Source organism: Typha latifolia, chromosome 14 (assembly GCF_019914945.1).
Source record: "Typha latifolia isolate L0001 chromosome 14, TyphaL0001v2, whole genome shotgun sequence".
In the NCBI taxonomy this organism is placed as follows: Eukaryota; Viridiplantae; Streptophyta; class Magnoliopsida; order Poales; family Typhaceae; genus Typha; species Typha latifolia.
The window spans coordinates 7578063-7650151 of NC_133099.1; the positions used below are offsets into that span (position 1 = coordinate 7578063).

At 36.1% G+C, this 72089-nt stretch overlaps 3 protein-coding genes across 7 annotated transcripts; all 3 read right to left on the minus strand.

The window, feature by feature from the left end:
* Positions 1 to 5771: 5771 nt before the first annotated feature.
* Positions 5772 to 23035, minus strand: LOC140800859 (uncharacterized). The gene is made up of 4 exons (XM_073155753.1): positions 22809 to 23035; positions 22585 to 22697; positions 21511 to 21680; positions 5772 to 6422 (listed from the first exon to the last, which is right to left on the minus strand). The coding sequence occupies exons 1-4, from the start codon at positions 22843 to 22845 to the stop codon at positions 5957 to 5959; spliced, it is 786 nt and encodes a 261-aa protein (XP_073011854.1). The 5' UTR covers positions 22846 to 23035; the 3' UTR covers positions 5772 to 5956.
* A 2380-nt stretch (positions 23036 to 25415) lies between these two features.
* LOC140800861 (protein ENHANCED DISEASE RESISTANCE 2-like) lies at positions 25416 to 35802 on the minus strand. 4 transcript variants are annotated; one of them, XR_012111323.1, is made up of 5 exons: positions 35533 to 35741; positions 27482 to 28447; positions 26719 to 26799; positions 25831 to 25884; positions 25416 to 25707 (listed from the first exon to the last, which is right to left on the minus strand). XR_012111323.1 is itself a non-coding variant. In XM_073155755.1 (4 exons), coding segments are annotated over exons 3-4 (939 nt in total). In that variant the 5' UTR covers positions 28420 to 28447; positions 35210 to 35403; positions 35533 to 35741; the 3' UTR covers positions 26555 to 26798. The 4 variants fall into 4 exon arrangements, 2 of the variants coding, with proteins under 2 accessions (XP_073011856.1, XP_073011855.1); XR_012111322.1 differs by having other exon boundaries at positions 25416 to 25884; positions 35533 to 35736; XM_073155755.1 differs by lacking the exons at positions 25416 to 25707; positions 25831 to 25884 and adding an exon at positions 35210 to 35403 and having other exon boundaries at positions 26555 to 26799.
* A 3569-nt stretch (positions 35803 to 39371) lies between these two features.
* Positions 39372 to 46514, minus strand: LOC140801194 (uncharacterized). 2 transcript variants are annotated; one of them, XM_073156192.1, is made up of 10 exons: positions 46149 to 46514; positions 46006 to 46084; positions 45840 to 45934; positions 45557 to 45661; positions 45377 to 45456; positions 43334 to 43424; positions 43157 to 43264; positions 40232 to 40318; positions 39853 to 39921; positions 39372 to 39729 (listed from the first exon to the last, which is right to left on the minus strand). In XM_073156192.1, the coding sequence occupies exons 1-10, from the start codon at positions 46374 to 46376 to the stop codon at positions 39541 to 39543; spliced, it is 1131 nt and encodes a 376-aa protein (XP_073012293.1). In that variant the 5' UTR covers positions 46377 to 46514; the 3' UTR covers positions 39372 to 39540. The 2 variants fall into 2 exon arrangements, with proteins under 2 accessions (XP_073012293.1, XP_073012292.1); XM_073156191.1 differs by having other exon boundaries at positions 43157 to 43424; positions 46149 to 46490.
* Between the last annotated feature and the right edge of the window lie 25575 nt (positions 46515 to 72089).

Here is a 72089-nt window from a genome sequence, read left to right on the forward strand (position 1 = left end):
AAGAAGGAAGAGTTTTAAAGGGTGTATATGTAAAATATAGAATGCACAAGCGCTGTACAGGCTAAAGAGAAACTTGAGAGGGGTATTTATGTAAAAAAAAAAAGAAGGGCAATTTTGATGGATGGCGACGTAGGTGAAATATTAATGCGAGGAGGAGTAGTTCACATGGAAGCCTCAGTTTGCCATTTATAATGACTTAATTGCTTTAAATTTTTGCAGATGCTTAGCATCTCACCAGTCAACGCAGAAGGTCGTTTTCTTTTTAAAAATAAAATAGGTAAATTGTATTACCCTAAAAATGGGAAATAGAAAAGCTATCTATTGGGTAATTTACAGCAAAAATTCTTTTTAGTTTTTTAATTGACAGAAATAAGCCTCTTATTTATCAAATTATAAGACATTTTTTTACTAATTTAGCCCTAACAAATTTCCAAATGACCGTCGTATTCTAAAAATGTCATATATCACCTATGTAATTTATATACATTGATTATATAAAATATACGCTCTAATTTTTTTTTAAATGCGTATAAGATTAAAAAAATCACGCATCACTTATGTAATTTATACGCATCGCTTATACAAAAGGTACGCTCTAATTTAAAAAAAATATTACGTATCACTTATGTAATATATATGCATCGCTTATATAAAATGTACGTTATAATTTTTAACGATGTACGCATTGAGATTTCAAAAAAAATATCACGCATCATCATCTATATAATTTATAGCATTACTAATGCAAAAAGGTGCACTGTAATTTTTATAATGTCCGCATCAAGATTAAAAGGGTAAATTAGTTTAAATCAAAAAATGACTGCATTTGCAATTCAATAAATGGGGGAGGAGGCCTATATATACTAATTAGAAAATTAAAAGACTTTTTGCTGCAAATTACCCCTTGCCTTATGCAAAAGTCCTAGGTGATCTATGTTAAAAACTATCCTAGATGGCTTAACTAATCTACTGGTTGGTTAGCTTCTCTGAAATAATGAGTAAAAAAAGTTTATGTCTAGGACAATGTGTCAAATTCTCCGAGGCAGGTTCTTTTTTCTTTACGCTTGAAAATCTAAGTTCCAACTGAAGTAGGTTTAGCTCTTGCTCTCTCTTATCGTCTAAGGTCCCTCAATATTGGTGATTGAGAAAGAGGCCAAGAAGTATGAATCCCATGAAGAGTAGTAATAAGGATAAATTTTTCTCAAAACTTACCGTATATAAACTAAAGGTGTAGGTTCCTCAAAACGGTCAGTCAACGCCAGACAAAAGGGCACCTAGGAACTATGGGATTTCTATTTGGAGCAGCTCCTTGAGAAGATCAAGAAGCTTTCCTATTCCTCAAATCTAGAGAGACAGAAGAGTGGCACCGAAGAGGAGGTTGATATCTCATCCCTCCCCATCCATGGCGGAAGAAGAGAGAACACAAATTAAAATGACACTAATACCAGTCTCTTCTAAGAGTTGATAGATGAGATGTTTTTTTAATTGTAAACCTAATCGAAATTCCATCTTAATTTAAGCCTCGTTGGTCGACGATAACAATGGAAATATTATGCATGTGTAAAAAAATAATACTTTTATCTTAATTATTATGGTTTAAAAGTTTAATAATAATAATATCGAGACATAATAATAGGTCATATATATCAGGAAGCTATGTACTAAGCACTATTTTTTCTTTTTTGTTCAACTGCAACAATCTTAATATCTGAAATATTTGAAGAGGAAAACAAGTGAAGAAAGAAACTTTTGTGCCTTAAGTTTTAACATAATGAAAGCTTTTGTTTTCTTTTTCAAAGAAAAAGAAAGACCATGTCATATTAAGTTTCTGAAAAGAATTGATGACGTATTAGTTTGGGAATTGGATACTAGAAAATTTGATTCCTTCCTGACACCCATACCAACTCTTTCAACCTTATCTATGTGAATCATGCCCAATGAGAAGAGCAATAAATGACTTTGATGGACCTCTCTTTTGAATGCTGAAAATTGATACCAAACACTTATTAGATCTGAACAACTCGATGTAAGTCTAAAAGTCGTAAGCAAAAGGCATGCATGCATGCGTCCCTACCACTCTTCATTTCGTGAGGTGGAAGACACTACGAATATACAAAATGCCCTAATGCTAACTTGGTCCTTAAGAAGAGAAAAAAATACTACTTTGCTTTGAATCAACTACTAAGTTGAATCTAATTGAGTGTAGTTATTCAAGTTTAGTCTGCTAAAAACTTTGGTCAACTCGGACGAACTGGAATAAGTACTCCAAGATCTGAAATACACGTTAAAGAAAGACTTGGTCTTGTAGGAAATTGTAAAGACTTTGTATGTTTCTTTGGTTATTACTACAATGGCACAAATATATATGTGTGTTTGTGTGTATGAGTTCGATTTAAACTAGAATTTTGGAAGAAAGTTTTTGGTTTAAATTTGAGGTGTACTCGGTGAGTAAGAAAGTATTAATTATTTATCTTTTTGTTATTTAAATTTGTATATGTTTGATTTTTTTTTTCTAAGAACACTTTAATGCGGCTGGCTTGTATTAATTAAATAAGCACTTTGGAAAGAGAAGTGAGAATTTAATTATGAATAGATTGATTTAACTTAATTTATAATTTTTGGACACTACTATAGAGTGTAATGATTTGAAATAAGTTGGCCAATGAGACTGTGTTTAAGATGGTAAAAATAAGCTTGTAGATTTGTTGTTTTTATTTTAAAATTTATCTCCAAGGCTTATGATATTACCATAGAAAAAAAAAATGATAGAATCTTATTCATTATAATAACAAAATGTAAGATACTACCACTCACATCAACAACCCATCTAATAGTGATGTGATAGTAAACAAGTTGTTAATATTAATTAGTCAAAATAAGACCAGATTTATATTAAGATCTTGGTGTACATCACTATCCATATAAGATATATTTTGAGAGGTTTGATGCTACATGAGAAACTAATTAGGATATGGATGGAAGGAGATATTGCCAAAGAGTTGTTGGATAGGAGATGTCACGCTTGCTCACATCAATCACGAGTATAATGATTGATTAAAAAAGGGGAAAGAGATTGAAGTCTTGTCCTAAGATTGTTTAAGTGAACAGTTGGAGTCTAATAGAAGTTGACATTCCAACCTACGTAGAGCATGCATGCCGTCGTTTAGTCTTTTCTCTTTGACCAAACCTGTCTCAAACTTTTCTTTTTTAATTAAAATTATAGTTGTCAATAAAATACTGATAAAAAAATATTAGGGTTAAATATATTTTACCGTCGTATATTTATGCCTAAAATTATTTTACTCTTTGTACTTAAAAAAATCTCAAACTAGTTTTATGATTAAAGTAAGATCGTTAATTTTTTTCTGTTAATTAAATTTTAACAGAACGACGTCAAAATGATCAAAATACACTATCGTGTTTGTTAGACAAAATATGCAGGTTTATGCAATAATATAGCTAAATGACTAAAATAGTCGTGATGTTTAGTTAAATTTAATTAGAAAATAAACAGCTTCACTTTAGTCATAAGTATAGGGATTGAGACTTTTTGAAGTACGAGAGGTAAAATAATTTGGGGCTTAAGTACACGATGGTAAAATGTATTTAACCCAAAATACTAATATTAGAAACCCCAACAAGTTACGTGTTTATATATGTAAATTTAAGAGAAACAAATGCTAATCTCACTAGCAATTTATACATGTAAATTGCTGAACTTATTAACGATTTATTTAAAAATTTTAACACGAAATATTGATAGAATAAAAAAAGTCTTGCCTTAGGTTTTATTTTTTTATTTTTTATTGTCACACATAAAAAGCATTAATTAGATCAACATCTTATATAGAAGAATAAACGTTGAACTTATTGGCGCGCTCTCTTCTTACATAAAATGCTGATAAGTTTAACATGATAATTATAGTGAAATAGACTCTTTTTAATATTAAGTCTAATGAGTGATTAAACTTAATATTAAAAAGAGTCTATTTCACTATAATTATCATGTTAAACTTATCAGTATTTTAGAGTGATTAAACAAATTTGGAAGAGGGTTAGTTTGTTCATTTCTTACGAGGAGACCATTTTCTAAAACCAAGTGACAATGTTTGAAGACTAATCACTTTTAGAATTAGCCATCTAATACTTTTCAAGATCTCTAGGCTTACATTTGCATTCAACACCCTACTCTTTTTAGGGTTAAATACATTTTACCCCTATATATTTATGCCTAGAATCATTTTATCTACTTCAAAAAGTCTCAAATCAGTTCCTGTACTTATAACTAAAGTGAAACCATTTATTTTTTCTATTAAAGTTATTGAAGGCACACCCAATGACCAAAATACCCCTTCTTGTTTATTAGGAAAAATAGATGGGTTTTTTAATCTATATTTATCTTATTCTTAGATGTGATATAACTATTAAATTTCATAGAAACTCATGTTTAATAAAATTTACTATATATTTGGCACAATCTAAAAAATAAGAGAAGAAATATGTAGATTTTTTAATAAAAAGAAATGCTTATATATGAGGAGAAAGATATTTTTGTCCATAAAAAAATGAAAAATAAAGGGAATTCAGCCCTCCATTCAATTTTTGAAATTTTTTAGGTGCTATCCGTTAATTTAGATGGAAAAACTAACGGTAAGAGACTGGTTCGAGACATTTTGAAATACATGGAAGTAAATTAATTTTGAGGGGGCAAAATATATTTAACCTTCTTTTATTTGTAATTTAGATTTTAAATTTCTAATATTTATAAATTACTCCCTATTTTATGCAAAACAGAGAATGGAGGGACGAATAATTTAAAGTCTTGAATAAGTGTATAATTTTTCTGAAATTTTTAACTTAATTTTCGATATTTTCTTTTGAAACAAAATGCTAATTTTTTTTTTTTGGAGAAAAAAACAAAGCGTTAAAGTTTGAAATCTCATTTAATGTTCGCAAGTAATTGCTCATCTAGATTAAAAATTCTGGAATCAATAATCCACACACAAACAAAAATGAAAGAAGAAAGTTCCAGATCACTGCACTCAGCACTAAATTCTCTACGCCATCCATAATAAATTCCTGCACCCGAATAGTACAACCATACAGAACTCATTCCTACTTCTCCATCGCTAAGATCCCCTGTACCTAATAAATTCATCTCATCCCATTTCGAGTTTCTGGCTATTTTAAGTCTTCCTCTAATTTTATCTACACCTATAATTTATTTTCATATGAGTCAGTTACTTATATGAAAATTTTAAATCTTCTAAAAAATTTATTAAGCCTCATAGAAAACTTTTTATATAACGACCTATTAAAAAGAAATTCCCTACTACTTATATTTTATTTAAGGATTTAAAATTTCTATATAATTCATTGATTTGGGAGGACTAATTTAGTCAAAAGCTCTCCCCTTTCCTCGTAGGACCATTCCTTTCCTTATCCCTCCAGACTACCATTTCTGGAGGATAGATTCTGTGATCTTGGTATCTAATTTACAGCCATCTACTTACTGCAAAAGAGAAGAAAAAAGAAGAACTACTGACACAAGACAAAAAGTTTGATCATTTCGTCACCCTCTGTTGCTGATTCCTTTTAGTAGTTGTTGGATTCAGAATGTTGGAATTGGTTTGATACTGTGTAATAATTTGTTCTTTTGTTCATTATTTGATGGCCGCAAAGTTCGAGGCATCCTATTTTGCATCAATTATCTGAAGAATAGACAGATAAAAAAATTCGTGATTCTTCAGAATGGCCATCCAGAACAAAGCTGAGTTGGAAGATCCGATGCCATCCAGAATACTAAAGCAATCTTTGGAACTTTCTGTGACAATTACATAAAGTTTTCCCATCAAGAGAGTAAAAATGATCATATAGTCAAACTTGCTTATAATATACAAAAATTTCTTTTCACTATATAACGAAATCCATAATAGAGTTTATCCTCCGGTCGCTCTTATTTTGTATGATCTTGAGAATCTTGAAACCAATCTTGCAGTTTGAGTTCCTGTTCTGATTTAAATTTATCATAATTCCCTATCATGGACAACATATCAGGACTGTAAAAAATTTCAGCAACTGTGGCAGATTCCTCAAGATGACCATCCAATAAATGGCTTGATAGAGGCAGCTCATCACCTTCGGCATCTGTGGGAGTTGAAATAGTGCATGAACCCATCACTGATGTTTGTGGAGAAATACAAGGCATTAACTGCTTGCTTTTATCGCCTTTCGGTACTTCGTCAGGTCGAGACCATCTGACGCCAGCTGCTCTTTGCTTAGTTGAGTTAAGCACAGATGATAAATAACCACGGCTGCTTCCTCCACCCTGCCGACTATTTCCAGTGCTAGAATTGAAAGCATCCTGGGTACTGGAGCTGCTTCTACCTACTTGAAAGCCCCAACTGGGGTTCCTGATCAACCTGAACCAATTAGCCAATAGTAAAATATGAAACTTTCCAGCAGGAGCCAGTTAACAGATCAAAAGTGACCATTATTGATGATATGAGCTTGCAGTGCAGTATTTGCTACGGCAAAAACATAGTGCGATAGTGCCAATTCAGATTTCAAAAATTGACACCCCATTTCTGCCGACAAAAAATTTGCAAGAAAATCATGCAACTCAAGTTAAGCTAAGCTTTCTTTTTCTTTTTTATGAAGACTTTTGTGTTGTTGATGCATGTCTGTTCTTAAGCATTCTATTAATGTTTATTTGTGAAGTTCCCTATATTATAAAGAAAAGTAAAGCTTGTCAAGATAAAAACACAGAAGCTGCATTACAATGAGGTCACACTCATCTTCAACTTCAATTTCGAGGTCATAAAATCAAGATCTAGATACTTAACAAGCAACCTAACTGGTCAAACAAAAAAACACTAAGGTTATCTGCAATTGAGTGTATCTGTAACTCAATTATCGAATCAATTTACCTAAATTAAGTCTTAATACACTTACACATGGAAAAGGGCTCCACTTTTAGAATTGTAATTGCATATAGTGTGAGCCCAACAATATGGTTCCTGTCTTATTGAATATAGGACCTTGTCGGTCACATCTAATTGGCTATAATCTATATTTTTCTTTTACTGCTTCCAACCTTCCACTAAAGAAGGGTGTAAGCTAAATTAATACTGCTTGTTATATTGCTTATATAGGACAAAAACAAAGTACTTATTAGGTGAAAAATTGCCTCACCTTAGCACCTAAGCAAGCATCAAGAGTATCCACTTTGACAGTACTGGTGCAACCCAAACAGAAATAAAGCTTAAGATGCAAAACAACTAACAGATAAAGTTTACAACAAAGATAGGAAGTCAAATCTTTACCTACTTATGGGCCTGCGAAAACCAATGTAAGCTCACCTTTTCTTAACCTAAACAGGAAATATGACCACAAAACAAGTGTGAATAATACATAGAAACAATTAGGAAGTTTAAATGAAACTTCCTCTGCAATAAGTTGGGTTCCAGCGCAATGATACGGAGCTAGCATGCATTCTTATTAGATAATTGAATTATATTTTGATGGCAAGAAAAACAATATTCAATTATAGACCCAAAAATTCTTAGATGGAAGAATCAAGTCTTACCACGAAGTGATACACTAATACTTATCTAAGTGCCTAGCCTATCTCTCTCAGTACCAACATCAGAATTATCTTGTATTTATTTCTAGCCAAAAGCTCATAAAAGGAAGTCACTAAACAAATAACCTATTGCCTTCTAGCCTCCTATAGTTTTTCTTTTCTCTAGGTTGTCCATAGTTCAGCAATACTTTTTGGTTTTCCACTGAAGAGAAGTCAGATTGTTCCAACATTTTCCAGTCTTTTAGCAACTTTTGCAGATGGGAGAAAGATGGCTCACCCTCTCATTATCACAAAATACACATTCGACACTGGTCCCAAAATTCGTTTTTTTAAGGTTGTTTTTTTGTCAACACATTATTATAAACCAACCATAACAAAACTCTAATTTCAAGGAATTATGAGCTTCCAAAGAAAAGGATAAAATAGAGAAAGTGAACTTCCAAAGAAAAGGATTCTTGCAGAACATTTTAGTCTGAAGCAAGTGGCCTTCATTTTCATAAATTACATGAGGAAAACTTTTCCCATGTCTCATTTGGAGTCTTTCAAAGCCTTCACCATCATTTGGTTAACAAAGGATGTATTCATGCCAGTTAAATCTATTATTCCCATTCTCCCAAACTCTTTTCCTTTACAAACTTATTACGAGCTACTTAAGGCATAACGTCTTCTATCATTTCTTTGCCTTTCCAAAACCCTCGCTTCTCATCTAATCAAATCTCTTGCATACCCACTTTGGCATATGGAAGGACAAATAATATAGAGGTATAGCTGTAAGCATAGTGTTGACAATTATAATCCTTCTTCCAAACGATAATAACTTGTGTTCGTTCTTTTTCCAACTTTTCAATAAATGGACGCAGTCCTTCCTCAAATATACCACCACTTAAAGGCAAATCAAGATATTTATTAACAGGTAAATATTCCTTCAAACTTCTGCCCTTTTCTGCCACCTTCCAAATAAACCAATGTAATTTTCTTAGTACTCAACCCAAAGGCTCCCTTAAGGCAATGTGAAAGCCACTTCAAAATGAATGCCTCTTTAGAATCATCATTACAAAATAATAAGGTGTCATTTGCATATTGTAAGTTTAACACCTCATTATTCACCAATCAGATCATCAAACCAGTTATCATTTCCTATATTTCATTCATTCCATCTATTGCCAGAAACCAGAACAAATGGAAGAGCTGGAGGATGATCCTCTAGTATTTAATCTTATTCAGCATGTGAAACCTTCCCTATTTTTCCATAAACTATTCCTATAATCTGACCTGTAGTCATCCCCATCCTCATTCACTCCCTCCATTTGGGACAAAAATTTATAATTTAGTAATGTCCTCCATATAGTCCCATTTAACATGCTTTGGAATCTAGTTTTATCTTTTAACAACACTCCCCTCTCCTTTATTTAGCATTACATACCCACTTCATGAAAGCTTACTACACTATCCAAGATGAATTTGTTTTTTTATAGAAGCAGACTAACACCCATTAATTAACATATCCATCACCTCAACATATTAACCAACAATTCCTATTTACTTTATGAATGCAAATTCAACAGATTAAATAGGCCTGAACTCCACCGCTCTCTCAGCTACTTTATTATATGGAATCTAACATATCATAGCATAATCCACATATATGTGTCCTACTTCCTTTACATATCCATTCTTTCACAATAAAAGATAAAAAATAATTGAGTACTTCTAGAATACTTCTTGGATACTTTTGGGAGTTCAAAGATAAGTCAAATTAGGGATTCTTGTTAGGTCGGGAAGGTTCACTTTGTAATAAAACTTCGCCTTAATTTCATTCTATTGGGCATGATCTGAATTTGAAAGAGACTTATAATAGGATTTTAGGCTGCACTCAACTTATGATTAATAGATCAGCTTACTCCAGTTTGCTGTTGATACTAGTGCCTAGCAATTTCTTATGTTAGATATGTGCTTAGGCATATAATATCACACATTATGACAAAAGTAAAATATAATACAAGCATACATGAATCTACTTTTATTTGCAGAGCATTGTACATAAATGTGTCTGAAAATATGTATATATAGTAGACATATGATACCTTGTTTTTCATGATATACTCTAATGGCGTATCCAAACCTTGTGTAATCCATATCCTATATAGTATTCATCAAGGATTTCCTTGCAGTTGGCATAGTGTTTGTCAAGGTTCGAAAATTTGGATTGGGATCAGCCTTCCAAAAAACGATACGTATCGGCCGTGTTGATCGCTTGAATCAGATCAATCTTTTTTTTAATTATGATACTATTTAAAAATATAGAAAAATTTATAAAACTTAGAAAATATGATAAAAAAAAGAAAATAAAGAATGAAAAACTATGGTGCAGTGAAAATTAAAAAGAAGAAGAGATTAGAGAAAAAACGAATAGAAGAAAATCAAACAAAAGAAAGAAAAACTTTGGTATAGTAAAAATTGAAAGAAGAATAGATTAAAGGGCGTACAGAAGAAAATCAAACAAAAGAAAGAAAAGCTTTGGTGTAGTGAAAAAGAAGAAAAGAGAAAGAAAAAGAGAGAGTAAAAGAAATAAAAAAACTGAGAGAGAAATAAAGAAATAAAATTAAAAAAATTATATATTAGAGTTTGCCAGAGTTCATCGAAGCTAGATCTCTCCGTAAGAGAAATAATGGCTATTTGGTAAAGAGAAAGAGAGAAAGAAAAAGTGAAAGAGAGAAAAAGAGAGTGAAAAAAAAGAAATAGAAAGAGAGAGTTTGGACTGGGCCTAGATTGGCTGATCCTACTAACCATAGTGTGTGCCACCCAACAACTCATCTAACACATGTTATGGCACATGCCATGCCAACTTGCCATGTTGGCACTACTAAAATGCCCAAAGGTAGGGGGCAAGTGGAATATAGAGAGCAAGATAGAGAGTGAGAGAAAGGATGACGGAGAGAGTGGGATGGAGAGAGAATTTACTGATAGAGAAGAGACAAATAAGCAAATTTAACTTAGATCTTTATGGATCTAACTTGATAAGAGTGATTTACTAGGATGCTTATCCTAGGCATATTACATCTTTATGGATATAATATCTTTATAGATAATTGGATATAATATGCCTAGGATACGTATATATAGAACATATTAGAATTAGTGAACTTTTGTACTTTCATTTTCTTAACTGAGGAATTCTATATTAGCTTTTTGTATGATAGTTTATATAAGGAGATCTTTAGTAAATTTATTTAAAGAACTACCGTTCATAATAAAGAACTAGTATTACTGATGCGGACACCACTGATAGGATGCGATGGCGTGTGTACCAGCGCAGGAGGCGCCGACAGTTGATCCCTCCTATAGGGATTTGGGTCTGATTTTGATTTATTTAGGGTGTCTTTTGTTTATTTTCTATGTAGGGTGTTTTTTGCTTAATTCCATTGTAATTCTATATATAGACCCATTATATTTTTTTTGGAACTTAATGAAAGTTTATGTGATTTTATTCTCTGAAGAATTTTGGTGTGAAACAATTTTCTTAGGGTGGAGGAGTGAAACCCCATTCCTTTCCTTCCTATTTTCTCTTTATCTTTCTCCACCATGTTTTGCATCATTTTGGTATCAGAGCGAAGGATCCTAGTTTATGGACGTCCCTCCTCCTGGGTTCTACGCCGCTCCACATTTATTCTTTGCACAACCAATCGCTCCACGAACACCGGAACGTCAAGAAATCCGGCATATGACGAGCAAGGAAATTACCGTCGATGAGGAACAAAAAGAATCTGTTGTCATAGCGGAATCACCACCGCGTAAGATCCCAAATCCTTCAAAAAGTAATTATTGTTGCATTATTTAGTGATTTACTGTTTCATCTTTATTTTTATTTTTTTAAATTGAAAAAAAGAGAAAAAAAATCAGTGTTTCAAATTTTCGAAAATTTTCATTTTTGGCTCTTAATTTCTATTAAATCCCAACCAATTCCTTCTTTTCCTAAACTTCCTACCAAATTTCTTATTTCTTCTCAACATCCCAACAAATCCTATCTTTCCTAAAGTTCCTACCAAATTTCCTATTTCTTCTCAACATCCCAACAAATCCTATCTTTCCTAATTTTTCTCCGTTCAATATTTCTAATTTTCGAATTCCCTCCCTAACTTGAAACCAACCCCTTCAAATCAGCTCCAAATCCTTGAGTCCAAAACCCAAACCCTGTTAGACTAAACCTGCAACCCGTTAATCATAACCACTCAACCCGTTACCCAACTTCATCCCCAACCTCTCCCTCACCTCACACCAAGCCCTAGCCCTTTCCCGTCGCTGCTGCCCCAATGCCACCCCGATTCTGCCCTGCCTCGACGCCGACGCCCATGCCATGATTTTCCATGCTTTGTTCCTTGCCGTAGCTCTGACTGCGACCATCACTGCTAGACCGTCCGATCTCTCCACTGCCTTGGACTTTGCTGTCGACGTCGCCAATATTGCTGCTGACCACTCCCTAGTGCTGACGGGAAGGACATGTACAACAACACATTGTGGACGAAGAGGGGAGGAAGAAGAAGGGTGAAAACAAATTAATTAATTTCAATTCTTTTTTTCCTCAGATGGTCAGGTACATGCTCTTTTCAATGTATTAAATATTTTTGGGCTATTCTTTTCTAGTATCATCTCTAAACTTTTATCAATTCCTGCTGTCCACATATAGTGAGGGAGAGATTACATAGAAACTTTATATGCTTTAGTCCTGATATTAAGAGATGTGTGGTTCATCTCTTAATATCAGGACTAAAGCATATAAGGTTTCTATGTAATCTCTCCCTCACTATATTAGTATTATGTTAATTTTTGGAAAGAAATTTAATGGGTTGGGCATTTATGAAATGTGACTTTTGTTTAAAAACCATTAAATCTTGACATTAGTCTTTAATCTAATACAAATGTCTTGATCTAAATTCAATTAAGTATTCATTTTTAAGATTTTCTTGACTGCATAGCATATCATCTCATATCATTTAGATCAAGACATTTGTATTAGATTAAATTTAGGAGACGTCTGCATTGCATTAGGTTAGAACACTATTTAATTTTGTTTAAATTAGCAAGCATAAAATTAAAAAGATAATATATATATATATATAATAAATATAAAAAAAATTTGAAAAATAAAAATAAAGCAATACCTAACTCACTCATTGTATATTAGTGTATGCCAACACGTAGAGGTAAGGCTTTTCTCCTCAGTTATTCTAGTGAGTCCAGCAGTAGCAGTATAGATCCCGAACTTATTAAGAAGCTCGACGATATTATGGGACAACTAGGTACCTTAGCTCAACAAGTCAGGGATACTCAAGATACTTTGCTTGGGTATCAACGGGTGACCGATGAACGACTATATAGGGTAGAAAGACCCCGTGAGCACACCGCTCCTCAAAATAATTACCGCCTTGACCTTGAACGTGGTGAATCTCCTACTCCTTTACCTCGTCAACACTTTCAAGGGAATGAGCGAGATCCTGATGAGCGGTACCTTTAAAGCATTAAAATTGATGCTCCGATGTTTGATGGTCATCTAGACCCGCAGCACTTCTTGGACTGGATCAAAGACATGGACCGTTACTTTAAATGGTATGATATGTCGGAAGTTCGTAAAGTCAGATTTGCTGCCATGAAATTGACTAGGAAAGCAAATCAATACTGGACCAACGTTGAGACTCTTCGTGAGATTAGAGGTGAGCTTCCAATTGAAATTTGGGTTGACATGAAAAATGAACTAAAACGTAAATATCTCTCACCTTCTTATTACCCTAAACATCTAGACAGATGGAACCGACTTACCCAAGGGAGTAAGTCAGTTAAGGATTACGTTGCGGCCTTTGATGAATTGCTTGTTCGGTGTAGCGTGATCGAATCAGAAACCCTTATGCAAATCTTGTCCAGATTTAGGGTTGGCCTACGTGAAGAATTGAGAAGCAAACTTTTTGCCCGTAATATTGATACTTTGGAAAAGGCCTACAGCTTAGTTCAAGACTTAGAGGAGTCTAGACCTAACTAGATCTCAAGAAATTTTGAAACAAGATCACAAATCCATAAATCCTCCACAGGTCCTCATCAATCCAAAACTACCTGATGCAAAACGTGGTGGAGAAAGATGAAGAAGAGAAAATAAGAAGGAAATGAATGGGGTTTCACACCTCCACCCTAAGAAAATGGTTTCACACCAAAATTCTTTAGAGAATAAAATCACATAAACTTTCATTAAGTTCCAAAGAAAATATAACGGGTCTATATATAGATCTAAAATGGAATTAAGCAAAAAACACCCTACATAGAAAATAAACAAAAGACACCCTAAATAAATCAAAATCAGAACCAGATCCTTATAGGAGGGATCATCAACTGTCGGCGCCTTCTATGCTGGTACATACGCCATCACGTTCTATCAGTGATGTCTGCATCATTACCAATCAATCTTTTAACTGATCTACCCCTAGCCCTTCACAATCCAGGGTAGAATACAAGGGTAAGAGCGTCGAGAAAGACTTTTCTAAGGTTAATCCTCGGGTCAAATGCTATAAGTGTCAAGGCTATGGACATGTGGCTACAAATTATGCGAGCCCGTATAAAATAAGTTTAATTGAGGAACCCTTCGAAGAAGACTCCGAATAAGATTTTGATGGATATGTTCACCATGTAGATGGTGAAGAAGGAGATTTTGAGGATGAAGAGGAAGAAAATACCCTAGGATGCCCAAGGCACATAGACTCCACCATGTTACATGTTGTTAGATGTGCCCTCTCTCAACCTAAAGTCAATGATGATTGGAGGCGCAGCTCCATTTTCCACACGTTCATGAAAATTGGAGGTAAAAATTGTAAAGTAATTGTGGATAGTGGCAGTTGTATAAATGCAGTGTCTTCCACCATTATTTCAAAACTAAACCTGAGAACGGTTTTCCATCCTAATCCTTACAAGGTTTCGTGGATCAATTCAACCACGCTGGAAATAAAAGAGCGTTGTTTGGTTCCAATTGAATTCACGACTTATAAGGATAAAATCTGGTGCGATGTATTGACCATGGATGTGGGCCAAATTATCCTTGGAAGGCCTTGGCTATTTGATAATGATGTGCATATTTATGGCCGTTCAAATACGAGGGTAAGAAAATCAAAATTCTTCCCTCGCAGCCTAGAGGTGGTAAGATGGAAAAGAAGACTGATCCCATCCACTCGGACAGTAAAGTCAGCTTGATTAGTGCGAGAAGCATTGAACACGAGATGAGTAAAGGAACTCCTATTCTGATTTTTGTTGCTCGAGAAATTCTAAACGAGCCTAGTGAATCGATTCCTTTTGAAGCCACTGCTGTGATTGAGGAATTTTCGGATGTCTTTCCAGAGGATCTACCAAATGAATTGCCACCAATGAGAGATATTCAACATGTTATCGATTTCGTCCCAAGTGCATCTCTTCCTAACTTGCCTCATTACAGACTTAATCCAACTGAACATGCTGAACGCAAACGGCAAGTTGACGAGTTATTGAGAAAAGGCTTTTTGAAGGAAAGCCTAAGTCCTTGCGCAGTTCCCACATTGTTAACGCCAAAGAAAGATGGAACCTGGTGCATGTGCGTTGACAGCCACACTATTAATCGAATAATGGTAAAATACCTTTTTTCCATTCCTCGTTTGGATGACATGCTGGACATGATGGCAGGGGCCACGATCTTTTCAAAGATAGATTTAAAAAGTGGCTATCACCAAATTCGTATACGCCCTGGCGATGAATGGAAGACGGCGTTTAAAACAAAAGATGGGTTATATGAATGGACGGTTATGCCTTTTGGCTTGACTAATGCTCTGAGTACTTTCATGAGAGTAATGACTCAAATATTACGACCTTTTATGGGACAATTTTTAGTCGTATACTTTGATGACATCCTTATCTATAATCGATCTCGGGAGCAACATATAGATCATCTTCGGCAAGTCTGCGCTGTCTTGAGGAGAGAGTAATTGTATGCAAACCCTAAGAAATGTACGTTTCTGACAAGCAAAATTATTTTCTTGGGTTTCATTATTTCATCTAAAGGAGTGTCTGCAGACCTTGCTAAGGTCAAAGTTATTAAAGAATGGCCGAGACGTGAGAAGTTTTCATGGGCTCGCTACCTTCTATCGTCGGTTCATCAAAGGGTTTAGTACCATTATGGCTCCAATAACAAAATGCCTCAAGAAAGGTGAATTTAAGTGGTCAGCAAGTTCTACTAAAGCTTTCACTGAAATAAAAAAGACGGCTAATGCACTGAGTCGTCGCATGATTCTTCTTTCAAGGATGAATGCAGAAGTAATAGGGTTTGATAAAATCAAAACTGAATATGAATCATGTCCGGATTTTCAGGAAGTTTACAAATTTATTAAGCGATGGAGCGACTCAAGAAGTAGATGGTTTCATCTTGCAAGATGGCTATCTATTTAAGTCTCGAAAGTTATGTATTCCCAACACCTCGTTAAGGGAATTTTTAATTTGGGAATTGCATGCTGGGGGTTTAGCTGGACATTTTGGGCACGCGAAAACTATTGAAGCTACGGAACATCGATTTTTCTGGCCAAGCTAAAAGAGAGATGTTATGAGACTTGTTAGTCGATGTCATGCATGTCAACTCGCTAAGCAGTGAAAGCAAAATACAGGATTGTACACGCCTTTACTTGTTTCTAGTTGTCCTTGGCAAGATGTTAGTATGGACTTCGTACTTGGACTTCCAAAGACCACCCGAAAGCATGATTCCGTTCTTGTGGTGGTGGATTGATTTTCAAAGATGGCCCACTTTATACCCTGTTCCCGAAATTTTGATGCCTTTCGAGTTGCTAAAATCTATTTTGACGAAATTGTTAAGTTGCACGGGCTACCAAAAACTATTGTATCATATAGGGATGTAAAATTCACTAGCTATTTTTGGAAAACTCTATGGCATAAGATGGGAACTAAGCTTCAGTATTTAACTGCTTTCCACCCACAAATTGACGGGCAAACTGAAATAGTCAATAGGAGCTTAGGTAACCTACTGAGAACTCTTGTCGGCGAGAATCTAAGAGACTAGGATCAAAAACCTCCAACTGCTGAATTTGCATATAATAATTCTATTAATAGATCCATAGGTCTGAGTCCAATTGAGGTAGTATATGGTTACAAACCTAAGCAACCAATAGATCTCATTCCTATGTCCCATTATCATAGGTTGTCTGAGTCTACATCTGCATTCGCATCACATATTCATGATTTAAATAAAGAAATCAGTAACATAATTTCTCAAAATAATACTAATTATAAAATTCGAGCTGATGTAAGAAGGAGATTCAAAGAATTTAATGTTGGAGACTTTGTGATGGTCCGGATACATCCGGAACGGTTCCCACCTGGAACTGTCAAAAAGTTGCATGCACAAAGTGCCGGACCTTTTAAAATTCTCAAGAAAATTAATGATAATGCTTATGTTCTAGATCTCCCTAGTGATTTCGACATTAGTTCTACTTTTAATATTGAGGATCTAGTAACTTATAAAGGTCCAGATTTTACCCCAGATAATCAACTAGACACTGAGCCTACCCATGAGCCTGTTTATGAGAGACCCTTTTTACCTCCACTTCCTAATATTCCACCTAACACAGCAGATGAAATTGATAAAATTTTAGATGATGAAATTATTTCAACTAGAGAAGGTGGATCCCAACGGTATCTAGTACGTTGGAAAGGACGACCTACATCACGATTTGGAGGTGCATCACCATAATACCTTAGAGCAGTATGAGAGCATCACACTCTTCTCTCCCACCCGGGGAGAATGATGCGGACATCACTGATAGGACGCGATGGCGTGTGTACCAACGCATGGGGCACCGACAGTTGATGATCCCTCCTATAGGGATGTGGTTCTGATTTTGATTTATTTAGGGTGTCTTTTGTTTATTTCCTATGTAAGGTGTTTTTGCTTAATTCCATTGTAGGCCTATCTATAGACCCATTATATTTTCTTTGGAACTTAATGAAAGTTTATGTGATTTTATTTTCTGAAGAATTTTGGTGTGAAACCATTTTCTTAGGGTGGAGGTGTGAAACCCCATTCCTTTCCTTCCTATTTTCTCTTCATCTTTCTCCACCATGTTTTGCATCAATTACGTAGTATATTACTAATCAAGATGTAAGATAAACAAGCAATTCAATCCATCAATCAAAAGAAATTGCCTATTGTAGCATGATTTTTTAGAAACCTTCTAGTTCCGATAAGAAAAAGTAGTCTCCTTCAATTTGGCTTCTGTTGATAGGAATCTCGGAAGTACCTAAGAAGTATCTAAGAAGTATACCAGAAGTATCCACAATATTAAATTTAATTTTAAAAATTTGGAATATTTTAAGGAAGTATCCAATGAGTATCGTATCTGATACACTATCAGATGCAGATACGGCAAGAGTATTCCTAGATGGCTATGGTCCTACATACAATGGTGTAGATGAGTTGAGCTTGATCGAACCTATTTTGACCAAGCTCGGTTTGAAACTAAGTTCAAGTGCTAAAATTCTGTTCAGGCTTGACTTGAAAAGCATTCAAGTTGACCCCAATTTGAGCTCAATTCAAGCTCGAGCTTTAAATGAGCCTAATTCAAGCTCAGGCACTAAAAAAACTCAATTTAGTCCAATTCGACCCTAATTCAATCTTTAATCAAGCCGGTTGGCTCAAGCTTGATTTAAGCTTGAATTGAATAAGGTTTGATTACGATGGGTAGAAACTAATTTATATCAATCCTAAAAGGATAAGAGATGATATGAACCAATAGACTAAGATCTAATGGTCCCAAACTATATATGATATATATTAATATAATATAAAAATCAATTAGAGCATGACTGAGCTGATCCTAAGTGAGTTAGCTTGGGCTCAAGCTAGGCTTGAAATTAATTTCAATCCTATTTTACCATTAATGCTCAGTCCATTTAATTGCAAACCGAGCTTGAGATGAGCTAAGCTCGAGCTACTCGATTATTTTGACAGCCCTACGTATAAAGCCTTGAGCAATTAAAACTTTCTGCTGATGTTTACCCGTCCCATCCTAGTGATAGCTTTGAGACTTCTTGTTGGAGCTCCTCCTAATCTAGCTGTCTTCTTCATCGCTTTATTACTGCTCTATTTTGCAGAGGTTGGATATCTAGGACCATTCTAATAATTACAAATTTACAATAGGAGGTTGTTCTTCACCTGAATCAATCTCTTATTTCTTGCAAGTTGCACTATAACAATTGATGCCCAATGTTGCCATACTTGAAAGAGATGATGCTAGTGTGAAATGAAGCTTCCCAAACCTTCTTTGATGCAACCAAAAACAGGTTTTTACCTAGTGTTTGACAAATTCCTTCAAAAATTCAACTTATAAACCTTTCCCTTCCTCCAATTCCAAGGGTTTGCACCTGTTTAAAGGCCCTTTGAAACATCATTCTATGATAAACCATAAAAAAGTAGGCAATAGATCATCTAATAGAGTATAGAGCTGGAATTAGATTAGGTTTATGGTTAGAGAGTTAGAGATAGGGTAAAGGTTAGGATTTGGGAAAGGCTCAGGTTGCAAGAGGGATGATGAGTAGCTCATCTCTTTGGAAAGGAATGAAAAATAATTGTAATTTTCTATTTTTATATTTGAAAATATTTAAATTGTTCTGAACATAATTATTAGAACCGGACGAGATCTTGACCCGGTTAGTGGTCAAGTCACTAGTTCAACTAGTCGTCGGACTACTAGAATTATTTAAAATATATAAATAATATATTTACAATTCTAAATAATTCTAAAAACTAAAAAATATATATATATAAGCAATATACAAATTGTATATTTTCATTATTTAGTCATTTTTGCAATCAAATTATATGATGTGCAAAATCATATCTTAATTAACTTTTAATTTTTTTTAAAGTTTAAAATTACCCTTAGGATAAATAATAGAATAATTGAGTATTAAGGAAAACTAGGTAATTTAAAAAAATATGAGCAACTCAGTTGGTTCATAGAAACCTGTTGAGTTGTTTGATTCATGGGTTGAATCACCGGGTCAACCGGTTTTTACAGGGCCAATTGCATTTTCGGCCAATAACAAAACGGAATTAGCTTGGTGATCAGTTAACTAGTCCAACCATCCGGTTTAATCTGATTATGATAACTATAGTTCTAAGCCCTACTCTTAAGTTCTAAACATATGAATAATCAACTTAGAAAAAATTGGATAAGGTGGCATCAACACAACCATAATATATGCGTACCGTGGCTAATACTTGACTTATGTCTAGTTATTTCTTATGGATTTTATATTTCTCAAATAAGTCAATATGATAAAAACAAGAGAATATATGTGCATTTATATAATGAGGTAGTGCAAATTATCTCCTATAATAGTATGAAATCTAGACATGCCAATTGGGTTTTAGGAAGGTTGCGGAACCAATAAATATATTGTTAATGCAACAGAATATATGGGTGTAAACGAGCCGAGCCTGAGTGAGTCGACTCCGGCTCAGGCTCGGATCAAAATTACTTTCAAGCCTTATAATTTTGCTCAGGCTAGGCTTAGCTCAAGCTCAAGTTGAGTCTAACCAAGCTCGAGCCGTGCCCGAGCTCGGCTCGAGCTTGATTAGAGGATGAGGAGGCAGTGGCCGCGTGGACAACGGCTTGCTGAAGGAGGAGTAGAAGACGAATGGAGGAGGAGGCGATGACATGCCAATGGAGGAAGAGGACGGAGGAGATGGTCAATGGAGGAGGAGAAAGCCGACGGAGTGAAGGAAGAAGAGGAGGCCAACGCCGAGCTCAACGCTGATAGAGGAAGTCGCCGAAAGACACCGGAGGAGATGGTCGATGGATGAGGAGGAGGAGGTCGACAGAGAGGAGGTGGCGAGGGCTTGCCGATGGAGGCCGACGGAGAGGAGGAGGCCATATGGGTGAGGGTGTTCGCGTGGGGTGAGGCTATGGGCGGTGGTCTAGTGGATGAGGGTGAGCATGTGGTGGGCAAGGGTGGGGAGGGTGACACTGATGGGTGAGGGTCATGATGATGGGTGAGGATGGAGAGGGTGACGGTGATGAGTGAGGGTGGGGTGAGTGAGGGTGATGGGTGAGGGTGATGAGTCAGGCTATCTAGCCGTGCCTGAGTAAGCCGGCTCTAGCTTAGGCTCGACTCTATATTAATTTCGAGTCAGTTTTAGTGGCTCGGGCTCGGCTCAGCTCTGACTGAGCCGAGTCGGACTCGAGCTTCAGCCGAGCCGAGCTTGAGCCGCTCGTCAAGCTTGACACCCCTAACAGAATAGAACTTTCCAGAGAGTCCTAATCATCAGGTAGTGCACATTATTTCCTTCTTCAACTTCCAAAATGACAGCAAAATCTACAAGCTACTCTAACATTATGTGAGACATTCATATACAAAGTGGATACAGAACTGCCTTTTGACCATGCAACAGATAGAAGCAGGCTTGAGGCAATGCATACCAAACTGGATTAGCCAATGCATGGGATCCAAATGGCCTAAATAATATCTGATGACTCTGATCCATTCCATATCAGGTGAACCTGATCTAGGTTTGTTGAACACTTCAGCTTAGAGACTTAACTGATGTTCTTTTTGTGGACAGATGAATAACAAATTGACAAGGATATACGAACAAAACTTGGGAAGGTCAGAATCATTACAACAAGCTAACACATATATAATAATTTGTCAAATAATTGAGATAACATTAGTTGATTTGATTAAGTACTGGACATCTTTTTCTTCAATAGCATCCAATCTAGATGACTGTTTAATTAGGTGTCAGAAATGTCTGGGCAATAGCTGCATTGATGATACAAGAAGATTAAGCTATTCAAAGAAAGCTAATCAAATTGAACAATCATATGGCAATTTTCAGAAAGTTACTGACATACCCTCTCTTTGGTTGGGATGTCGACATGATTAGTAGAGATTTATGAATGTCTTTTAACATGTCATCAGCAATAGGAAATCCATTTTCTGCCATAGACCTCACCACAGAAATAGAATCCTCAATGTCTTCAGTATCCAAGGTTACTTCATGAATCTTTTGCACAACCTTATCCTACAAGGAAGATTAAATTTGTCTTATTTAAGTAAAAATGTGTCACAAGGTAAATAAAGAAGCAGAGGAAGTTACTAAATTCACACAAAGTGACAAGAAGACTATGTTTTGAGTTCTTAAGGCTCAGACTAGATACCGTATAGCTAGTTTCCGTCTAACTAGAGAATAGAGATAAAATTCTGGTCCGTAAAACCAACCATGGATAGAAAATTTTACCTCCAGGCGATGTCATCGTTCAATATGATGGACAGCAATAAACTCTGTACTTTTAAGATTTAGACAGGAAATAGGACTTTTCCATATAATAATTCATTAAGTTCCGTATAGGAATGTCAAATCCGTAATCTAGTATTAAACCATAAAGGAAATCCATAGTCTAGAAATTGTCATAGATGCAAATGGATTCATGCTTAACAAAGGGAAGCCTATGATAGAACAAAAATATGACCTAAATTGTGTTGTGCGATTAGCAGATTACCTGTCTTAGGCAATATCTTGTATTGATTTAAGTTATGTAATGAAACTGAGCCAATAGGCTAAATAATGTAGTGGCACATATGTAAAAAGAACATTTTAAAGAACACAAATAAAATATAACTGGAATTTAGGCACTCACACCCTATTCAATAATTCAATAAAACAGTAAAACTCCAATTTAATTCAAACTACCATCACTTCTATAAAGTAACTTCTTTGATTTTATCAGTTCCTCTCGTCTCCAAATTGTTAAGCTTATTGGGCCTTGAAACATCCTGCTTAATGCTCCCTATCTTTGAAGAAAACTTAGTCTCCTTCAGCTTCGAGCCTTTTATAAACAACAAAATCAACAAGCTCTGTTGCAATGGTTTCAAGTCTTCAATCCCCAAATCATTAATGATGCTTAATTTTATGATTACAAAAATACCTTGGCGTTGAGGAGGTGGGGCATGGAACCTCGAGCATGTTCTTGGACGAAGAAAAGACCCACCGAGGGCTCGTTGGCGAGATACTTTATCATCTCATCCACTCCTTCCTTCACTTCTCCCACCCGAAAAAAAAAAATCCACCACAAATAAAAGCAAGTAAAAGATAAAGGAAATCAACAAGACTAAAAGGAAAGAATCGAGGAAATAGGTGGGATTCAGGCACCGTGCAAGAAGCCGTCAACGGTGGAGATCGCTTGCATCTTGGCGGAGGAAGACGGGCGGTCATCACGGATGTTGGTGGGAGAGGAGACGGAGAAGCATCCAAGGATAGAGAAAGCTGACGGTGTGCTGGGATGAGTTCAGGAACGGTAGGTAAAACCGTAAGAGGAGAGAAAGGAACAAATAGCGTGGGAAATGATAGGAACTTTTTCTTTTTTCCTCCAGTTGCTTAAAAACACAACTAATTTTTTTGATCATTGATTTTGCCTTCCATATCATTTATTTATATTATTTTAACTTTACTCAAAAAAAAATTAACAAAAATTAAGTATTTAATAATTATGAAAATTGTAAATATTTGAGTGTTGAATAATTATGACTTTAGTAATAGAATTGCCAAACAGAAAATAGAAGTACGGAATAACTGTGAATTTTATAATAAAATTAAATAACTTGTAAAAAATGCAAATTTGAATATATAATAAAAAACTGTGAAATAAAAATATTTAATAACTATGAAATTTATAATAAAACTACGAAATAAAAAATACAAATATTACATAATTATAAAATTTATAATAAAATTGTGAAACAGAATTATTTTTTTATTTTTTTAAACTTTTACCAATATTTCTATGCTAGAGCCATCCCATCATAGGAGAAACTTATAAATAAAAAATATAGAGAAAACGTTACAAGAAAAAAAACCAAAATAGGCTTAAGCAGTAAAAATAAACATTATGTATAGTTTTTATGCAAATCACCATATTTTTTTAACTTTATTATTGTAACTGTATAGATACACAATTGCTAATTTTCATAGTAGCTTCTTATTATAGATAGTTTAGAAAATCATATGTTTAATAAATTTAAAAAATATACCTAATTTATAGAAAAATTGTAATAATAACAATAATAATAGAGAGGTTTTACATAATTGTTATTAAATTCTTTTGAACTTTTTAATAACATATTATAATTGCAATTGAGTTTTTTCTAATAGCTAAATAATCTTTCCAAAATGAGATTATTAATAATATTAAAATAGTTACACTTTCATATATTTTATTTTAGCTTAAAACATGAGATTACTAATAATATTATATTATTTTTTCCAAAATTTCTTATGTTATCATTTTAAGAAAGAAAGATTTAATTAAGTTAATAAGTTAATACATAGTTTAAATAGTAAATATATTATTTTATCTATGAGTTAATATTTAATTCGATAAAATATTCGTTTGTTAATATTATATTTTTGATGTTATTAGTACATATAAAAATTATTTTAACAATAATATAATTTAGAAAAAAAATTATTATATCAATTAAATACTATATTAAATATTTTTATAATATTTATATTTATATTTACGTATATAAAATTAAAATAATATTTAATAATAATACTAATATGCAATGCAATACTAGATAAATAAATATACAATGCAATACAATGCTAGAAAATAGATATGTAATACAATGCAATGTCAGGAAGATAGATATGCAATGCTATAATATGAAGGTAAATATGTAATGCTTGAATGCAATGCTAAAGAGATAAATATGCAATGCAATGCTAGGGAGATAGATATGCAATGCAATGCTATTTATCAATGATTTAATATTTATTTCGATAAAATATTACTTTAATTAATATTATATTTTTGATGTTATTAGTACATAGAAAAATTATAATATAAATAAATTATTATATCGATTAAATATTATATTATTAAGAATTTTATAATATTTATATTTAAGTATATAAATGAAAATAATATTTAATAATAATACCTTTTAAAATGTGCTTAAGGTAATGAAATATTAAGTTATTGATATTTTATGCTGTTTAAATTAAAATTTTATTTATTTAGTATAAAATAAAAAAGGCATGATAAGTGATAGAGAGAGTAGAGAGGAGTGATAAATTATGATAAGATGTTATTAAGATGTTTGAGAGAGATAAGATATTTGTGATAAATTATAATAAGATATTTAAGAGAGATTGTACTTAAATTAAATTAGTACTTGGGTTAGTATATAATATAAAATATAATTTTGATAAATAATGTTTATATTCTGAAATATATCTATTATGATATTTAGCTGTTATTCTGAAATAAATAGTTATATTCTGAAATAAAGACTTTTGTTATCCTTAAAGTGAAAGGGGGCTTAGTTTTTAGACCACCATCTCTTCCTCAGTAACCAACCAAAAAGGCGTCAGGACCTAAAGCACTAAACCCAAGCTCTTTCTAAAATCTCAATATCTCTTTCCTTTTTTTCTTTCTTGCCAAACAACCACGCATACAAGAGAAAATATACCCCTTTCTCTTTTGATTACAACATAGGACAAGACAACAGTACCACCCCAAGGGAAAAAGAAAATACAAATATGCCTTTGCCATTATATTTTTCGTACATATTTCAAGTTTAAGTACTTAATTCGCTTGTGGTCTAAAGCAAATTGCAATCATTAATAAACCGTCAAAACAAGGATATGAAAAAACTTAACTACCCACATAAAAATACAATTTGATTTGATGATAGGAGGGATAGTTAGCTCAGTTTGCAACTTGCTTATAGCAGAAGAAAATTAGCACCACTATTGATAAAAGTAGTTTGATCATTTGTAACAATAATTTTGAATGAAAATGTTAACATTATCTGAACAAATCCTTAAGTTTAAAATACAGAAATGTTTAAGTTGAAATTGGGCCGAGGGTAAACCATATAATTTGCCGATGAAATAAAGAACCGGGGGGCAAAAGCTTCACTTTAGCATTCATATCTAGCCATCACCAATCTTGGTTTTCTTTGTAGGTATCGACATGTTAGGGCTCAGGCTTCAAGTTCAATATGTAAATCCATGCTTCGGCCACCAGCATTGCATCCCAAAGCTCATAGGAATTTTAATTTTAAACGAAAAGGAAAAAAAAAAAAAAAAACGCACAGTGGTTAAGAGAAGAGAGAAACAACTGAACACAGAGGCAGCAAAGCCAAGTAGTTTACAAATTGTATACCTCAATTAGTTTTTGCATGGCACCCTTTAAAACTTTTACTTTTTGCAAAGATACCTATGAAAATTAACCAACAGTTAAATATTAATCTATTTAATAGTAAGAGGATAAAAATACCCTTATTTTCTTTTGATCTGTTACTCTCAAATAAGGGCATCTTTGTTACTATATCTATTAAATGCTTCAAATTTTGACACATAGTTATCAGAAAATAAGTAAAAAGGCATCTATGCAAGAATAGTAGGTTTGGTCGGATATTCAAACAAATAAGGAGCTTTTGAAGGGTATCCATGCAAAAATAATACTTCACAAATAGTTTGTAGTGTGTCACCAAGCATAGCATTCACTCTCCAAGGAAAAAATGTTTGATAATTTCAGGAATAAACCCTGGTAATGGACTTATTATTCCTAACTAATCAAATGAAGACAGGTTAACTTTTAAGAAATATTTTTCTATTTCGCAATAATGTTCTATCATACTGAAACTGCAAATGCCCTTCAGGTGCATTTGCACTCAGTCTTACTTGACCTCAATGATTGAACTGCTAACTCTCCAAAATTTTATTTCTCTAAACAAAAAAAGTCTCATTCAAAAGTAACTTTACGCAAGACGCAATGCATGCATCATTATGTCTGCAGTAAAAAAGCAGAGCGTGAAAGCTGAGGAGGAATTATTGATAGAGAAATATATAACTCTACCTATTATTACCCATCTACATTCAACATCTAATAATAATAAGTAAAACATGGATATGATCAATATAATGTACAATGAGGCAAAAGAGCCCACAAAAGAATTAAAGCTACCAACAATGACTCCTGATGATTAATGACAATGCAATTAACAATAAATTATTCAATGATTGAATGTAAATACTGAGATTAACCCACTGATTCTAAACTTGGGTTATCCTTGCATGAAGAGCTAGTGTTGCAACAAACTTTGTATTTCCAGAGGGATGAAAATGTTATCTGTAGAAAAATAAACAATGTACACGACATTAGAGAGAAAAAGATGAGCTAGTTAAGAACATACTGTAATGCCATGAAAAGAAGAATAGGAAATGTTGGGTGACATGCAATAGAAGAATTCTAGCAGGAAAGTATGAACAGTAAGAACTAGAATACTGGAATTCATAGGGAAGAAAATGAATTTATGAAAGGAATCAAATATACAGTATTTACAGAAAAAAAGTATTCAGTTATTGTTTAAAAGAACAAAATACGTTCAAAGCTGACTTCAATGCAAAGCAAGAGAAATAAGAACATCATTCCCATTTACTATTCTTTTCCACCAGATGATGGGAAATCTTAGTCAAGCAAGCTATCTGTCCACAATGTTTGAATTTATAAGGTAAGACTTTAGGAAACATGGAAGGGCTGTTTAAATGGCAAAAGAAGTAACTTAGCCGTGGAGCACTGGGCAGTCACGGAAGTATTAAGACAAAGGAAAGTGAAATTGGAGATATCATGAGACCAGGCCAATTATATCTATAGATTTTCTAACATCACGATCCATTAAGATGTAATTAAGACTACCTAAAAATCTTTGGCACACTAATCTGTCTAAAAGGTGATCTAACTGTCATGTATCCAACTCAAAACAACCCCAAAGGAACTCTTTTCTAGTGTAACTTGATGTTAGTACACTTACCATTTGGTGTTCTCTTCACCTTCTTCTCCATTAAAAGCGCCATTGATATTGTGTGAAATCGAGGATGAGTCATCCAGATTGCCTGGTTTTAGCAGTTGCGAAAAACCTTGTCCAAAAGATTTCCATATTCTTGTAGATATTGAAGACTGCAGATTTGAATTTTCTTCAGAGGGCATTTCATACAAACCAGCTGAAGCTGGATCAAGTTGTGAGAATCTTATTGCTCCAAGAATTTTTTCAGGGAGTTCTGATTCAGACTGGCTCTCAATAAGGAAAGCTAGATCCACTGTTAGAGTTGTTACATAACCAAATGCCAAGTGAACAATTGCATTTGCTACTATGGAAGATCCAATATCCACATCAACCTCAATGTAATTCAACCCAAGAATATACTTGCAAGAAAGAGCTCGGCCAAGTATGCATATGGCTTGCTCACCCACTGCTGTTCTAACTATCCATGGACCATTGACTATGTTCGCTATCAACTTAAGTCTTGAATTACGAAAAGCATCATCGCCTTTCAAAAATTGATCCACAAGAGATCCATCTTCTACAGGTTCAACTGCTACAAAATATGCAATTGCACTGTAGTTATCTTTTCCTGGAAGTTGCAAATTGAAGGCCCATACAAAAGGCTGATTACCAGTGCGGATTTCATCATCAAGAGCTTTCCTTACACGATGATTTGGATGGTTTAGTACCTCACCAATTTTTGCTGGACCTTTGATCCAATCAAAAGCGAGAGGCTTTAAAAGGTATTGCCCACCAGGTATTTTCACCTTATCTGAGAGATAGTCAGGACCTCTAACCATAAATTTGTCACCAGGTGGAGTAGCCCAACCATTTGGGCAGTTCTCTGGTTCAAGAAAGGGAATTGATCCACCAGATTTTACCTTTTCTATCCACGCATTACCTTTCTCATCATAAGGACCAGCCATGTGCTGGAAAAGAGACTCCAACAAATTCCTGTAACATATCCACAGGGTAAACATTAGTAAGAAAGCGTGTGCACTGCACAGATGTCTGAAAAAATAGCTTTTTACAATAACCAATCTGTCCATACAGAATGTTTGTGAGGAAAAATTCAGTATGGAATTAAATTGATAGAGCCCTACACACTTCAAGCTATTCTAAATAGTATTAACAAAAGGAATTAATTTAGCAATATATTTATTCATAGAAGAATGTACTTTAGCAAATCCATGTTTCATAGACAGAGAACAATAGAAGTAGATATGGAATCCAGGAGATTGGTGTTAAGGAGCTTTCCACAATGCAATTTGCAACCGTTCAGACCTTTCCACTCTAGACTGCTGTCCTTATTAGTGAACTCTTGTGCAAGAGACAAGAGTATAACTGAACCATAGGTTGTGTTGCAGAAAGCTAAAGGAAACAGTGGCGAGCATCAAGCATAGAACATGGGGACAGGTTGGGATAGTCTATAGTTCCATCGTAGAAAGAATAATGTGTTTTCACAAGACTATAGTTGACCAAATGATGCACTTCCATCGATCAAGCATGCCATTTAGGACCACAATTATGAGTTCCATGAGAATGGCTTGTTAGAACCTATCAGAAGACTAAAGGAAACTGAAAATAGAAAATGATTTACTGCTATTGATCAAGCATGTTATTTAGGACAAAAATTATGAGTCCAGTGACAATGTCTTGTTAGAACATCCAGAATTGGTAAACAATTTTCATTGGGTTATCAACCTTTTAGCCAAAGAACAATAGACAATGATCTCATGGTCAGATAAATTAAATAAGGTTATGACATATATATGAAAAAAAAAGAGTAAAGAGGAGAGAAAATATTAGCCGTCTTATTTGCAATTTACAAATCAGGTTGATTTCATTTACATAGTCAAAATTTAATAGGAACTTAAGTAAATCACTTCACCATCTGAGAGTTTTAACTAAGGTTTCAAAAATCGGTATCGGGATCGGAATTGGCCGTTCGGAAAAACGATACGTATCGGCCGCCTGCATCGGATTGGACTATTTTAATTAAATAAAATTCTAAATATTATTAAAAATGTTGAGAAATTTCTAAAAATTTAGAAAAAAATTATAAGAAAATAAGAAATAATAATTACTCACATATAAAGCCTAAAAAGTAAAAATCTCTCTTCCTCCCTCTTTTCTTTCCTATCCCTCTAACTATTAGTCTGAAGTAACCATTCTCTTCTACACTCTCTTTTTTTCTATCTTTCTCTCTCTTTCTCACCCTCTTTTTTTTTTATCTTTCCTTTTCCCTCTCCTTCACTCTCTCTTCCTTTTTCCCTCTCTCTCTCTCACCCTTTTTTTATCTTTCCCTCTCCTTCACTCTCTCTTCCTTTTTCCCTCTCTCTCTCACCCTTTTTTTTTATCTTTCCCTCTCCTTCACTCTCTCTTCCTTTTTCCCTCTCTCTCTCTCACCCTTTTTTTTATCTTTCCCTCTCCTTCACTCTCTCTTCCTTTTTCCCTCTCTCTCTCTCACCCTTTTTTTTATCTTTCCCTCTCCTTCACTCTCTCTTCCTTTTTCCCTCTCTCTCTCACCCTTTTTTTATCTTTCCCTCTCCTTCACTCTCTCTTCCTTTTTCCCTCTCTCTCTCACCCTTTTTTTTTATCTTTCCCTCTCCTTCACTCTCTCTTCCTTTTTCCCTCTCTCTCTCTATTGAGAACACAAAAAAACAATATGAACACTAAAATGACCTTATTAAAAACATGAAACTTGAAGAACTGTATGTTGATCATCTTGGTTTTATGACCTTGAATCTCTTTAATTTCTGTGAATGAACAATCTTGGATACGATACAGACCAACTTTTGATTTCTTCAATATCTGCTAGATTAGCTTTAGTACTTTATGTGGACAAAGTCGTAATGCAAAATAAGCTTATCAAGGGCTATTTGGATGTGCATTTCCAGAAAAGCATTGGCTCTTTAAAACTGTCATAATAGTAGGATTTGTTGAGAAGAAGAGTTCCAGCTAGGTATGAAAATGGTTTGGATAAGGATCGGACATTGAAAAAACCATATCTATATCCATATCCATATCCATTTTTCTTTCCAGATATGAACATGGAACATATAGTAAACGGATAGCAAAATTAGTTACCATATTCGCTTAATATTGATACAGAATACAAATTGAATGTCATATATATATATATCTATATTTGATTTGTAAATCTATAAAAATTATGACGTTACTTCAATTTATAGCAAAATATATAATAAAAATTAAGGTTCCAAAACTTGGCATCGGGATCAGAATTAGCCATTTGGAAAAACAATATGATATCGTCATATTGGCTGTATCGGTCGCCCATATCGGATCAGACTATTTTTTTAATCATATAAATTCTAAATATTACCTAAAAATATGAAAAAATTTAAAAAAAATTTAGAAAAATGTTAAGAAAATAATAATTATTCACATATGAAATCTAAAAACTAAAAATTACATTAACTTAGTCAAAATTTTGATGAAGATTGAGTTGGCTCTCTTCTCTTTACTCGTCTCTCTTTTCCTCCCTTTCTCTATTACTACCAAGGCAAATTTATTTTTTTTTCTAATTTTCTTTCATTTCTTCTCTCTACCTTCTCTTTCTCTTTCTCTCTCAATCTCTCTTACTGTTGCAAGGTAATTTTTTCTCTGATTTTTTTCCATTTCTTCTCTCTCCCTTCTCTTTCCCCCCCTCTCTCTGTTACTCCCTCTCAATCTCTTTCTCTCTCTCTTTCTCGTCTCTCTATCTCACTCTCTATCACTACAATAGAAAATCTACTGTAGTAACAGAGATTGAAGGAGAGAGAGAGACAAGAGAGAGTGGAGAAAAGAAAGAGAGGAAGAAGAGAGAGGGAGACGCTAGAGGGAGAGAATAGAGAGAAATGAGAGAGATGGGGCACCGGCGAGAGAAGAAATGAAATAAAATTAGAGAGAGAAGAAAGATGGAGTGAGAGAAGAGAGAAGGAGAGCCCGTATCGAGCGGGATCGGCCGATATGGCAAATTCCGACCCAAAATAGATCCAGTATCGACCGATCCGGTCGATACCCAGCCAAAACTAGGTCACTAGACTGATTTCGGACATCGATCGAGATCGGCCGAAACTTAGAACTATAATAAAAAATATATTAGAAATTCACTTAAAAGACACAAAAAAGCTTTCTTCTATTTCAATTTCAATATCTTCATAGAATTTAGGCTAAATTGTTATTTGAATTAAAGGTCTAAATATTAGTTTTAGGATCAGGATTGGTCGCTTGAAAAAATGACATATTAACCGTATCAACTCTATTAACCATCTATTTCGAACAATTCATATAGGGGATCAACCAAATCGATCGTATCAGCCATCTAGTTTGGTGATACGGATTGGGATTAGCTGATACCATGGATGCAAAAATCGGTCAATCTCGATCTAGGCTTGATACAAATTAGTTAACTAGTATTGGGCGGATATTAATTGTATCAGCCGATACCTAATTTGAATCAGCCTATACGGGTCGAGATCGACCGATTTGGATAAAATGGGTAAGGGATCTCACCTGAATCTGACCCGGAAACATCAGTAATTGATATTCTTGTCGTCATTTTCCTCTCTCATTATGGATTTGTCCCGAATCCAACTTGGGAACAACAATATTGATGTCTCCATCAACCTTTCTTCTCTCTCTCTCCTCTCTTAACAAAAACTGATGCTTCTCCAATGCAAAGATCTAACTCCGACGAGGTCTTTTGAACTCGAGCGATACATATTTAGCTCTAGCGAACTTTGGCTATCTCAAGAACGTGATTCTTTTTTTTGTCTTTCTCTCTTCTCTTCTTCAGTACAGTTTTTTTTTCTTCTCTCTCTTCTCTTCTTCACCGCAGAAGCAGAAAAATATGGTTTTTCATTATTTTCTTTCAGTTCTTCCACACTCTCTCTCTCCTTCACTGCAAAAGCAACATAATTTTTTTTTCTTTTTCTTTCTATTCGGTTCTTCTCTCTTTTTTTCTTCTTCTCTTTCACTACAAAAGTTTTTTTCTTTTTGGCTCTTCTACCCTCTCTCCTCTTTTCTTCATTATGGAAGAAGTAGAATAGTGATATTTAATTCTTTTTCTTTTCCTTTCAGTTCTTCCCCTCTTTTTTTTGAGTAAATACTTTATTTATTTATTTTTTAGCTTTTAGGATGCATATATAAGTAATTATTATTTTCTTATTTTATTATCACTTTTTCTAAATTTCTAAAAATTTTCCTATATTTATAAATAATATTTAAAATTTTTACATAATTAAAAAGTAGTAGTTTAATCTGATATGGGCGATCAATACGGTCAATATGTTTGTTTTACCGGGTAGTTGATCTCGATCTCGAGTTGAGAAACAGTAGCTGATACTTCAATCCATGTTTCAAATACTTATTTCAGTAGAATTCCTCAACTCATATTTGTATCCAGATTGAACCCTCAAACCCTCAGATACGAATATGGAATGGATATAGATATAGCTCTAGATGTAGGGACAAGTTGAAATGCATATATGGCAAAACTTTGGATATGGGATTGGTCAAATTGAATATTAACCAACCCATTTTCACACCTAGCTCCACTTGAATGGCATGAGTTATCAAAGTTAATAACACTGCTTAAGTAACCTCCACTACCAAAACTACTGTTCAAGAAAAAAATAAGTCTTCAGCAACTAGCATTTCACCAAAAGTTCTGCTTCCACAATCAGCATTGATTTTCTTTAATTCTTCCTTCACAGTCTTATTGTTTAAAGAAGACAAACATCTAAAATGGCCCTTGCTAAGATTGTTTGATTCATGGGATTAACATCCAATTTGCTTAAAATTTTTCGTTGCCTCCAGTGCTATCATTAGTGTTAAATATGATAAAATGGTTAGCATTATATACAAGAATATCATTAAAACTAAGTTCCCAAAAACGACTGATAACTAGACATAATACTCATCCAGATTGTCCTGTATCCAAAAGACCAAAAGGTGATCTATCATTCATCTCCTAGTAAGTTTCATTCCATGATATCTACATCTGAAGTGTATCTTAAGAAAATGTTCAAGCCCTTCTTAAGAAGATGTTCAAGCCCTTCAATATGCTAGCTGTAATTAAGTTGGGCACAACAAAACAATACTTGAAGATAGTTTTTGTAGATTCCACGATTTTCCTCCAAGTTATATGATCCTATCCTTTTTAGGAGAAATGACTGGAAAAGACAAACTGCATTGCTCCTGAATGGTATTTCTAAGTCAGCATGAAAGTGTGTATGTCCCACTAATGCTTTGCATGGCGCACACTATAATGTGGGATATTATGTATAGCATTTGTCAGGTTTGCTCGATTATGCATTTAGAGATATCCTTGAGGGTTCTACTTCTGAAATTTAACAAAATAATTGTCTAAAATTAAACCATCAATAGACTATCAATATATGATGAAAATATCAAGAGATCTAAAAATACAAAGGCAATATAGTTACATAGATTCTTTTAACTCCCAAAACATATTTATTTAGAGTTAGAAGCTTAAAGCACCTTTAGGACCTTTCTTGTATAGTTACTATTAGGTGCCATTATTGAGGACTTCTGTTGACCATTTTGAGTATTCCATGTATCAAATGCCAAATTAACACTAATAAAATTTGGCACACACTCAAAGTAGCAATGTCAAAATATAATTCAACTGAATCTTGCAAAACTTTTTGTTGAAATGGTTCACTATAAGAACTGGCAGCCTTCTTTGAAACAAGCATAAGTACATATTTGGTTCATCAATCATTTAATAAACTAATAAATACCAGGTTAATAGTACTGTTATTAAAGATTAATGCAAATTCTCTCACGATGCATAACATCATATATATAAGAAGATGAACCACAACGACAGCTCAAGGCGAGCTATACGGTGCAACAATCTTTTCCTATATCGTCTCATTGCTTTTTGACCATAAGTTATAGGATGATCATTTAAATTTGCATCCTCATAACTAAATTACTTTTCTTTAGACTGCAATGAACCCTTATATAGGTCTCTATCATCTTCATCTTCTTGCTCAGCAAGGAATGTGCAGGAGGTTTCTCATGAGATCACATTAAAATTAAGCCCCAGGTTGCCATATTAAATTAGTAATGGTCTGTGTTCTGAGCCATAGACTTGAGACGCCACATACTTTACACATGTCTATGAGAGATCTTCTAGTCCTACAATGTGCAATGATACAATTTCTAGAGGGAAGTTAGAACCCTTTAGTAGTGTCTTGTCTATAAGATAAGCCATATTAATGGCCTCAAGACTTACCCAAAGCTTCCTGGGGTCAGGTTACCTGATATAAATAAGAATTTGCAACTCAATAAATTACCATGTAACTGCTTCGTTGCAAGTCAGATTCATTGATGTATTAATAAAAAAAAAAAACTTTCTCCCAGACTCAAAGTTTCATGGTAGAGGCAAGAGGATGTCTTGTTATCAGTGGAAAAGTATGTTTGAATTCTTCTATCGCTGTCTAAGCTCGGGTAGATGAAGGAACCTGTTTCTTATATATGCCAAGTAAACCATCAATGGTAAGTACCTAATTGCTATCATAATCTTCTTCTGCTATGATGAGGGAACCTGTGCAATTTCTAGATTATTTCCATTTTTCCATGTTACAAGACTTTATAGCAAATCCAAGCTCTTAAATCAACAGGAATTTTCCAAAAAACTTGAAGTTGATTGAAAAGATCATTCAATTGTATCATTACCTTGATTAGCTTTGTGGTTCTCAGCAAAGCAACATAAAGCTTGATATTTGAAATCATATATCCTATCAGAAGCCAAAGAACAAAACATATCTCCAACCCGATACCACTATTATCATCTTTAATAAAGAAGCAGTTCGAATTGTCTCCTTAATCAAGCAAACACAAATGAAGAACGCAACCTCCACCCGAATCGGCTAAGATCAGAAGAAGATATTTCGCCCCCATTAGAGGAAGAACCCATCAGGTAATTTGAGCAAGATCAAGAGATCGAACGAAAAAGTCAAGGATGAAAGAGATAGAAACCCTAGGAATCATCGGCTTACTTGCTTCCGCTTCTCCTACGGCGGGGATCCGAGAAGACGCGCCTCGGATATCGTGCAAGGAGACCGCGAGATTTGGGGAGGAACGGAAGAGAACGAGGTCAGATGGCGACGGAGACTCCACTTTCGATTGAAGAGTAAACGCGAATTTTATCGCGTGAAATTCTCTCCCCGCTCGTCCGGGAAGGCGAACGAATCGTGTAGGCTGGTTTGGAGGGAGGGTTGCGGGTTTGCCTGTTAAGAGCCCGGCGAAGCTGACGTGGAGGACAAGTCGGATTGTTGTCTCTTTGTGGGTCTCTTTGTGGGTGAAGTTTGTGGCTCCTTTTCGTGCCGTGACAGTTTGAAATATCCGAACATTATTTCCTTTCCGACACGCAAATGCTTCCATGTTTATATATTTAGCTCCTTTTTAGTTTCGATGTGATCGGCAACTAGATCTTAATGCCACGGTTAAAAAGAATATTGCCGCCTTTGCATGAGTTGAGAGGATGTTTTATGGGAGTCAAATGTTCTAGTTCAATTTGTCATGTACTAAAAAATATTCTTTTCTTAAGGATAATTGTATAAACACCTAATTTTAATTAGGTACCTCTAAAGTTTTCCTTGTATTTTATTGTCTGGTTGTAAAATATTATAATTAACTTATATAAATTTATACAAAATTCATGCTTGATTATAATAAGTATATTAATTATGATAGAAATTTTATTAAAAAAATATACATGATTTTATTACAGTGCACCCATCTACTTATAATAAAATTTTATAAGTAACTTATCACGAGATTTATCTTATGCAGGATTTAACTAAAATATATATAAGTGCGTATTTAATTGTATTAAGTTTTTTAAAAAAAAATTAATTTATAAATAACTAATCACCTATATTTTTAAATCATGATTAAATTAACGATTCATTCACCTTAAAATTGTTAGAAGCAAATGGGAGGGAATCTTTCCCACTAGAGGGAAAAAAAAACTTGAGTGACATTTGTGCCCTCGATTTCTCTCTAGCATACAAGAAAGAAATGACAGCAACTTAGTTCTTATTTTGGAGTCTTGACCAACCTTCTTTAATTCCTCTAGGTTCAAGTCTCTTCCACTCAATTTCTTCCTTTCTTGCAACATGTGATATTCTCAGTTAGAGTTGCCTCAAAATCTTTATCATTCATCATGGAAAGCAGAAAAAAGTTGCTTTTATCTTTTTCTTTTCTTGACATGGACTTTTTATTTAGAGAAAACTAAAAAAAATAACAATGCTAATTTATGGCATGCAAGATTGACTTATTGAGCATGACCAAATGAGAGTTCAATAATCCTAGTGGAAGCTTCAAGTTCAAGCAAACATTTATTGGAATTTAGTGTAAATATAATAATCTACTAATTTTTCATGTTTTTTTAACACTATAGTTTGTAGGCATATTGTGAAAGGTTTATTTACATTATATCAAATAAGAACAAAGTCTTCATTTCCTTGTCTTGGAAGGAGAAAAAGTTATGAGCTCCGCCAACCACCCTGTAAGCTCTTTCCTTTACTCTTAGAGAGCCCTTAGATCCACCTTAACCAGTTCCCCAAACTCCTCCCTTGATTAAAGTGTTTGTTGTATGAGACAAATGCCAATGTGACTACTAAGAAGCCCAACTCGCTTCCAAATGGGTTATCCGGTTCAACCTTTAGCTGAGATAGGGTCGAAAGGTCCTACGTCCTGGGCCCAGCTCTTCAAGGGCACTCAAACCAAATCGAGGATAAATGAAGCAAGGAAAACATTTACCTCCATTCTTGAGAGGCTTCTGTCTTTTTTATCTAGTAAGGTTAATATAAACCTTGATAGATTAAAGAAAATCGTGTCGAGTAGCAATTTAGACTAATTGGTAAATTCTTAGGTTGTCCTCCTCCGCTAACTTACTTGATCAAAGAGATAGCCCATCGTTAGAAGCCGGTCGAGTCTTTAAATGCTATTAATATGGCTGCTGGTTTTTTTTTCGATACTCTTTTGAGGTCGATATGTTGAATATCTTGACTAGAGGTCCTTGGGCTTTTTAGGGTCTTATTCTAAGTTTTATTTCTTAGAGGTCCAATTTCCAACCTCTAAGTGAGAAGATCTTGATGGCTCCGGTGTGGGTTTAATTTTTTAGCTTTCTAGGAGAATATTGGCTGGAAGACATTCCGATGAATATTGCCTCCGATATAGGGCGCCCATCAAAACTAATACCCATACTAAGTTCAGGACTAAAGATAAGTTTGTCCGGATATTGAGATCAATTTAATTAACCCTCTTAAATAATCTATGCAAGTCCTACTTGAAGGGAAAAAAGTGATCCAAGCCACGTCCTACGAAAATCTCTATGTGGTCTGTTTTCGATGTGGTTGAAATGACCATAATCATTGGATAGACCTAAGCTCGTGTTGGAAATCGAAAGAAAGTTCTTCAACGACGACTGCCCTAGCCTCGGATCTTTCTAGTCAAGCTCAGCTGACCGTGCCTCATGAGGTTCCTCCGTCGGACTCGTTTGGCCTGTGAATCTAGGTCCCCAAGAGAGGTCGCAAGGGTCATAATACTGGTGCTCCTAGGTCAAGCGATGTCACTAATGACGATCCGGTCATCTCTACGAAGTCTGTGACTGACAAGCAAGAATACTAAAGATATGCAAATCACAAAGAAGAGAGAATAAGAAAAGAGATTTATATAGTTCAGCGATATGCCTGTATTCACGAGTGATACGAAATTTCAATCCGTTAGTAAATATGTAAAAGATATGTGTTTTTAAGTCTCTAATTTTCTCTTGATATTTCAATACAATAAATATGTTCTTTCTCGTATGCCCCTTTGTTAATGCCCTATAACCCATCATAATTGCATTTATAGGTGATACAAAAAACTCTAGGATTCATGCATAGGAACGATTTATAGCCATTCCAATGACTACTTTGGATTGAGCTAAGAAGAAGCCAATGTACATATATAAATCATCAATGTTCAACACCAATGCGATAGTATCATACTATGGATTTTAGGACTAAAGTCAAACTGTATAATATGGCTTTGAAAATATTGTCTTTAGCCAAAAAAAATAAAATAAAATAAAATAAAATAAGCAAAAGTAAAACTACTCTTAGCCATCAAGGACTAAGAAAAACCTAAACCACACGCACATCAAAGTTCTTAGAAATGAATGATGGCCAATGGCACTGTCAACATAATAAAGATGGAAACTCTCTCTAGCGTTCTAAACTCACAAAACCAATATATGGGCCGGCCATAGGATGTGAGTGGATGTCATCAATGCAGTAGGTGAACGTAATTAATATATCTGTGTGCATTTAATAATATATTTAGATTAACCTGCATGAAATCGTTCCTCACCGAATCCAAACCCCTCCTTGAAAGTTATTACTATAACATGCACTTCTTATGGAAAATAGGGGTAAATCGATTGAAATCAATAATGTCAATTAGCATCATGAAGTCTGATCATCTTGTGGACTATCCTATCCTAATTCTGACAAAAAAATTGGTCCATTATCATGGCAGGGTCACCGTTTTTATTCTCACGTTGGTCCAGTTAATATTTAACAAAGAAGCGGCCAATTCTTGGTAATGGAAACTTATTGACTTGCTTAAATCTAGGAGGAATAAACAACCCAGTAATGCATCGTATACTAGTATAAATGTCAAATTTGCTGTGGAAAATGTACAATGGTATTAACCAAGATGTCAGTTTAGATTGATCATCCATGTTAATGGCCTACCACGGTGAACAGCTCAAGATCGCCAACTTTTGTTAGCTCTGACCTTGGTTCAGGTATCAAATTCAGCATGCAGTTGTAATAGCTTCAAGATAGGAAAGAACAAAACACGGCAAGAAAGAGGCCATTTATAAATCACCCATTACCTTACAGAACGTAGTTAGGAATCATATAGAGAACTATTACAAACAAAATTAATGCTTTACAAAGATGATTGACATTGCAGGATTTGGACAACCTGAAGAAATGAGATGATTTCCTCCATCATGATGCCTTGGTTGATTTTGAGTAAGTTGTTGACGAACTTGTTTGAGAAGTGCCTTGATCGAAATCCTGTTTGCTCTTAGTTCTCTTCATCTTTGCTTTGACTCTGAACTTTGTCATCAGTGTCTGCACTGTGTTGACAAAATTACCAACTGCCATCACAACAAGCAAGATTCCACAAACTACAACCTGCAAAAGTAAGATGACAAAGCTCTAGATCTTAAGATTGCCATTGCAATCTGATTGTAGGGTAACAATATGCTGGTAAGAATCTTTTATCATCACAGTAAAAAGCCCAAGAGATTTTCTTGCCTGCCATTCAGGGATGACACCAACAAAAGCTATCCGAAGAAGTAGGATTCCGACAAATGCCTCGAAACCCTGAAACCAATAATTCACAGTTGCAGATGTCCAGCATTTTGTATTCAGAAACTAAAGAAACACACTTGAGGAAGGTCATTCTTCTAGATATACTAAAGAGGAAAATGATAAATCCAGCACTTAAAGCTATATTGTAACCAACAAGACCTTAATACTGGAATGCATTTGTCAACATGTGGGTTACCATGGTAATAGGATCTAAGCTCACATTCTGTTAAATGGCATTGTATTTATGTTTTAAAACTCTTGGGGTCTTTGGTTGAATGCATAGTAACTTTAATGACATGCCCAAGGGTAAAGTTTCTGATACCTGCAAAATGAAAAGGATGGGGTACAAAAGCCACAATTGACCTTGAACGCCAGCAGTTTCTCCCCACACAACATCCATTCTTTTGGCCTGTAGAAAGCAAGAGGAAATTAACCGAGAAATAACATGTTCATGAGATGAATGCATATAAACAATTGACGAGCATAGTTACAATATGTAAGATGAGCTAGCCGGATAGTGAAGAAACGTAAGCATGCGATTAAGGAAACCTCAAAACATGACAAATGTACTGCAATGACTTACATTTGAGCCTCTGAGTCAAAGCAGTCAAACTTCTTTTTTTCTATATTGTTTCGATAATTAATCAGAAAGAATGCTAGTAGTATGGTTATCATGATCAAACATTACTTGGCATACTGTAGATAAATTTTGGGAAGTTGAAAATATCTATCATCTAATATCCAGTTTAGGCTGACACCGCCTTTTTTATCTTGTAAGTTGTAACAATATCAATCAGATGCATTATCAACTGCTATATTGCCAATGAAGCTCATCTCATCAAACCAACTAGTATAGTTATATTTTCTATTCAGACAGCCACATGATCTCTAACAAGTAATACAGTTAAAATGTGATTGTAGCATGAATATAGGTTCAAATTCTCAAAGAAGGTTTTATATTCTAGCAGCCAATAGAAGCCCATATGTATCAAGAAAAGGCAAGCTTCATATTTACTCATGAAGGCACTGTCTACAAGCTGCATGAACCACTCAGTTCACATTTTAAATCGGTCCCATCTGAATTTAGGGTGGACCTGTACTGAAGGTGGATAAGTGGTTCACAGTGTTAGAACTTTGTCCACAGTCATACAAGTGCATGCATATAAAACTTGGCCGATGAAGAGAAGGTCTTGGATGGATACATGCAGGATTAGAGCTTTGCTACATGTGCCTGTATAGAAAGCATGGGTCAGAGAAAAAGCTATGGTTTCTAATAAACACCTTCCATCTTCCCTCAACTTACTGTGCATGATGAACCAAAAAGAAGTGTTAGAGTTAACCATCCACCTTCATTCTTCTGTCTCAACATAGAGATCATGAATAAAATGTCAAAAAATGGGCATTTTGGTGTGAGTTACTTTCTGTGTTCCTCAAGTTTCTTCCAGCCATTTTTGGTTCACATTGTAGACCAGATCTAGGATTCACACGTGCACAATCTAATGGTTCATATTGTGTCTCTGTGTAAGGCTTCAACTAACTACTTTAGTTTCAGGTGGAACCAATCTAAAACCCATATTGTTAGATGTTTTGCGCAAAATTATCAAGTTCTGACCAAAGATCTTTGGCATTCGACTGGTAGTTGTTAATGTGGCCAAAACTGAGTTTTCCTACAGCATTGTGAGATGGTTTTGTTTTGTTGTGTTTTTATTTCTTTGCAAACTTTTTTTTTTCTTTTGAAAGAATTTATTTCTTTGCAAAGCACAAAATAAATAGTCATACTGAGCTACTTAGCAAGCCAAGACGTAGTGAGTTCATCTTTAAATGATGAAAATGGTACAGATAGAAAGTGAAGTAGAGCAGTAATTAGGCATAATTCTGGAACCTTAAAAATAAGTTCAACACTTTCATCTCAAAAGACAAATTATGACGGTGATCATTTATCCTCTCCATCTCCTCTCCCACTCTTTCCTTCCTTTCCTCCACCTCCCCTCTCTTTTTCTGCCATTGCTTCATCATCTCCCTTTCCTCTTCAATTCGTCTGTTCACCGTCATCCCTCTTCTTCCTTCCTCTTTGCCAAGACAATGGTTGTTATTGGAACAGGATTGCAGCATGCTGACATGCTGCAGTCCTTAAATTGTTGTTAGTAGAATTACATCAGGAAAATTTCAAAATCTGCAACCTCTAATTTCTATTTGCTTCTTAATTGCTTAACCAAGCACTTACTCATTTCAGGTTATCCTCCATCACATTTTCCCCCTTATGACTTAGGAAAATAGTATATGCAAAGTTAGGATCATCTTCTCCATCATGTTTGGATATCCCAAATGATTTGCCAATACTCAATTTTATGGTTATACAACATGAAAAATGAGCATCTAATGCATGCACATGATCTATTAAGCATGGATATAAACTTGGGTTTACAAAACTAATGATGGTTCAACATGTAAGCATGCGCCAACCACAGATAAAATACACTAGTTGGTACGTATCAGTGTTAAATAGGACATGATGCATTTTAGATACTTGTCCATATTCTTAAAACAATGATGAGAATGAATTTCTTTAATGACAATATATAATTATACATCACTATAGATTATAATCACCTTTTTTGGATCTTATCTTATTCATAATATATATGACTTAATATACGCCATCTTTTACTACATCTAGTATTATTGGTGATTTTCGTATGCGCACCAAAAATATTTTTGTGAATCAAATAGATCACAGATGCTTGGCAGTTTATTCGAATCTATCAAACAAATGGAAGATGATACATATTAATACATATGTATAAGCATTATACAAGCATATAGAAATATATAGCTGTATCCCTATCAGGAATTGTTTGATTGGGCCTACTGGACTGTCCAAGTCATTTCATTTCCATATCCCATATCCATGCCCATGATTCATAGGTAGTAGGCACATTGCAACTGCAAATATGTAGTATTGGATGAACTATTCTAATCAGATTCCCCCAAATAAACAACCAACGAAACACCTCTGTTCAACCAGTCTTAGGAGCTCTGGAAAATTAATCATCGAGTGGACCAACAGTTGTTCTGGCATTAATAAGAACACAGCTAGATAATTCCATAGAATAACTCAAATTTAAGTATCTCATTATAACTAGAGCCCAAGGGAAAACTTGTCTTTTAATGGGTATCTACATGGTCTACAAAGGAAAGACTTGATTGCTCTATATAGATAAAAAAAATTTATATTGTAGCACATTACCTTTCCCAAAGCAATGCGAGTATACAATCTTTGACGCTGATATCTATTTTGTAAAAGCATTGCGACGCCTTGCATTATAGCCCATGCCAAAAACAATTGTACCCCTTTCTGTGAAAAGTTCCATAGATTAGAGAAAAGGGGACCTGTATAATGAGTTTGAAACAAGTAAGCAAGTACCTGCTTATTCGGACAATCAGGTTGCCCCTTTATCTCCCATGTCAAGCTTACAAGGGCCATCAACATAGCAAAGTAGTGATGGTATATCCACCTGTCCAAATAAAGCAAAATATGATGTACAAAAAATTGGAAATGGGAATAAAACTTGTTAAAAGTAAGTTAAGAAATTAAAGTAAATCAGCAACATGAATGATTACTGCAAATCATGCTCCTATGATGCCATGTGTAAGGAATAACAACATCCACACAAGATAATGAGTCAAACTTGAAAAAGGTTTTATCAGCTTGTGCTGGGAAGAAAAAAGGGAGCTTTCTTCAACCAATCACATGAATCCTGCATGTTATACTGCAGTCATTTGGCCAGTTCTTACAGTGCCAAAGCCCTTAAAAACAAGGCCTTCTTAGGGCCTTCTTTTGTGGCATAAGGCTCTATGAGGCCTCTAAGAATCGCAGGAAGCCTCCTGGATGCTTCACGTCCCCAGATGATCTGAAGGGTAATCAACCTCAAGTGTTTGGGGGGTGATAGGAGGCCTCTAGGAGATGAGGCCAGCAGAACTTGAAAGCAACCTTAAATTCAAGTACTTGCTAAGCATTCTTCTTAGTAGATTGAACTATAGTCTAAAATTTAGATTCCTTATTTGGACCATCAACAAGAAACTCTCAACTTTTAGTTCTACATATAGATCACCTAAAAGATAGTGTGTAAAGTACGTAGAAACAACCATGGATGGCCGTGCCATGGCGCGGATCGTGTTGACTGGTGGTTGGCACGCATGTCACGGCATGTGCCGCAACACTTGCTGGCAGTGTTGCAAGAGAGGGAAAGAAAAAGAGGAGGAAGACTAGTAGTGCTTCGTCGTCACCCAGTCGAATCATCTTCTTCCTCGAGCCAGCAAATGCTAGGGCATCCGCGTTGCGATCGGCGACCTCGGGTATGATGGGCAACGGCGAGGTCGACAACGATAAAGAGTCTTCAGTGAAGTGCCGTTAGGAGGGATGCCGTGCGGCACTCTTCGTGCCACATGTCGGTACGCTGCCAACACGTCCCGTGCCGGTCAGCACAGTCATCGTTGGTAACAACAAACAGAATAAACGATATCAACATTGTGAATCACAAAAACATTATTTTGAGGTTTTAGGGCCGGTTCATTATTCTCAGTCATCTAATATTTGTACCTAAAGTGCTCCTGATATTTTAATAGTTAGATAATCCAAAAAGAGCCCTTCATGTCTCTTCCACAAGATCTTCATCATCCATCAAATGAGACAAGATAATAACTTTAGCAAATTCATCAAATTAAGACAGAAATAGAACCTTCACACGATCAATAGCACCTCTTTGGTACTCCATAACAGGAGAAAGAGTGAAAATCACATATATCATATGTGGATATTTGTCCTTCATGAGATTACATTGCCATAGTAATTTAGTAACTTATCAAGCAAGATACTTTTAACTGAGAAAGCAAGACATTTATTTAACTACTTTGGGATTGCGTAACGCATGAGCTGCATAACAACTCAAATTGTGTCCCTCTTCTTAAACAATGACTGAACAACATGTGGTTGTTGAGGCTTTCTACACTTAATCAGACAGAACAAAGAGTAAGAACATTGGCTACATATGATAAAATTCACTAGTATCCAAAATAATCGAACTAGTTAATTTAATATAGCTATAACAGTATCATTTCTCATCCACTAATATTTCCAGTTAGGCACAATCCCACGATGTTGATGCCATTGCATGGAGAATAATTCATCAAGGATCTATTATTATATTCATCACTCTTCAACCTTATGTGGACCTCTCCATCTAATCCATGGTTACATATGTATAAGTTATAACTAACATTGGTAAAGCAACATACACGACAGTAATTAATTTCTTTCATAACACGATTTCCAGATATATTGAGCATACATGAGTCATTCAATTTAATCATAAAAAAGATGATTTCACCAATCATTGTTAGGGTTAGGCATAGCAAGAGTATGTGATAGAAAACATAAAAATGAAATGAACAGTGTAAATAATCTTACCAAGGGCGGATATCACTTCCATTCACTCTCAGTATGTTCTCTCTCAAAGCTAGACTTGTGTATAGAAATAATAACCACGCCTGCAAAAAGATAAAATGATAAATATTCTACTATGAAGTTTTCTCAAGAATGACACCGTGCAAAGTACAAACGGTAAACAAAAATTGAATACAAGATCACCTGGTATAACTGAACTGGCAATGCTGGAAAGCAACCCTCCCAAATCCACCATCTCAAAAGAAGCAGAGTGGATGGAAACAGAAGAAACAAAAAGGCTGTTCTATCCTGCCAATAAGAAAATTAAGATTGTCAGCAGAATACAACAGCAATTCTTCTTCTATTTAATTTCTCATGTAGTAAATCAACTTGAATTGCTCAGGTTCCAAGCATAAATATTGCAAAAAAATTCTTCTCCCTCCTACTTAATATTTATAACATTTAAAAAACAAATAGAGCAGCATACCCTGTAGTTATTATACTCTTCCTTCACTTTCAATTGCACCTCCTTCCTCATCGCCCGCACATTCACCGGGCCAAGAAACATCTTCATGAACCGGCCTAACAACCCCAGCAAATCAAACAAAATAAAATTAGGTAATCAATTTAAGCATTCTAAAATATAAACTTACCATGATCCTTGCTTGGAAGAAGCGAAGCCACATCGCCATCACTAATCAAACACCTTGCTCGATATAACTCCTCATCAATCTGTTTAAAGGAAAGACAATTTAACGACATTGGAACGGAAGAAAGGGGAACGAGATCCACCGACCTTGTCGGCGAGCTTAAAATCGACAACGGCCGCGCGGCGATTCGTGGCGGAGGAGTCAACGGTGGATTGGAGTCGACGGAGGTCGGATTCGAGGGCGAGGGCTCGTTGCCGAAGGACTTGCTCCTCGTTCCACGTCCTCGAGATTAGCGCGGCGGCGGCGTCGCGGAGCTCACGTGCCTGCTCCGCTATCCGCGCCGCCTCATCCAAGAGGGAATCCAAATCCGCCATCTCTTCCCTCTCCCCTCTTCCCTCTCCCCTCTTCCCTCTTTAGATTGGTCTCCACTATCGTGTGGAAGAAGGGAAATAATTTTTTTCTTTTTCCTTTTTGTTTTCTTCGTTAGCTTTGAAAATGAAGGGGATGGTTCTGCACTTCTTGCTTGTTATTTATTTATTATTATTATTTTTGTGTAGAGGTAGATAAATTTGGCTTGACACGAGTATTATAGGGAACTTTTCTTATTTAACCAGTCTCTTGGCTTTCACTATCAATCCAGTCAGCTGACGTGTCATTGGCTGCTTAGATTTGTAGTTGCTTTCTATTAATAGATGATGACGTGTTTTTAATTTGTTGGGATTCAATATAACGACGGTTTAAACTATCTTCAAAATTACTATAACAGGGAAATGGTCATCTCAAGTGAGCAATTCTTATTCGGCTAATCGCTACACGTCGGACAATGATTGGACCTAAACCTTGCCTTCGGACCCCACCTAGCACCCCTTCTTTACTTCTTCGGGAGTGTGATGCTAATGTCACTGTGTGCCTCTTTCTCTGCGCTGCTCCTTTAATAGCCAACATGTAGATTGTCTCGAATCAGTACTCCGCCAATCTCACAGTCATTCTATCGAAAGAAAGGGCTGCAAAGTTATCAGAGAAACCAATTAATATAGTATTATATTATAAAGTGATTAATGAATCGCTCTATTCTCCTTTTTTAGAAATTAAAAATACATTATTCAATTATCACGAGTACAAAAGGATCCACTAATATTAAAAAAGAGAAAGAGGATCGAGGAAAGCTGGTTCCTAAGTACACCTATAACCTAAAGTATAGCCGGTGTTGGCAAGCCAATCATCGTGGCAATTTGCTTAAGGTATATAAGAGAGATCGATAGAAAAAAGAAGAAAAATATAGTCCTCAATCAGGAGAGCAATAGACTAGGGAGCTTTGTGCAAACCTTTTCACTTAGTTGATGAGAAGCATGGAATCCACCGCACTAATGTGACAATTACATAGAGACGAGAGCTTTACAAAGGGTGACTATTTCGTCGACAATAACAGAGGTGAATTGGCTCCTAGGTCGAGCATACTATTTCATGAGAACTATTAAAGGGCCACATCATTGTGGTGCAACCAGATGTACCAGAGAGACACTACAATCATAAAATGGAGTAAGACTCTCTTAGGAGGTGGAGGCCATCTCTCTTGAAAAGCCAATACCTATTCTCCCAATTAGGTTGATCCGACAAGTTTAACTTTGAGAGAGAACATATTGAGAGTGAATGAAAGTGATATCCATCCTTGTTAAGAGAGAACTTACTCAGATTTTTCGTTGAACATTTGATGAACAGAAACTTTAAATAGTGTTGTTGAAATTGAGGGTTGAACATAGTGAAATTTCATTGAACACTCGGTGAGCACTTATTGAAAATAGAACTCACTACAAGAAATTTAAGCTATACCGACAATCAAGAAATGCTATTAAAAGTTTTCAAAATGCCATTATAAATTAATATGGGCATTTTATAAAATGTCGCTTAAAGTCGTGTCGGTGTTGGGGTAAATGCCTTAACATTTAGTGGCATTTTAATAATTGCCGGTAAAATATATAGTAACATTTATAAATATTGGTGTAGATGTAATTCTTGGGCATTTAGTCAAATGCCAGTAAATAACCAATAATTAGTGACATTATCTTAACTGCAGGTAAAACTTTAGTGGCAATTATAGAAATGTCGGTGTAGCTCTTGTTTGGCTTGTAATTTTAATGGCATTTGCAAAAATACTGATAAAACAGATTAACTTAATTTTATTATTTATTTAATTTTTTCTGGCACTATAATTGTGTTAAATTCAAACATCCTGTAATATAGTACAATTAAATATATTATTATTTTCTACAAATAATAATAAAATTATATATATAATAAAAATAACCCTATAAACAACAAGTTTATAAATAATATCTATATTGACTTTTCAAAGGGAAATACAAATGTTTATGAAGCATACATACATTAAAAACCATTAAAAAAATTAATATTATGTCATAGCTAAAACCATTCATTTAGATAATCTGGGATTATTAAAGATAGAACACATCCAAAATTTGTCTGCAATAATTAGTGCAGTACCCATCAAAGAAGACACTGTATGCAAATTGTATGCCATCCTGAGCTCTGGTTTGCTACCTGAAGAAACAAGCGAGAAAAGCTGGTCAATTAACAATTAACCTGGAAAAATAAATAAATAGAAGAAAAAACTCAAAGGTATATACAGATTTTCTATTCCAACAAGTAAAATTTGGCGGGAAAATAGGTGTTTGAGGAGGACAGCGACAATACTATCAATACACAAATTCATTTTATAGAACAAAACATGAAGGAAAAGAGAGTTTTTCATTATCATACCTAACATTTGGAAAAAACGATTCAGAAAGAATAAGGTTTTCATCTACTGACACAAGCCAAGGACCATGTAATAAAGATAAGATATATAATTCTAACTCAAATAATATTAGGATGAATTACACCAAAATAGAAGAACAGTTTAGCAATCTTTTGAATGACTTGCCTCCATCATTCCAGTGTGGACAGCTGAAACTATCAAAGGTTGAAATGGCAAAAGCAAGGTTGATGCTGCCATCAGTAGTTTCGGGTTCTCATCTCCAAGCGCTTTCGACACACACTGTATGTAGAAAAAAAAAAAATTAAATGTCTTATATTACAAACCACTTCAAGAGAAAGTAGAATGCAACGTGAAGGACCTCCTACTCACAAGTGTTGCTGCAGCAATCATTCTGTAATCTGTCCAGCTCAGCAACTCACTGGATTAGCAATCCTTGGCTTGTTCTGCTAAATTCTGATCCTTGAAAAGATGATGGAGCACAATGATGTGATTCGGACTAGATTGGATCACTTCGAAAGATATTAGACTCAATGGATTGAGTCTAGTTATCTTATTGGCTATTTGGTTTAATTAAAGCTTTAGTAGGTTAAGATTTTATGTAATAAGCTAAATCTAATTCTGTGCAGTTTTAGAAAAATATTCATAGAATATTATACGGATATCCGAATAATATCAAATTAATTGGATAAGATCGTCAACTTCTAGATCTAGAACTTTGGTATTCATGACTTCTCTAGATTCAGAATTTATTTGCAGAGAAACGAAGGGTTAATCCGAGAATATAAGGAAGACTAGTTTAGTTGGTTTATTAGGGTTTTAATTTAGTTGCTTGGGTTCTTGGGGTGAGCCTCTATAAATATGTGAAGGAAATCCTAATTAAAGTATAATCTGATAATTAAAATCGGCATTGTGCCTTTATCTTCTTCTGTCTCTAGTCATTGGCGCCCTCGCCCTCTTCTACCTCCTTCCTTCCATCGCCCAAGTCTTTGGTCGGCCTCTTCACACCAAAGAATTAATGTAGCACCTATTTAGCCATTGAAGGGCTATCAGGCTAGGGTTTATCTGACCTTCGGCTATTGTTTGGTTGATATTTTAAGATCTAACCATCCAAATCCTGCGATTTTAGATTTGTTGGAAAACTCTTTCTAAGGGCGACAACATATCCAAAATTCAGGGAGATCCAACAACTAGATCATTCGCAGTTTTCTTCGAAAGTCACATTCCCAATTGAGTCCATAACCATTTCGAATTGAATCAAGCTGGTTCGTAACACAGAATCACGGTGAAGTGTTTCTTTATTTCTAGATGATGATTTACCCATAAGTTGCACGCCATGAAGCCCATGTAGGACTATCGAAGTATTTGGTATATCCTTGAAACCCATAGACTACAGGTGCCCACCCTCTACAGCTGCTGTAGGATAAATTGAAATATCAACAAGATCATCTATCTATTCTGATTAGGTTAACATCAATAAGCATCAAGAATTCAATATAAGACAAAAAAGGAAAGGAGCTAGGTTATTAGACAAGAACTCTTGAGCATATTCAAGTAGCCATATAATATTACATCTACTTGAGGATAGCGTATATCTAATTTAGCACACTGCAAAATAATTTGCATGCAAGAGGAACAAATTACGATGTATTGACACAGAAAGCTTAAACTTTTTAGCATCTAGATCCCAATTTATTAGAATACAATGTAAGCACCACCCAGAACGACATTTAAACCAAACAGTGAAGCACCAAACTTCAAGCAACTCAACATTATATTCTGATTCATTGTTTCAGATGAACAAGAGAATGTGGCATGTTTAAATATGAAGGTTGTCACAATACAAACTAAAAATAAAAAAATATTTAGCAACATACCAGTCAACCAGTCAGTTAGAAATACTGAAAGAAAATACTGACAAAAAAAAGAAAAAACTACTTCTCTTTAAGTGCAATTCATAGAGCAAAAGATAAGAATTGGCCACAAAGAAGGATAGACTGAGTAGTGCATATAAGGAAGCTAATGTCTATTCTTTTAATTCACTATTCGAGTATTCCCTTCCAACGTGCAATTCCAATCAATTCTAAAAAACTCAAAGGATAATGAACAACAATTTGGCAAATAAGAGATTGAATCTTCTAACTCTTCTTAATACAACAAATGGATTATCAAAACTTGTGGGCTGTGGCTGCCATGGTAGCTCGATAACCTGCACACAGAAGGATCAGTGAGTCAAAACTAAGCATCTCAAACAGCAACAGAGAGCTAATTTTGTGATTCCTTTTTACAGTATTGCTACAGCTAAATTTATGCATTTAAGTCAGAATATTAAATCATAATAAGTGTCTAAAATATAGTAGCAGTCAGAAAACAAATATCAGAGGTATAACTCACAATCCTAATGCAGTGCATCATCATAATCTGCTTGGTGCCAAACTAACTTTACAAATTTTTCTACATGTTGCGTCTTGCTTAATATGATCTGCTTGGTACCTAAGTATCTAAGATCTCTGAACTTTTATAATTTCTTTGTAGAATAAAGTAACCTTTGAAAGAAATTACCAGTATATTAGGGAAAACTTAATTAAAAGAAAAGGACAATGACACGAACAACTCAGAATGGATATCTACCTCTTCCAAATTTCTTCCTCCCTGGATCCATATCACAGCGTAGTGAGCCATATGTTAGGGCCGTATTGTTCGCAATGTCGGTCCTATTGTATTTTTCGCTTTTCGAGTATGTAAGTGGGATGCCAACCCCATGTCTTTTGCATGTTTTTGAGTGTCTTTTGATTTCCTTCAAGAGCTCCTTGCGAAGCAACCTTGGGATCGCAATATTAGTGTCGTCGCAACACTAGTTCGGGTTTTTCCCCGCACATACCTATAAAACTCATGGGCCAAAACCCAAATGGTGCTTACTTTCAAAACGTAACGCCCCACAGCACCTTTGTACCCCCCGGGTTGCAGAATTGGGGATGCTCATACTTAGTAGTATAGGAGAACTATCGAGAAGCATTAAGTGAGCCAGCTTCGCAACCGAAGTGCCACTGGTTCAATGGTGTTCATTTTGCCCTCGATGGCTATCCTGCCCCTTTAAATTTCTTGTCGTTGGCATGTCTTGTAACTTCTTTTCCAATCAATAGAGAATCGCAAACTTGTTTGCCATACATTGTATTTTGCTTGTCTTTGCTTGGTCGCAATCCAAAAACAGGTGCATCGCTTGTGAAGCGAACGGCTGACTTGACTTTGCTACTTGAAAGTTGAGTGCCGCGCGGTCTTTGTCTATCTCAAAGACTTAGTCCGTGACACATAGCTTGATCAAGTGTAGATCGCAGCACCGGCGAACCAAAAGAAGATGAGAGAAAGCGAGGGTGACATGACTGGGATTGGACTTAGTTATCTCGAACTGAGTTTCTTTTGTTTTCTTTCTGGAATAAAATTTTTCCTGATGGTCACGCTCGAATGCAGGGAAGTCGCATTTGAACACCCCCGATCGAACGCTTGCATAAGTTGGCAAATACAGCAAACGTATTTAGCGCATTCGAATACGATCGACGAATCTGCACTATTTCTAGGGGCTTTCTTTTGACTATTTTGCTTGTTAGGTTAGCCTCTAAATATGTGGAAGGCAACCTTATGATGATTATTGAATGAATTAAGTTTCTTCATCAAATCTTTTGCTCTCCTTCTTTCTCGTTTTCTCCTACCATAGCTATGCCACCTCTAATCTTCTCGACTGGCCTATCCCCTTAGACCCTTAGGAAAGGCCCTCTTTTTCCTCTTCTTCTACTCTCCTTCATACCCAAATATTTCCCATTGAAATCAAGATCACATCAATAGTATCATAGCCACCAGTTCTCGGACCTATGACCACCACAAGAGCAATGGGCAATCGATGCACCACCATAGAGGTACCCACGGAGACGTCGGCGAGTAGAATGGATGTGAGCACGAACGTGACCTTGACTGGTTCAGCACCTAATATGGACCTTGACTTGGTCTCCCTCTTCCAACAAATGATGGATCTACAACGAACGCAGCAGGAGGAGATGAGAGGCATGAGGGAAGAGTTGCGGGACCTCGTAGCCACCGTGCATATGTCAGAAAGTGCCAGCAAATCCATCTGCGACGGTGATGCCTCAACCATGAGCTAGGGCAACCCTTGTCCCAAATGAACCCTTGTTGCCACCACCCAACGACCCTAGAGGACTTTACCAAGGCCCTTATAATCTACCAAGGGGTGCAAGTGCGTCCAGATCTAAATCCCAACTGCGTCAAGATAGACATGGGTTGGCCGAATTGAGATGATCCCTGTTGGCACCACAAGAGAGATGATCGGAGGTGCCGAGAAAAAGATGTACCACCGAGAAAACGATGTACCAATTCTACATCCTCCTGCTATTGGACCTGAACTCGTGTTGATGATTACTCCAGATATACCTGGGTTGCCTTTCTACGTGAGAAGTCTGAAACCTTTGAAGTTTTTAAATCACTATGCTTAAAATTGCAAAATGAAAAATCTACAACCCTAGTTAGGATTCGTTCTGATCATGGTAGAGAATTTGAAAATGAAATTTTTTCTATATTTTGCGATTCTCTTGGTATTCAACATGAGTTTTCAGCTCCTATAACTCCACAACAGAACAGGATTGTTGAAAGAAAAAATCGAGTTGTGTAGGAAATGGCTAGGGTTATGCTTCATGCTAAAAAGGTTACTCAAAGGTTTTGGGCAGAGGCGGTCAGTACAGCGGTATATGTGATAAATCGTGTTTATCTAAGACCAGGTACAAATATGACTGCTTATAAAATCTGAAAAGGTAAGAAACCTAGTGTTAAATATTTTCGAGTTTTTGGTAGTAAATGTTATATCTTGCGTGATCGAAAATATTTGACTAAATTTGACACTAGAAGTAGCGAAGGCATCTTCTTGGGGTACTCGAATAATAGTAGAGCCTATAGAGTATTTAATCTTGAAACTTCTACTGTTATGGAATTTGCTAATGTTATGATAGATGAATCCTCGACTGACTTAACTAAAGCTACTTCTATTTCTGTTTCTGCAGATACATATTACGAAGAAATAGGAAAGGATCTTGATCTGGAAATTGAGAATCAGGACGAGGACAAAGTTGAAATGAACAAAAATGACTACAACGTACCGGAACCATCTGCTAGAGTGAAATCAAATCATCCACTGTCACAAGTGATCGGAGACGTGAATGAACCAATTAAGACAAGACGACAAATCCAAAGTGAGGTATCATTTACTTGTTATACATCTTCTTTTGAACCTAAAAATGTGAAGGAAGCATTGTTAGACGATTCTTGGGTTAATGCTATGCATGAAGAATTTGAGTAATTTTCTAGGAATGATGTTTGGTATTTAGTTCCTAGACCTAAGAATGTGAACGTCATTGGAACAAAATGGATTTACAAGAATAAAAGTGATGAACATGGTAATATAGTTCGAAATAAAGCCAGACTAGTAGCACAAGGATACACTCAGGTTAAGGATATAGATTTTGATGAGACATTTGCTCCTGTTGCTAGATTAGAGTCTATTCGTATACTGCTTGCCATTGCTTGTCATTTAAAATTTAAATTGTTTCAAATGGATGTTAAAAGTGCTTTCTTGAATGGTATCCTGAATGAAGATGTTTATGTAGAACAACCTAAGGGTTTCGAAGATCAAAAATTTCCTTCTCATGTTTTTAAATTGAAAAAGCCTCTTTACGGGCTAAAACAAGCTCCGAGAGCTTGATATGAGAAGTTGACCACCTTTTTAGTGGATGCGGGGTTCACTCGAGGGGGAGTGGACAAGACATTGTTCATTAGACGTGAAAACAAGAGTTTAGTTGTGGCACAAATATATGTGGATGACATTGTTTTCGGGGCGACGAGTCAATTATTAGCTAAGGAGTTTGCAGATCTCATGCACAGTCATTTTGAGATGAGCATGATGGGTGAGTTGAAGTTCTTTTTAGGGCTTCAAATTGCTCAATTGGAGAGAGGGATTTTTATCGCTCAAACCAAGTATGCTAAGGATTTTGTGACTAAATTTGGTTTAAAAAATACAAAACATGCTAGTAGACCTGACATTGCATTTAGTGTCGGTGTGTATGCTAGGTTTCAGTCTGAACCTAAGGAGTCACATTTGTTTGCTGTGAAACGTATCATAAAATATGTCAGTGGCACAGTTGATTTAGGTATCTGGTTTACTTATGACTCGGGTGCTATCATATGGGCATACACAGATTTTGATTGGGCAGGTTAATGTGATGATAGAAAAAGTACTTCAGGTGGATGTTTTATGTTGGAAACAATCTGGTTGCTTGGCACAGTAAGAAACAAAACTCGATATCTTTATCTACTATGGAGGCCGAGTACATTGCAGCAGGAAGTTGTTGTTCTCAGTTACTATGGATGAAACAGATGGTCAAGGATTATGACATTGAACAAGATACTATGATGCTTTATTGTGACAACATGAGTGCTATTAATATATCGAAAAATCCTGTTCAACACTCGCGTACAAAACATATTGATATCCGACATCATTTTATACGCGAGTTAGTTGAAGACAAAACAATAGCACTAGAACATGTTGAGACGGAGAAACAGTTGGGTGACTTGTTTACAAAACCTTTGGATTTACAGAGATTTGAGTATCTTCGTACTTCTTTAGGGATTTGTGCTTTGGACTGATTTTATTGGGATTTGTGTTCTTTTTAGTTTGCGAGTTTCTTTCGTTTTGTTTTTTTTAGGTTTTCTTTTACTCTGAAATTTTCTTTGGTTTTAGTTTCAGTTTTGTCGAGAGTTTTTGTCATAAAAAAAAAATGATGCACTCCTAGATTCAATAATATACTCTTGACATAAAAATATGATTTTTCTTTTGATTATAAGTTATTATAGTCAATTTTGTCATCTTGTAGTATATTGTTTCAATTTTGATTTTGTCACTCCCTCGACTTCTATAATAATAAATTTTTAATGCCTCATAATGTATGTGTATTCTTGTGTGAGCATGATATCATGAATATTTTTTTTTAAATAGCTCTGTATTAACTTTGATTTGCACAGTTTGACCTCATGCTTAGTTATCAAATATATTTTATAAAAGATCAATGAAAAGGGCTACAATGAGTTAGTGTGAAAGCCGTCTTGTTTCGAGTCCAGTTTGACTCAGTACATTATTTGCAAATTTAAAAAAAAAAATGATATATGTCAATTTCTTCTTGCACATCGTTTGATTTGTTCTACAAGAAAAGGGCTACCTACTCATGTGCGAAAGCCATCATTGCACATATATGTTTCAGTAAAAAAAAAATACAGAAAAAATTCCTGTTGTGTTATGGAGAATAAGTCGAAATGTGTTGCATCATTGTTTATATAGTAAAGTTTGTTTAAGAAGATTGGTTCATGTTTTCTATGCTCATCTTGCATATGCATATCGTTATGATCAATCAAGATTAATGTAATTTTGAGTGATGCATTCGAATTGATTATAATATGCTTTTGATGATTTGATTGATCTTGTATGACTTATTTCATTTGATTGTCATATTCTATGTCTTGAATATATTTTGGAATTCTAGAAGTGCATCTCCAAAAAGATTTTTAACTTGTTTTTAGTTTATAAAAAAAAATAAAAAAAAAGAAGAAAAAAAAAGGGAAAGGCGTTCGAACGAGGATTCTTGAGTTCGAACGCGGCGCATTCGAACGCGCAGACTGGTGCGTTCGAACGCACTCGTGGGTTCTTTAAATATTGCGTCCGAACCCAAGGGTTTCATCTTCCATTTTCCAAACCCTAAAAACCCTTCATTTTCCCCTTCTCAAATCTTCAAGATCTTGGTGTTTTTCATCGAATTTTTCACTTCAAATCCTTTTTGGGGGTAGATCTCCTCCGAATCTAGTGTCTTTCAACCAATTTTTTGAGTTTCTCCTCACATTTGCAAGGTATGATCATCCATTATTTTCCTAGTTTTTTATTCAATAAACATGCTTGATCTTGAGTGATTTTGTGCGTTCTCAACTTTTGATCACGTTAATGTTAAACTCTTGATGGTTCTTGTGAGATTGAACGTGATATCTTAGCGTTTTTCAAGTGAAAGATGTTTTTCCTTTTGGGGCTTCATGGTTTCTACCATTTTTTTTGGAATTCTTGCTATTTTTTTTTGGTTGCTTCGGGCATGTATTGAATATTGCAACGTGTTTTCTTTTAAAGAATGCCTAAAAAAATGACAGTGACCAAGAAACCAAGGCCGCCTTCGTCGCCATCCTCAGCTCCCAAGTTTTCTTCAACAACGGCTGCGGGTCGCTACAAACATAATTTTGGCACCCGTCCTGTTATCTGTGAAAGACCCGTGGTTATATCTGATTTTTCTGAATTGGGGATTGAACAGATCTTTACTGAACGAGGGTGGTTATCAGTGTGTCGGATGAGCGGGACTGCTTATGTGGAAGTTGTTCGAGAATTCTTTAGTAATGCCACGATTTTCGATCACTGTATACGTTCTACTGTTCGTGGTGTATCTATATACCTGGATTCCGATGTTATTCGTGCTGAACTGAGTCTACCTGATGGTGAGTTTCAGTATCCGACGTCTGCTCCACTCCCTGATGTAAATGAATATGCCCGTACAGTCCTGATCAAAGGGGAACATTGGAAAGGTAACATGATGCCGCATGCAAGGCTGACATCTGTGGCTCGCATGCTTCACCTCTTTTGTCTGTACAATGTCACCCCCAAGATTCGACATTCCAGCATTAGTCTGGATCGTGCATTTCTTCTTCATGCCATGTTATCAGGAGTCTCTATTGACTTAGCTGCAGTGATCTATGATTCAATTCTCTCAGCTACACAGAAAGAAGCACCTCGTGAGGGATTACCATTTGGCATTTTTCTTACAAATTTGTGCATTCAGAGTGGGGTGCGAGTAGATGCTTCGGAACCTTCTCTTACTTCACAGAAACCATTGGATCGGATTACTCTGAAGCGGAGTCAAGCTCATGACCAGTCGTCTCCTCTCAAACCATCCTCTTCCGCCGCTGGTCGGTCATCGCACCTCGATTGTTCTGATGAAAGCTCTGCCGATGACTCATCTCCCACTGAGGGGGAGTTACCATAGTACTCGGACCGGTTCGATCAACTTAGTACTCAAGTGCAGGATCTCCATTCAACGGTGAATGATTTACATACTGAGCAAGTCCATTAGGAAACTGTACTTGATTCCGTGTTGACGATTCTTCATCATCAGTTTCCTCCGAGTTCCTAGTCTTTGGCATTTGTGCCAAAAAGGGGGAGAGTGTCTTAGTGTTTAGGTGTCTAGGTGTGTAGGGGGAGTATGGGCATAGGGGGAGTTTAGTGGAGTTTACTTGATGGTTGAACTTTGCTTTGTCTTAGTGTCGTTGGCATTTGAACTTAACTTGAAGTAATTGTGATAACGTGTGTTTGTCTCTTTAAATTTTTGCTCTTGTGATAATTTGTGTTTTGATTTTTTTTATTTCAAGTTATTTTCACTTGATCTTGGATTGGTATATGTTTCCTTGCAGGGATTGATGTGCAAAATATTCTAGACTTGTTGATTGCTCAGTTTGAAGTCATTGTAATATCTTGTAACCTAGGTGTTTTGTCACAAATTGCCAAAGGGGGAGATTGTTAGGTTTTTTATTTGTTGGCAATTTTGTACAAAATATTCTAAGTGTATTTTTTTATGTATATGAACTTTACACAAGTCTAGAATATCACTGGTGTGAAGAATTGCAAGATCATTGGAGAAAAGTCGTCGCATTCTCACCGCGTTCACAAACGCGTTCGAATGCGAAATCTGCGTTTACACAGACAGAGAGCCGCGTTCACAAGCGCGTTCGAACGCGGGCACTGCGTTCACACAGACAGAGAGCCGCGTTCACAAGCGCATTCGAACGCGGGCACTGCGTTCACACAGACAGAGAGTCGCGTTCACAAACGCGTTCGAACGCGGGTACTGCGTTCATACAGACCGAGAGCAGCGTTCACAAACGCGTTCGAACGCAACCTGAAGAATTCAAGCTGTCGCGTTCGAACGCACTTGGGCCCGTTCGAACGCACCTGAGATTAAGTCAGGCCGTTCGAACGCACTCGGGCCGCGTTCGAACGCACCTATGAAGTTTGCAATTTATTGGATTTTCGTGAGTACGAATATGACTTGGATTTGGCTCTATCTTGGAGATCATATATAAGGATAGTGTTGCCCTAACCTAGGGGAGACTTTTTGGAGGCTACATCGGTTTTTCAACAAACAAGGCCCTTTGCATCTACAAATCTTAATCTTTCGTCTTAAGGGCTATCTAGATGAAAGATCAATCTCGAGGACTACTGAGATTGGACTTCAATCACAAGAAGCAGTGAATCGTGGGTTCTAGCGATCAAGACTGAGAGGAACAAAGTCGTTTGGATCGACGAGTTGTTTTGTGAGTCAGTCTTGTAATTGCTACTATCATAGTGATTGGTTTTGATCTGAGTTTGGATCCGTGGTTTTTTTCCCGTTTGGGTTTTCCACGTTAAAATCTTGGAGTTCATCTCTACTTTCGTTTTTAATATTTCTTCCGACTTTTACTTAAGCGAACGAGAAATATCATTACCTAGAGGTTAGATACATACGTGTGTTTAGGGGTTTTTCAGAGTACTTTCATCAATGGGCTCAGACCCAACATACAGACTGAGGTCAAGGCTCTAAGACCCACTACTTCTGAGAAGGCTCTCTCTAACTATACTGATGGAGTCGAAGCTAGACCAGCTGAACCAGCTTCACAAAGAAGATAGGAGGAAGGTGACTCACATATAGGGCTCACTTGAGCATGCTCCTACACTAGCTTAGCTTGCATAGGTGGCTCAACTTGCCTAGGTGTCTTAGCCCAATCTCTAGCAAATCACATTTTGCTTTGTGCCTAATGATTTGGAGAAGCGTAGAAAGAAGGGTTTTGTGTTTTTATTACAATGACAATTTTATCCCCAATCATAAATGCAAGCATTAGCTAGCCCACGTCATGTTCCTAGATGGGCTCGAAGAGGATGAACTTGAGTCTATTGATTGGCACGATTGACTCTACAAGTACAAAGATGTCAGGGATTAGTCACCTTGAGGACAAGGTGTCAGAAGCGTGATTGATTATTATAATTCGACCATGAGGGTTGAGTTAGTTAGGTTGAGTCAAGTCGAGTCAAGTCAACTATAGTTAGTTAATTTTACTTATTGCTTTTAATTTCAAATTAAAGCAGTTGTAAGCCTAAAAGGGCAAGTTAGATCCAACCTACTATGAGACTACTCTTATAAATAGGAGTTATTATGGGTTAACTAGGGGGAATGAATATTGAGTTAGCTAATTATTTATCTCACATTTATCATTTATTAATAACCATTAGATCATCTTTACTTTCCTAGGAGTAGTAAACCTTAGAATCCTTCCAAGCTATGAAATCCTATTCTATACCTCCATCCATGAGCCACCCTATTCTATGGCTGTCCTCTACCACCCTTGGCCATCTATCACCCTTAGACGACCACTGCAACATCGAATAATCCATTTCAACTCTATTTCAACATTGCCTCACCCTTTTAGCTATAAATTCTTGTTTCAATCTCCAAATCCACTCAAAATAGAGCCAAAAGAATACTAACACATGAAGGTACCATCTTTTCAACTTTTATAATTTTTTTATGAGCGAATCATTACAGATCTAGTTCATAAAACTCATGCTACACAAGTATGGAGTTTTATATTCCTAGTGCAAGCTAAGGGCCAAAGCAAATAAATCAATGATTATAAGCATTTCCATATCTCTGTCTATTCTCAGGGTAAACTTGAAGTCAATGGAGATGGTAGATCAAGGGTTGTCTTGGATGATCCTTGGATCTTGTCCTTGGGAATTCCTTCTACTTCATCTATTTCTATGTTCTTACCTGAACTTAGGCAGCTTGCTAATCCCACTTGGGATGGATGGATTTTATATGAGGTTGTGCGATTGAGCCTATAATTAAAAAAAATTTCTTTGGAAGGTTAAATGGCATACAGCTTTCTTTGTTTTCTTTCTTTTGTGGTAATACAATTTACATCTTTTACCAAAAACAAAAGAAGCTTATAACTTTTTCCTTACAAGACTTGCTAATAATTTCAAATTCATTTCATTAGTTGTCTGTTTATTTTTTTAGTAGTACCATGTGACTCTTAAGTGATTAATTCTAGGCACCTTATTTAGGAAAAAAAAAAGAAAAAAATTGTCGAAGGGTAACATGAGGGGTCAAAGTTTTTCAAACAATAAATGAGTAGACCTAGTGTGAACACCACCTTTCGTCACATTTATTCTCATAGGCATAAAAGGGCTACCCATGACCCTTTGGCTTAACGAGGGTTGTGAGTAGCCACTTTCTAGGGCTATTTTTATCTTTTTGTTGTTTATTTTGTTTTACCTATATATAGGCTTGTAATTATCTTTTATTAATTAATAAATATTTTGAGAGTTTTACATATTGAGTGTTTATTGGTGGAATATAGCATTTGAATGCAATATTAGGCATTCGAACGCCCCAGGATTAAAATGAAAACCTAGGGATTTTCTTTTACTTTATATTTTTCATTTAATCTTCCCAAAGGTTTTCTGTTATGTTTTTGGGTTAAAGAGGGGATTAAATTCGGTATTTAGATTGAAGGTAGCTCTTTGATGATGGTGGAAGGAGATGAAGGTGGGGTGAACGTGGAGAAGGAGGTGCATGTGAGTTAGAGAAGAGATAGGATGAGGAAGGAGGAGTCGCTCCTAGAAGAAATAGGGTAGCAACAGATGAGAGGAAGGAGTCTAGCTAGTGTTGGCTAGGGTCGACGAGAAGGTTAGGGCACGAGAGAGGAAGGAAGATAAAGAGAAAGAAAAATTAATTCCAAAAACTATCCCAACTAGGGTGCACTCCAAAATATTTAGAGGCTATCCAATTGCCCAAACAACTAAAAGAAACCCCTAAAAACAAAGTATCCCCGCCGCAACGAGTTTGAACGGACCTGAGGCTGTTCGAACGCGCAAAACGCGTTCTCTGTATTTGTGAATACTTGTAGACGTTCGAATGCATAAAACCAGTTCTGTATATGTGTGAACGCGTGTAGACATTTGAACGCACCCTGACAACAAGGTTTATTTTTCAAATAAAATTTATTTCTTCTGATATAACTTGGTCTAGCCCTAATTGTATCATTTTCACTTTTCCCCTTTTTTTCTCCATCATTTTCTTACCAATTTAATACTTGGAATTCTTGAGAAGGTAAGATCTCCCCTATTTTTCTTTCAATTGCATTATTTATTTGGGGGGTTTTCATGATTTTGATCTTACTCTTCTATACAATGATTTTTTCCAAAATTTTTCGTATTATAGGATGATTATAACTTTAATTTACTGCATATTAGGCTTGTGAGTCATTGTTTTGTTGTTCACCATTCTAGATCTTCTTCATATTTATTTTTTGATTTTTTTAATTTTCCGTTCATCATTTAAAACAAAATTGCATGATCATACTTAGTTGTTTGTATTCTCTAGTACCTTATTCTTTATCATTCAATTATTTTTTTATAATCATGCTTAGAACAAGGATGTTAGCTTCAAAATATTCAAGTAAGAGTGCTCAGACTGGGCTTCTTTTGAAAGACTCAAGTTTTTCTCTTCTGAAAAGGCAGAAAGATTTCTAAAATGCTTACAAACCTCCCAATTCTTGCTAAACGACCTTTCCAAATCTCTAAATTTTTTGAGGTAGGACTGGATATTATGGGGAGAAGTTGGCTGAATATTCTAAAAGTTTCTGGAGCTGCTTGTGTTGAGATTATTTGGAAATTTCATTCAAATGTTGTGGTGTTAGGAAGAATTGAGACAATTGTTAGTGAGGTAGAATTTGTACTTCATTCAGAAGACATTGTAGATTTTTTTCTCCCTCCCTATACTTTCAAATGGGTTTCCGTAAGAAAAAAACTCAGAGTTAGACATTTAGGACTTGGTGAAATAGTTGTGCGGCCAAACGTGGAATGAGACAGAAATATGATTAGCTAGGTGTCACTGAATGAGAGGTACAAAATATTGAATTTAATATGTGCTTTTAACATTATTCTTGAGGCACGGAAAACTAAACTTGACAAACAACATGCATATATAATATATGCCATTGTTACTGGTGTACCCGTAGACTTGTCTCATGTGATGTATGGTTGTATTATGGCTGTGGCAAAGTCCTTGTCTCCTATGTTTGCTTTTCGACATATTCATCACAGAATTGTGTATCCAGCATGACGTGACTTTTGATTCCTCTGAGGTTGTGGTTCATCCCTTAGGTCTATTGGGACTTGCTACGCTCAACATGAGCACAGTCTACTCTACACATCTTCCTCATGATTCTCCGAATACTAATGACCTCCCCACTGAGCATGAATATGGAGAGATTGGGAGTCTTTTGCTATTAGTACTTGGTTGGATTTGTTAGAATAAAAATTTGATACCTTCTTTGTTGATATGACAACTTAGATATGACACATTCAAGTCGATTAAGAATGTCAGTTTGCATATCTTCGGACCTTTTGCACTGACATATTTTTCCTCATCAATACTAACTGAGGGGCGCCTGACGATATTGCCTTAGGATTCATGTGTTATTTTATTTCTTACTTCTTTGTTTATGTACTTTTCACTTAATCACTTCTGCTTATATAGATGTTATTTGCTCATGAAAAATAATTGTTTGGATGTTGAGTATTTTTACTTCTGCTTCTTTAGACTTTGTTTTTAGTGTGAGTGGATGATTCACGTGGTATCTAGTGTTTTTGATGTGACAGGTGCAGATTTCGTTGAAAAATATTTATTTTGAATCTTTTGTATCATGCTCTATAGGATATTTTATTTTACACATTTGTTTTAAGGTTATAGGTTTTTGTTATAAATTGCCAAGGGGAAGTTCTAACTTCATCTTATTGGCAATTAAGTGAACAAAACTCTACTTTATTTGTGTTGATAAATTTTTTTGTAAAGAGCACGATACAATAGAAAAGTTTAAAGTCATTGATATAATGTTCTAGTGTTCAAGCATTCAAACGACCTTTTGAGGCGTTTGAATGCACTTGCTTGTGTGATACTTTGTTCCAGTGTTCTGGCAATCAAACGCAAAATCTCGAGAGGAGCAGCACTTAACAAGCATTTGAATAGCCTCAAATGCATTCAAATGCGTTTTCCTAGGAGCAATCGACTTTAATAGGTGTTCAAATGGCCCTAGATGTGTTCAAACTCATTTTACCGAGAGAGAAAAAAGTAATAGGCATTTGAACGGGCCTTGCGGGCATTCAAATGACCTTGGTTGTTTGGACTAGTTCTGCTAAGTGTGTTTGAACGGCTCTTCGTGTGTTCGAACGCCTTGGCGAAGTTAATCAATTTGGACCGACTTAAACTATGTTTCGCATATATCTTTGGAAACTTATATAAGTCTTTAATGCGTAGAAGATAGGTGGTGATCGAAGAATGTGAATTGAAGCTTTGGCAAAGATTTGAGTGAAAGTTTTTTATTGATCAAGAAGCTACAAGTTTTGAGCATTCAAAAGATTGTCTTGATTGTTGCAACATTGTGCAACTTGTCTCGGGGGTTATTAAGACAAGATTCGTTCAATCTCAAGGTTTAAAGAGATCGGTGCGAAGCAACTCATCGCGAGGTCTAGCAAACAAGAGATTTTTAAATATATTTATGGGTTTCAAAGAGTAATACGTAAGCGGTTCCCGTACTTACTTTTAGTTAGTAGTTGATTTGATCCCGTGTTCTGGATGTTCCCTAGGGTCACACGCAGTAGTGAAAACGATTTGTGGTTTTTACACAAGTTTGAGGCTTTCCATGTAAATCGTGTCTTTGCATTGCTTATTATTTAGCTTTCATTATTTATTGTCAAATCTACTTGTTAAAGGCCAAATAGTTGAAATTAACGTTTGCTCTAGAATTTTTCATGATCAACTATGATATGAAATATGAATAATTACATTATAAGTCATCCTCAAAACTTGTTGTGCCTATAGAAAAATCTATTTCATAGATTACCATTCAAATTAATCATATTTATCTAGATTTTGCTGCAAATTAAGCTATCACATAATCTTGTAACTGAAAATTTATTTATTTATTTGTGGAACTAGGTCTTACATGCACTCTCTCATACCCAAAACCGAAAGAGGATTGTTTTTCCAGACCCTCAGATACCTCACGCTGAAATTACGGTGATTGACCTTTTATCGGTTATTATGCAGTATCTCATCTCTTTCTTCTTGAATAGCTAGAAAGTACATACTCGTTGTCATACATTGCATGGTTTAGATAGTGCCATGTGGCACAACAATTAATTATACTTTTATGCATAATAAATCATTAACAGTTGATTCGTTATAAAATATTCTAAATAAATTTGCAAAATATATTAGATATTCTTTTTAATTGTAATTAAATATGTGGAGCTAGATTCTAGCGTACACCCGATGATTAGGCCAAATTAGTCATGTGCACACCGTACTAATATTTTATTCAACTTTTTACAAAGTAAATCAGCCGTGTGAGTTGTGTCAGCCTTTAAAGCTAGTCCTAGTGGGACTCGTTGTAATCGACCTCTATATATAGAGAGGTTGGGCTCCAAAAATTCAAGTATCCAAGCATTGAGAATTAATTGACTTTAGTTATTTTCTTATTACCGTGTTTACCATTTTATCATACCTGTTAGATCGTTTTTACCTTTCTAAGGGTAGATCATAGCTGTAGATCCTCCAAAGCTTCCAAACCCTAGCCACCTCCTACCTCTAGTAGCCTCCCTACAATACGACCATCCGTCACCCTCCGATGACCACCGCAATGTCGGATATTTATGATACACTTAGTAAGGATCTTTTCTTATTACATTAGGTGTTTATTTTCATTTAAATAAAATTCATGTAGTTCGTGTTCGAACGCAAGTGGAATTGCGTTCGAACGCCTATGTCACGTTTGCAAATCCAGAGAAGGGGCTTTTTGAGTGCGTTCGAACGCGATCGGGCGGGAATCCTCTAGAATTAGGGTTTCATATTGTTTTAGGACTTGTTGGTTAGCCTCTATAAATATGTCGATGGCAACCAACTTTATTATGCTATTAAATTCTTGATTTCTTGCCTCATATCTTTTCTCTAGACTCCTCCCTCCTCCCTCTTCACCATCCTTCCACCGCTATCATTGGCAAGGTTTCTTCTAACTTCTAATCTCCCTCGACTTCAGATCTTAAGGAACTGTTCCGTAGCCGATCTTTTAGTTCCAGATCCTATCAATTTGGTATCAGAGCCAAGCAATTGGTATTAGAGCCTATCAATTGGTATCAGAGCAGGCAAACCTCAGACCTCCATTAATGGTGGAAACAAGGAAGATGACATCAATAAGAAGACCTATAGAGAGCACACCGATGAGGGAGGACTCAATGCGCGATGATCCTAACCGTGATGATCCTTTGGAGTGACCACGGTAGGACCGAGTCAACCAACATCCATGGGTTCGAATATGGATAAACTAAGAGGCATGCTCCAAACATTATTGCATAAAAGTTGACAACATAAAAATAGATCACAATGAATTCAATGAATATATCATGAATCGATTGGGTTCGTCATCTCCTAGATGACGAACAGAGTTTCAAGAAGGATCAGTGGTGGGACCCTATAGAACTAATATCCCATAGGTCCAGGTACGTCCTATGAGTGTCAATAATCCCCTCCTACCTATGCCTTTGTATCATCCCTCATCTTTGTTACAAAATCCAGGACTGGTGGTGGTGGAACCCAAGATGCATGTGGCACCGGTGTGCTTCATTGATGAGGAGGATTGGCTCTTTGAGGATGAGATTGGTCCCTATGGAGATGGTGATGGATGTGCTCTAGGATTTAGAGAAGGTGATCAACATCCACAAAGGTTTAGACCTGAATCAAGGATCTTTCGCGAACCTAACAACACTATTTGGGGGAGAACCGCACATTTGGACTTTCCAAAATTCCAAAGCAGTGATTCAATGGATTGGGTATTTGAAGTTGTACAATATTTTGATTGTCAAGGTACAGCGGAAGATACAAAAGTCCAGATGGCAAGCTTTCACCTCCAAGGAACGGCATTGCATTTGTTTAGATCGATTATTCGTGGTGGTGGATTTACCAGATTGGCTGATTTTTGTAAGACGATTATATGCAGATTTGGAATAGCGGCGTATGAAGATTTTGTTGCCACATTTAGCAAGATGGTTCAGAGGACTACCGTATTGGAGTACCAAGCTGAGTTTGAAAGAGTTAGTAGTTGTTGTGAGCCACCGTGGCCTGAACGTACATTGATGAGTACATTTATTTTAGGGCTGCCAAAGGAGATACAAACGGATACAAACGGATGTTTGTGCTCTATGTCCTACTACTCTTGAGGAGGCCTTTGAGAAGGCTGTGAGGATGGAACAAAAGCATAGGGCTCTAAAGATGGCAGTGAAAACTAATTGGGGCAACCGAGATGGGCGATTTGTACTTAGAACGTCGGTCGGAAATTCTGCAGTTTCAAAAATAGTGGTTGCGACTACTAGACCATGACCACCTTTGAGACCTTCTTCAGACGTTAGAGGAGGCACTAGACCCCCCGTTCGAACTCTCACACCTACCCAAGTGGAGGAGCAAAGAGCGAAAGGCCTTTGCTTTTGATGTGATGAGCGTTTCACCCCCGGTCATCAGTGTTCTAAACCGATCGGGAGTGTGATGCTTATCGATGGTCCTGAGGAGGATGATGAGGTAGTTGGTGATGGAGAGTGTCCAGAGGAGACTCATGAGGAGACTGTTCAGGAGGGCATGGAGGAAGATATCCAAGCTGAAATATCGATGCATGTATATTTGGGTACTTCCGTGCCGAGGATGTTACGGGTAGACGAACTCGTTAGAAAGCATTGTGTGCACATCCTCATCAATTTGAGGAGTACACACAACTTTCTAGAGGAGAGGCTAGTGAGGAGATTGGGTTTGGATGCCGAACCAACTACGCGGTTTGACGTTGCTATTGGATATGGCACAAAGCTTAGGGCAGAGAGCTTGTATCGTCGAGTCAGTATACGAGTGCAAGGACATGACATCATTATGGACTTGTATCCGTTGGCGCTGCGAGGAGCAGACATTGTCCTTCGTGCTCAGTGGTTATAGAGTTTGGGATCCGTCACATTTGATTTTCGGAGCATGTGGATGAAATATAAATAAGGAAACAAAGATGTGCAGCTTGATGGTGTTCGAACTTCGCCAATTCCTATAGTGTAGCCTATGGTGGGGCTGCTTGGTGTGTATGATTTGGCCTATCTTCTTCAGTTAAGACCAGCAGAAGATGAGCCTCAAATGAGTTTAGGTACTACAATTGAATTGTCTAATTTATTAGATAATTTTTTTGGATTGTTTGAGAAGTCGCAGGACTTGCCACCGAGGAGAGCGGTGTACCATCATATAGAGATTGTACCCGAGGCTGCACCAGTGAACGTGAGACCATATCGGTATCCACATATGCAAAAAAATGTTATCTCATAGATGGTAGCCGAGATGTTGCAGCAAGGCCTCATACAACCATGTCATAGCTCATACTCATCTCCCGTGCTTTTGGTGCGAAAAAAGGATGGGACATGACGTTTTTGTGTCAACTACCGAACACTAAACGCTATTACCGTCAAGGATCAGTATCCCATTCCAATTATCGAGGAGTTGTTGAATGAGCTTGTAGGAGCGACTATATTTAGTAAGCTTGACTTGAGGGCTGGGTATCATCAAATTAGAATTCACCCGGCGGATGAGCACAAAACTACATTTCGGACTTCGAACGGGTATTACAAGTTTCCAGTGATGCCTTTTGGTCTCACCAATGCTCCAGCTACCTTTCAAGGCCTCATGAATGATAGATTTCGGCCTCTCTTGCGAAGGTATGTCTTGATATTTTTTGACTATATTTTGGTGTATAGCAGGACTAAATTGGAGCATTGGCGGCATTTGGAGGACGTGCTGAATTTGTTGGAGCAAAACTAATTAAAGACCAAGAAGTCCAAGTGCCTATGGGGAGTACCAAAGGTGGAGTGTTTAAGCCACATCATTTCAGCGGATGGTGTAGCAGCGGATCCTTAAAAGGTTGCGTGTCTGATCTCTTGGCCTATTCCTATTACTACCATCGGATTGAGAGGATTTTTGGGGCTGACTGGTTATTATCGTCAATTCATTGCCGGATATGGCAAGATCATTGCTCCTCTCACTTCTTTGTTGAAGAAAGACTCTTTTAGATGGACGGATGAAACCACTTTAGCCTTTGAAAAATTAAAAATAGCAATGATGACGGCACCCATTCTAGCGCTACCGGACTTCACTAAAGAATTCATTATTGAATGTGATGCGTCGAGTGTTGGTATAGAAGCTATACTAATGCAAAAAGGACGTCCTTAGCAAGACTTTATCGCAAAAATCTCAGCAATTATCGACTTATGAGAGAGAGATGTTGGCAAATCTACATGCGGTGACAAAGTGGAGGCCTTTTTTGATCGGTAGACGGTTCATTATCCGAATCGATCAAAGGAGCTTCCATACTTTATAGGACAGCGCATACACACTCCTGCACAGCAACGATGGTTCACAAAATTGTTGGGGTATGATAATGAAATTCAATACAACAAGGGAACGGGAAATAGAGCGACAGATGCACCATCGCGCCAACCCGATACCGTCGAGCTTGCAGCCTATTCATCTCCTACCTTTCACTTCCTTGACGAGCTGAGGTATGCATGTACATCTGACCCAGATATTTTGAGATTATTACAGGAAGTGATGGATGATCCGGAGTGCCATCCCGAGTTGGAGAATCGAGGCTGCTTGCTACTAGATCGCGGATGCATTTGAGTGCTCGCAAATGATGAATTACGGCAGAAATTGTTGGAGCACTTTTACCAAACTCTAGAGACTGGTCATGAGAGAGTCTTGAGGACTTATAGGAGGATATCTTAGAGTTGCACGTGGCCAGGATTGAGATAGGATGTGAGGAGTTTTGTCCATGCTTGTGAAGTTTGTCAAAGGGCTAAAGCAACCACATTGAAACCAGCCGGATTACTACAACCTTTACCTATACCGAACCGTGTTTGGGAGGACATTTCTATGGACTTTATAGAGGGTCTTTTGCTGGTACGTGGTTATTCTGTTATCTTTGTGGTGGTTGACAGATTGAGGAAGTATGCGCACTTTTCGACATTGTCACATCCGTTTTTAGCCAAGATGGTGGCTGAAATTTTTGTTAGAGATATTGCTCAATTACATGGCATGCCACGCACGATTATCACGGATCGTGATCGTGTATTTATGAGCGACTTTTGGACTGCATTTTTCAGATTGCAGGGGACTCGATTAAACTTCAGTTCGGCCTACCATCCACAAACAGACGGCCAAACCAAGGTGGTTAATCGAGGCATTGAGCAGTATTTGAGATGCTTTGTTGGAGAAATGCCGAGACGATGGTTGGAGTTCTTACCGTCGGCGGAGTGGTCTTATAACACCGCCTACCATAGTAACATTGACATGATTCCATTTGAGGTGGTGTATGGATGCATGGCTCCGATGTTACGTGCTTATGATCTAGTGGCATTTGCAGATCGGACGGAGGTGGACTTAGCACTGATGGATAGAGACACCACATTTAAGAGGTTGCATGCTCATCTTAAACTTGCTCAAAATCACATGAAGCAAGCTTATGTTCGTAACCATAGGGAGTAGGAGTTCGACATCGACAGTTGGGTATTTGTGAGGGTGCAACCGTATCGACAGGTGACCTTACGTCTGATGCGAAATCAAAAGTTAGCACATCACTACTTTGGTCTGTTTCGGGTATTGGATTTTATTGCTCCGGTTGTATATCATTTGGAGCTGCCGGAGGGGTCGAGAGTGCACCCGGTCGTTCATGTTTCATTGTTGAGAGAGCGCATTGGAGATCATGAGATTATTGGATCGGTTTTATCGGAGCCATTGGAGGAGATAGAGATCGTAGAGCCAATTCGAGTACTTGATAGACGCCGACGATGGCATGGTACCAGATTGGAGATGGAGATTCTAGTTGAGTGGCTTGGCAAACCATCTAATGAGGCAACATGGCAGTTGGAGACTGATATTTTGGAGCATTTCTCTGACTTTTTACCTTGAGGGCAAGGTGGGGGAAGCGTGTTGGGCTGATACACTTAGTTTGGATATTTTCTTATTGCATTAGGTGTTTATTTTCATTAAAAAAAATTATTATAGGTTGCGTTTGAACGCAGGTGGAGTCGCGTTTGAACGCCATTATGAACGCCTTGTGAACGCCTGTGTCGCATTCGTAAATCTAGAGAAGGGGCTTTTGAGTGCATTCAAACGCGATCGATGGGAATCCTTTAGAATTAGGGTTCATATTATTTTAGGACTTATTGGCTAGCTTCTATAAATATGTGGATGGCAACCAACTTCATTATGCTATTGGATTCTTGATTTTTTGCCTCCTATCTTCTTTCTAGACTCCTCTCTCCTCCCTTTTCACCATCCTTCCACCGCTATCATTGGCAAGGTTTCTTCTAACTTCTAATCTCCCTTGACTCTCGAGCCACCCCTCTTCTTTAGGATTTCGACCACTTCGTTCCCTTTGTCTTCTTCCCTTACTCACTTCCACAATCCATCCTTATCTCCATACCCATCCATAACCGTAACATCCACTCCACCCATCACCACTACCATCACCCACGTTATTCTTTATTTTTGTCCATGCTATAGTTCTAATCTGCAAAGGGCGTAAATATGAAAGTTGTAGATCAAGAAGTTACGGATACAACCCAATTTGTTTCGTAATTTTTTGACTACCGAAGGATATCTGACTTATATTTTCTCACAGTTGTACGGACTGATTCTTGGAATAAATTCAGATCTTAAGGAATTATTCCATAGTCAATCTTTTGATTCTAATTCCTATCAATTTGGTATCAAAGCCTATCAATTGGTATCAAAGCTTATCAATTGGTATCAGAGTCTATCAATTTACCATTCTGCCCTCTCTAACTTGTCTCCACTATTTTTTTTAAACTTTTCATCCTAAACTCAAATTTTGGTGAAACTAGAGCCATTAGAACCCTAACTCACGAGGCTACTACCACCTAAAGTTTCATAATTTTATTATATTCAAATCATTCCAGATTTGATTCATAACATAATATGAACCACCTCCGAATAGCAATCCATAGGTGTCTTTCTATTATCTTAAGTGATGCGAGTCTGAATAT

Excerpts from the sequence above, each read along its gene's own strand:
- LOC140800859 (XM_073155753.1), bottom strand. The coding sequence starts at position 22,845 with ATGCAAGCGATCTCCACCGTTGACGGCTTCTTGCACG. Across the intron at positions 22,698-22,808 it reads CGTTGACGGCTTCTTGCACG|TGAAGGAAGGAGTGGATGAG; the intron begins GTGCCTGAATCC and ends GGGTGGGAGAAG. Across the intron at positions 21,681-22,584 it reads CCCACCTCCTCAACGCCAAG|GATAAGGTTGTGCAAAAGAT; the intron begins GTATTTTTGTAA and ends TCTTCCTTGTAG.
- LOC140801194 (XM_073156191.1), bottom strand. The coding sequence starts at position 46,376 with ATGGCGGATTTGGATTCCCTCTTGGATGAGGCGGCGCGGATAGCGGAG. Across the intron at positions 40,319-43,156 it reads CTCGCATTGCTTTGGGAAAG|GCCAAAAGAATGGATGTTGT; the intron begins GTAATGTGCTAC and ends TGCTTTCTACAG. Across the intron at positions 39,730-39,852 it reads GTGTCATCCCTGAATGGCAG|GTTGTAGTTTGTGGAATCTT; the intron begins GCAAGAAAATCT and ends TTACTTTTGCAG.
- LOC140800861 (XM_073155754.1), bottom strand. The coding sequence starts at position 28,419 with ATGGCTGGTCCTTATGATGAGAAAGGTAATGCGTGGATAGAAAAGGTA.